Source organism: Musa acuminata, chromosome BXJ1-3 (genome assembly GCF_036884655.1).
Source record: "Musa acuminata AAA Group cultivar baxijiao chromosome BXJ1-3, Cavendish_Baxijiao_AAA, whole genome shotgun sequence".
Lineage (NCBI taxonomy): Eukaryota > Viridiplantae > Streptophyta > Magnoliopsida > Zingiberales > Musaceae > Musa > Musa acuminata.
In genome coordinates, this window is record NC_088329.1 from 6,591,219 (window position 1) to 6,655,000 (window position 63,782).

At 36.1% G+C, this 63,782-nt stretch overlaps 7 protein-coding genes across 8 annotated transcripts; 5 read left to right on the forward strand and 2 right to left on the reverse strand.

Moving 5' to 3' along the window:
• Positions 1 to 4,305: 4,305 nt before the first annotated feature.
• Positions 4,306 to 6,506, forward strand: LOC103978081 (ethylene-responsive transcription factor WRI1-like). Its single transcript, XM_009393784.3, has 7 exons — positions 4,306 to 4,511; positions 4,601 to 4,683; positions 4,824 to 4,832; positions 4,906 to 4,994; positions 5,087 to 5,211; positions 5,312 to 5,388; positions 6,007 to 6,506. Exons 1-7 carry the CDS (start codon positions 4,306 to 4,308, stop codon positions 6,504 to 6,506), a joined length of 1,089 nt encoding a protein of 362 aa, XP_009392059.2.
• Positions 6,507 to 7,994: 1,488 nt separating this feature from the next.
• LOC135619353 (uncharacterized) lies at positions 7,995 to 13,148 on the forward strand. Its single transcript, XM_065121278.1, has 4 exons — positions 7,995 to 8,195; positions 10,919 to 11,012; positions 11,089 to 11,193; positions 12,595 to 13,148. Exons 1-4 carry the CDS (start codon positions 8,047 to 8,049, stop codon positions 12,862 to 12,864), a joined length of 618 nt encoding a protein of 205 aa, XP_064977350.1. The 5' UTR covers positions 7,995 to 8,046; the 3' UTR covers positions 12,865 to 13,148.
• Positions 13,149 to 13,533: 385 nt separating this feature from the next.
• LOC103977757 (ADP-ribosylation factor 2) lies at positions 13,534 to 17,758 on the forward strand. Its single transcript, XM_065121287.1, has 7 exons — positions 13,534 to 13,670; positions 14,019 to 14,176; positions 14,897 to 14,967; positions 15,262 to 15,381; positions 16,650 to 16,768; positions 17,274 to 17,355; positions 17,520 to 17,758. Exons 2-7 carry the CDS (start codon positions 14,029 to 14,031, stop codon positions 17,523 to 17,525), a joined length of 546 nt encoding a protein of 181 aa, XP_064977359.1. The 5' UTR covers positions 13,534 to 13,670; positions 14,019 to 14,028; the 3' UTR covers positions 17,526 to 17,758.
• A 12,070-nt stretch (positions 17,759 to 29,828) lies between these two features.
• On the forward strand, positions 29,829 to 32,925 carry LOC135636823 (protein ETHYLENE-INSENSITIVE 3-like 1a). Of its 2 annotated transcripts, none has more exons than XM_065148897.1 (2): positions 29,829 to 30,078; positions 30,923 to 32,925. In XM_065148897.1, the coding sequence occupies exon 2, from the start codon at positions 31,005 to 31,007 to the stop codon at positions 32,751 to 32,753; it is 1,749 nt and encodes a 582-aa protein (XP_065004969.1). In that variant the 5' UTR covers positions 29,829 to 30,078; positions 30,923 to 31,004; the 3' UTR covers positions 32,754 to 32,925. The 2 variants fall into 2 exon arrangements, with proteins under 2 accessions (XP_065004969.1, XP_065004975.1); XM_065148903.1 differs by having other exon boundaries at positions 30,953 to 32,925.
• Positions 32,926 to 36,200: 3,275 nt separating this feature from the next.
• LOC103977760 (transcription factor MYB60-like) lies at positions 36,201 to 37,504 on the forward strand. Its single transcript, XM_009393362.3, has 3 exons — positions 36,201 to 36,395; positions 36,502 to 36,631; positions 36,720 to 37,504. Exons 1-3 carry the CDS (start codon positions 36,263 to 36,265, stop codon positions 37,324 to 37,326), a joined length of 870 nt encoding a protein of 289 aa, XP_009391637.2. The 5' UTR covers positions 36,201 to 36,262; the 3' UTR covers positions 37,327 to 37,504.
• A 4,579-nt stretch (positions 37,505 to 42,083) lies between these two features.
• LOC103977761 (WUSCHEL-related homeobox 11) lies at positions 42,084 to 44,156 on the reverse strand. Its single transcript, XM_009393364.3, has 3 exons — positions 43,380 to 44,156; positions 42,603 to 42,778; positions 42,084 to 42,469 (listed from the first exon to the last, which is right to left on the reverse strand). The coding sequence occupies exons 1-3, from the start codon at positions 43,960 to 43,962 to the stop codon at positions 42,452 to 42,454; spliced, it is 777 nt and encodes a 258-aa protein (XP_009391639.1). The 5' UTR covers positions 43,963 to 44,156; the 3' UTR covers positions 42,084 to 42,451.
• Positions 44,157 to 50,676: 6,520 nt separating this feature from the next.
• Positions 50,677 to 60,564, reverse strand: LOC135619370 (phospholipid-transporting ATPase 1-like). Its single transcript, XM_065121311.1, has 7 exons — positions 58,909 to 60,564; positions 58,512 to 58,818; positions 56,570 to 57,278; positions 56,349 to 56,472; positions 56,010 to 56,229; positions 51,483 to 51,941; positions 50,677 to 51,179 (listed from the first exon to the last, which is right to left on the reverse strand). Exons 1-7 carry the CDS (start codon positions 60,431 to 60,433, stop codon positions 50,966 to 50,968), a joined length of 3,558 nt encoding a protein of 1,185 aa, XP_064977383.1. The 5' UTR covers positions 60,434 to 60,564; the 3' UTR covers positions 50,677 to 50,965.
• Positions 60,565 to 63,782: the final 3,218 nt, after the last annotated feature.

Sequence of the window (63,782 nt, forward strand, 5' to 3'; positions counted from 1 at the left end):
CCATCACATAATTATTTGAAGTAGATATTTCTTCGATATTATCTAGATCTACTAATTATGTGTATCATTATAAATATTAAAATTTAATATTATTAAAGTCTAATTCTATAATATAATTTTATAAATTTATTAGTCTAGACAACTTTGATTGTTACAAAACTAATACAATAATATAAGTTATTTTTTAAGTATCTTGAAAATGATAAAATATTTATTATAGCCATAAGCTCGTCATTCTAAGTCACTTTGATTACTTTCAGTTAGATAAAATTTAGAAATATAAATTATAAAAAATATTCACTAAAAATTTTAAATATAATTTATATAGAAATAATTCAATAATAATAAAATAATATCATAATAATTATTAAATATTAATTGATATAAAGAAAAAAAAACTAAATGCATGTGAATAATATCATATCTTTATTTAAAAATATGATAAATATTATTAAAGTGAATAATCACATAATTCACATAAAACATATCTTTATGTAAAACTATGATCATGATAAAACATAAATCATATCTTTATATAAAAAAATAAATATTTATTCATATTTTTTTAATATGCATGTGAATAATCATATAAATATTTAAAAAAATATAAATAAATATTAAGTGACAAGAAAAGAATACCAAGATTTTATATGAAAAAATATTTTAAAAAATTAGGCTGCTCTATTTAATTTGGCAGCCTAAATTGAGCCATAACGAGTTTGGTAGCTCAGAAGTGGGCACAACAATTAGTCCAATGAATCAAACCAATCAATATTGGACGTCAAGATCAGAATTAACTGACGATCAAAATAAGGTTATGATTGTGGTCAAAAACAAGTCCGACCCAAATCAATAAACTGATCAAAATCTAAAGGGGAAAGATCTGGTCAAAATCAATGTTGACGTAATTTAGTCCAAAATTAAGCCTTCCCTATATTAAGTCAAAATCGAGGTTGACCGGGTCAAAATTTAGGTCAAAATTAAATTTAGGGCATGATTTCATTTTGACCAGTCAAACTCTCTTGCCCACGAGCCCCCGCGTCTCCCTCGTCTTCTTCGCGAATTGCTTCCACCGTGGCATCGCCGACTGTGACTTCACGGACGGTCGATCCTCATCGCGCCACCTCCGCTGCACTGCCGCCAGTGGGCTATGTCGCCATCCGCGACCGCTGACAAATCGCGATTACACCACCGAGCGCCGCCAACACCTCGCAGCCCCCGGCTGCTGCCTAAAGACCTCGTCGTCGCTCACCGCCTCCTGCACCCGACCCACCTGCGGGCCATGACAAATCCATCAGCCCCGGCCGTGGCCAAGCGCGCGGCCGAGTCCCACTGCCGCGATGCTGCTCCGCCGAGCAAAAGGGGAGAGCCCGACCACCGTCGCCCATTCTGTCTGCGATCCGCTTGCGTCGAGCACCACCGATGCGGTCCACCACCGCGATTCACACAGCCCTCAATCGAGCCGCCGTTCTCATCCGTCCAAAGCAGCAACCAGGCGACCACCGGCGACGTCACCATCGTCCTCGGCAGCGCCTCCTCACTGTGACTTCTTCGCCGCATGGCCGACGCGCGACCTCCTCACAGCCGCGCCAGCGCCCTCGTTGACGACGCATCATCGTCGGCGGATCGCCCTCGGCAGCGGCTCCTTTCTTCTTCCGATAGTTCACCGTGGCTTCCTTATCGCGGGGGGATTGCTAATGCGGCCGATCCTCACCACGACACCTCTGTCGGTCGACCGCTTGGCGACCCAAATCGATGGCTGCTCTACGACCGACGAGCTCGCCCCCGTGCCATCGATAATGTACCATAGCCACGGCCGGCGTTGATGAGGCATGGCTGCCGTCGCTTCACCGCAATCGCAGGTGGGGCAGATTTGGTCAAAATTGATTTTGACAAGTCAAAATTATACCCCAAACGGAGAGCCGATTTCCACTATACCCCTCGCTTGTGGGACTCTCCCCTGCGTTTTTTAATCTAAAAAATCTAAAAGTATAATTTAAAATTATATTTTTTTCACTTATATAATTAGGGTCAAGTCAATAATAAATAACCAAAAATTCAAATACAAAATTGAATGAGCTTGCTTTACATTTACTGGTCAAATAAAGTCACATATAATAACAATAGATAGCAACTCATTGTCCATGGAAATTTATTTGGACGCCTATTTATAAGACTCTTCCTTCCTAACTATAACCATTAGTCGACTCAAAGAGAAAACTCCATAAATTTTGTCCATATTGGATTAGACCAACCTACCTGAGCATAGGAAATATTTTCCCTGCATAATCAAACATGGACACATCTAAATCTTAATATTTGTACCTTAGCAAATTATTATAAATTGCATGTCTATATAACAAAACAAAAAGAAAAAGAAAAACATATAATGTATTTCATTTTTAATTAGATGAACAATGTTAGGATTAAACGATCGACGTATGTATTATTAAAAAAAGATAATGGAGTACTGAATATTCAAAAGTAACAAATATAAAACTCTTTTTTTTCCTTTTATGTCACTCAAATTATATATATTTTAACATCAAGTATATTATAAATTATCTAATAATATAGGTCAATTAGATTAGTGAGAAAATATTAAGCGATCATAGTATGTGATGATATGAAACAATCCTTCAATGTGAAGGAAAAAAATCATGAAAAAACTACAACAATCTTTCGCTATAAAATAATGAGATTACACTGTCACTCTTTCTAAATTAACTAGAGAATATCAATATCATATAAAAACTAAGGATAAGATAAGTTTCAAAAAGCCAAAGAGAAAAGTTAAAGAATTTGGTGTCTATATTAGTATATCTAAAATTTATAATAATCAAAACTAATTTCACTAATCAATCATTGAATCTTTCTTTTCTCCAAATAAAAACATATTTTCTTCTTTATGATGATCACCTTTTATTTTCTTCTATAGGAAATAAATTTCTAAATTAATAGAATTATCAAATAATTTTATAAATTAATTAAAAAATTGTTTTCTTTTGATTTTTTAAACTATGTGGAAATTAGAGCATTTATTCGATTTGTATATGATTGTGCTCTTTTGGTAGCATCTTCAACCTTTTTTTTATCTTACTATTAATAGTCAATCTCTTATTTATCTTGCTATTAACAATCAAAGTCTTCACAAAATAAGCTAGTTCAAATCCTCCAAAATTTATCAGATGAACCTTCGATGCTTCAATTTATCGGATAAATACTACTAGACTAATATTTAGGCATATGACATTTTAATCTGATAAGAATCTAATCACTATGGGGTTTTATGCCAAAGGAGTTGACCTAAGCAAACACATAGATATAAGTAGACATAAAATGGTTATTTTTGCATATAATCCTATTCCAATGGACAATCTATAGTTTGTAGTTTATATATCAGTAGGTAGGAATCCCCATAACCGACTTTGTAAAGGAAAGAGGTTACTTAAATGTGCACATAAAATAATAATAATAATAATGTGACATCGATGCAACATGCATATGATATGATTATGGTATATAAGATGAGGTATCAATAGGAAAATTATTAATAGGTTTTCACATGAGGTATTAATAGGATAATTGTACGTTTCTTGACAATACAAAGTATGTAACGCAAATTGTAATTGTATTAGAAGTTTGGATGACTTAGTTCTTTGGTTGTTTACCATAATTAGTCTAAAGCAGTGTGAACTTATTGAAGTAGACCTCACTGCTTTGAATGCAAAGCATCTAATCATGCCATCTATTCAATGAAGTCAATTTATAGTCAGCCGAAGAAGATTATATACAAAAAAATAATAAGTTTTATGTTATATATATATGTATGTATATATGATAAACTTAATTTGAAGGGAAAAAAAAAAAACCAACATCACTACCTTCCAAAGGTTTAAATATATAGACAAATTTCCAATAAAAGTACACGCATTTCCTATTTCTTGAGGACATATTGGGGGATTTGGTGTTCCATGTTTGGAATAGTCTACTAAATCCTGGATCATGTACATAAAATGTGACAACAATTCAGTGCTCTCCTCAAACTTTATCATAATTATATACGAACGTAGAGAGAGAGAGAGAGAGAGAGAGAGAGAGAGAGAGAGACATTCCTACATCCACTGAATGAAGTCTGCAAATGGCAACATGCTCTTTTTATCCCACAGCACATTTAAACCACATTCACTCCTCTCTCTCTCTCTCTCTCTCTCTCTCTCTCTCTCAGATTGCCTTTAAATCAAACCCAAGCACTCCAAAAAAGAAAAAACCGATAGACCACTACATCATCTCTGAGATATCAGCATGGAGAAATCTGTTCAAACCCCTCAACCTCAAAGCCCTTCTTCCTCCATCTCTACCATTTCATTTTCTTTCTCATCCCACACCTCTGTGCCTAAACTTGATGAACCCAAGCAAAGGAATGCAGGGAAACGCAAAGCAAGGACTGCAAATGCCGACGCCCCTTGTGTCAAAGTAAAGAAGACCTCCAACTTCAAAGGAGTGACCAGGTATGAAAGCGAAGATTAGGTTGAAGATAACTTGTTTTCGTTCATGGTTTTTCTGTGATGTAGTAGGTGTTAACGTTTGTGATCATCAGGCACAAATTGACAGGTAGGTTTGAAGCCCACCTATGGGACCGAACCAGCTGGAATGGAAGGAAAAACAAGAAGGGAAGACAAGGTGAGCAGGAGCCCTTTGAGATGTAGATATCATAGTCAATCTATCCTCATGGTCATTCTGTTCTTATATATTCTTTTCTTTTGCAATCGTCATGATCCAATGATCATCTTCGTCTTCCATGGTGGTCACTCCGCACACAGTCTATCTGGGTAAGTTCTGCATGCTTATATCAAGATACTAGATCTGAGAGGCTGTGAATATATATCGTGTAACGTGATGCAGGAGCTTTCAAAGATGAGGAGACCGCCGCCCGTACCTACGATCTCGCCGCTCTCAAGTACTGGGGACCCCAAACCATCCTCAACTTTCCTGTAAGAACTCCTCCTGCGTTATGCGTCCTTGCAAACCCTAATCATTAAGCTTTCTGATGCTGCCGTTCTTACTTGGATTTCTTATGTTGCAGGCGCAAACGTATGCGACAGAATACTATATGATGCATCAAATATCAAAGGAAGAGTGTGTAGCCTCTCTAAGGCGCCGGAGCGATGGCTTCTCAAGGGGAGTCTCAAAGTATCGTGGGGTTGCTCGGTAAGAATCGTCATCGGAGAGTGTGTTATCTTGTTATCTATAGATCTCTGTATCGGATATTCGATGACTGTAATGACCTACGACGGTGGAGTTTGGGCAGGCACCACCAGAACGGGCGGTGGGAGGCCAGGATTGGCCATGTCGGCGGCAGCAAATACCTCTACTTGGGAACCTTCGGTATCTCCTCCTTCCCTTACCTCCTCTTCCTGTTTGCTTCACTGTCACCCCTTCGCACAGCATGACATCGCACGTGAGGAATGCATTAAATCAGCACGTCCATGTGGACGTCGCTGCTGCCTAACCGCGTCATCCTCCACCCTCTCCTTTGTTTGGACATGCCTAATTAACGTGCGCAAGGGTTTGCACTCCATGAACCGTTCTTGAGTGCATCGCCTGGGCACTGCAGTACGGGGCTCATGTTTCTGATAGCCATGCAATATGTGCTCTGTGATGGTGACCAGGTTGAAGGCTTAGTCCTTCCATGTTGAAGTCCTTTGATAATATCTCAAAAGGATGGGCATTTGCATGGTTAGAGGGCAACAAGCTTGAACTCATGCTTAATTAGTCATGTAATAGGAAAAGAAGCTCAAGGGAATTGATGTAATACTGGGAATGCTTTGCTTTTCTCTCATTTCTCTCTATGTTATGATCTGCAAGTGCTTGTTGACAATATTACTAATAAATATTAGGTGTTATATGTAATTTAGATACTCAAATATATGCATGAACTATTCCACAGGCTTCACATTGTCTACATTTCTCATACATATAGTGTTTCCTTTTATTCTGGTGCAGATACTCAAGAGGAGGCAGCACAAGCCTACGATATGGCTGCCATTAAATACAGAGGCAGCAAAGCAGTCACCAACTTCGACGTTGGCCGCTATACTCAAAACCCTAGTTTCCCACAGGCCCAATCATGTCCTGCACCTCCCTTGGAGCTGTTCCCAGAGCTAACTCAGCCCCAGCCCCAGCCCCAGCCCCAGCCTTACTTCTTTGACCCTGCCGACTTCGTCACCCCACACAACCTCGTCCCCCTCCAAGTTACTGATACCGTCGCTGAGATCCCTCTCCTCGACGGCACATCCGGCCTCCCCTTCGATCTCACCGATGGTGATGCCTTCGCCGAGCTGTACACTGGCTTCGACGTCGCCACCTCTCACATGGATGTTGAGAGTAAGTTGTTTGACAGTGATTTATGGCAGACCTTCGAAAGCTTCTTGAAAGAGATGGAAGGTGATGATGCTCTTCTAAGCGTTGGAGGAGCTAGTAATAATGAGCCAAAAGCCTGTTGAAATGTTAAGGATTCAGGCGATGGCGGGGCGAGGACGCAAAGCGCTCCTAACAATACTTCCTCGGTATGTCTTAGCATAGGATGGATTGAAGTGCCTGTTATGGTCTGCTGTACAACATGCATCTTTGGGATGTTTAGGATATAGATTGTTGTTCTAAATCTAATATTATGATGCAATGTTGTGGAAGTTCTGTAGTCTCTAATACATGTCTTTCTGCAAATACTTGACATGATACAAAGTATAGATTTGACATATATTAGTTACTGCCTTTCTGATTATTCATAATTGTAGCTGTCTCTCTCTCTAGCACACTTCTGTTGCATCAAATCTCACGTTTTAGTACACACACACACATATATATATTATAGAAAATATTTTATTCTTTTATTTTATAAGAGAAGCTCACAATTTTTGTAACTCGATAGTTATGGAATCAGAAAATTGATGTAAAATATATGCATATTTCATATAAATGAATTTAATGGATTTTGGATGGAGTCATATGCTCATTATATTCCATTTTCATTCTTTATCACCCAGGCATAAATAATCTATGTTAATAAATATAATAATTTATTAATTTGTTGAGCATAAATCACTGTTTCAAATTATTTAGGTCCAGAATATTAGTAATAGACTCATCTAGCTCTTAGAAATGAATCCAAATCTTTATCCACTTCCAATATAGTAGTAAAGTGAGGTGTTAGTTTCCTTCTTTTTTTCTAATATGAATAATGCGTATGATATACATAATACAATCAATGTATTTTTTTAATTACACTTATAAGATAATATAAAAACATAAATTCAGCTTTAAAATTATGATCAATGAATCGAATTCTCACCTCTATCTTAAGACTATTATTTGATGCAACAATTGTACATCGATTTCAGTTAGTTGGATTTCCAATTATCATACTACAATATATTAAAAGACTAAAAAATATAATGTATTTTTTTATTGTTAATTTAACAGTAACATAATTTCCTAGCTAAGGTAATTGGGAATAGTACTTCAATTATAATTTCAAAAGACAAAATTGATAAAAAGAAAGGAATAAGATAAAGAATAAAACTTTCTTTCCATTGGCTACAATAGTAACAATGCACACAAAAAATAAAACAAGAAGTCAAGGAAGTCCTAAGAAATGGAGAGAGAGAGAGAGAGAGATTAGTAAATATTCACCTTCTCAATCAATAAAAAAAATTAATTTTTACGCAATCTACAATAAGTTTACCTACTGATATATTATAAAAAAACTATATAAAATATTTTATTATATATATAGAAAAATTCTATGAAATAAAAATGAAATACAATTCATTTCTGTGAAAATGTTATCCAATTTTTCCGCTGATCAACACGCTGGGCTTTAAGATTTGTGTTTGTGTTTCGGGTTTAGACTTGGTCCAGGTCGAACCCAACCTAAACCAAATTAAACCCGTCTATATAATGCGTTTCCCACAGTATCGAAACAAAACGTACACCGGGGAGAAAAGGGGTAAACGTAAGGGGAAGAAAGTTCAGGAGAGACGGCGAATGGAAGCATGCGAGAGGGATTTAGTGGAAGGGATGGAATCCATGGCGGTGGACGAGAGGAGCTCGCGGTCGGCTAAGATCATCGATCTGCTCCGAAGGTTCCTCGGCGTCCAACAGAGGAGGGCCGAAGCTTACGCCAAGCTTCGAAGGTATCCGTCGAACCAGTGATTTATTGATGCTGCTTCTTTCTATAATCTCTTGCTTTCAGTGGTTTATTGTGAGGATGTGTAATGTTCTTTGTGGAGTATTGATCTTTGACTTGGGGAAAAGGCATCTTTACGGAGTTAGATCGAATTAGGTACGAAAATGCGTTTAGCGGCCAGTTGTCTGCATGATAGACTCCGTGCTTGGTTATGCCTGACGCGTAAAGAAATAAGGGTTTGAGTATTGATACCCTCGAATCTGCACCCGAAAGATATTAATAGGATACTTGTCCTGAAATTTTTAGGCGATGCTAATTATGTGGCCTTATAAATTGAATTATGTTATCACTCATAGAATGCTTTAATCACTCTGATATGCTGGCTTTCTGTTGACCATGATGGGAATGGTGTTGATACTGATTGTGTTATTGCGGTGAGACTACTCCCATTAGAAGAGGGATTTCATTAGTCAAATTTGATATGGTACAAAAGACACTGTATGTTGTCGCTTTGTTCATTTTGTACATCTCGACATCTAATTTTTTGCATGTTCCTCTTTTTAAGTGATGTCTTTTTTGATGCACTAATGGCATGTGCAACTTTAGAATATATGTTCCTTCGCATGTCTTAAGGTGGTGAACAAATCACGGAAGCATGAGTACACTTCTAGGAAATATCGCCAATATTTGTTTTCATATAAAGGACTCAAGACAGTTCCAATTCCCAAATGATAAAAGAGTTTTATACTAGTAGTTGAACAGTTTTGGCTTTCATCTGTCTGATACTATTGTGAAATATAAAGTGTTTTCCTTCATCTCTCAAAGGATAAGCTACTGGTTTCAGAAACCTTAAGGTTTTTATTTCATTGTCAACAAATAGTTGCTGGTTTCATAACCATGATTAGTTGCTTCTAAGCAACTTTGAGTTGCTTAAGAAACAATATTGCCTGACTTTAAAAAATTTTGATAAGTAACATAGCATAAAGCCTATTCTAACATTATCTACTTGCTTATATATCACACTTTAGTTTGGTTGTCTCTGATGATGTGGTTGAGACTTGTTCGCTTCTAGATGCTTCAGATTGAAGTGTTTGTCTGACAATATTTTAATTATTAAGCTTGCCTGTGTGCGATAAGTACCTCTACCATCAACATCCATTTCTTCCTTGACAAGGTGATGTTATTGCAAAAGCACTGCATCAAGGTGCTTGATTTTATCCACAACTGCTACATCGTAACTTGCAATGAAGATTTCTTCTGTTTTTAGTTGTAATTTTTTTTGTGAAGGGCATGCTTAGAAAGCTTCTATTGGGATAAAGTAAATTAGTTTGTCCTAAAAGACTGGCATTAATTTCCTCCTAAATTGTCTTCACTTATATGATAAGCTGCATATCAGGCACCTTCTAACAATCAAATTCATTAATGCCATATAAATATGATTATAGATTCATATAATTAGTGCCAATAGAGAATGTAATTGGTCTTTCATGGGTAAAATGCATGAGTATCCACGGGTTAGTCAAGATATAATGTGGAAGGTGCCATGAAAGATGGAATTTTGTTGGTCTAGAGCAGAGGCAGCTTCAATGCATAGAGATTCCTCAAGTCTTTTCCATTTTTACCTATTCCAAATAAATTTGGCTTCTATGAAATTTGAGTATGCTTAGAGGTCTGACGACTTGGAAAAGGCTCATTTTTCTACCCATTGGGTTGAGCACTTGAGCTTCGCCTGTTGCTTTCCTATTCCCAACTGGCTATTGGTCATCTTCTTTCTGACCCTCCCTCAATGCCTTTTCCCTTTTTGCTTTTCAATGCCTTACAAGGGTAGTTTTAACTACCTCTGACAAAGGCGATGACCTCTCTTTATAATATCTGTAAATGCTTAGATTTCAAATATCTACCACTTGCAACACCGTGCCATTATATAAGAAATCTTGGCTTCACATTAGAGTTTGTTATAGCCTTTTTTTTCTTGAATTTTGACTAGTGCCCATCATGGTTGAGATTTGTTGACTAGTTGTACCAACTGTGGTGCCTAATTCATGGCACCTGTGTTTCGATCAAGAATAACGGTGGTTGCTATGGTGCTCACCACAAGTGCTCTATCATCAATATGATTCCAACGAGACATGCTTGCAGTAGAATACACTGCGCCAAGCATAGTATGTGCTGCTGTGTGGCAAACTATTCAAGCACTCAAGAAATTTGTAGCTTATGCTTTTCAAGCTCATCTGCAGAAGAGTCTGTAAATGAATTGGCCAAAACTGAGAAGCTGAACTGAACTGACTCATTTAGTAAAAAACTTGGATTTATATATTGAATAATTGGTTTGGTTTGAGTAGTTGGAAATTGGAACTCTTGGCTCTATGCCGGTTTGATCTTCTAAAGATTATCCAAATCAAACCAAACCAAATTGTGTAGTTGTATATTATTGGGAAACAAATATAGAAACAAAATATTTTTGTTCCATCCACATGCTGTTCGCAATATTATTTATTCATATTCATTCCCAGCCTTGTTTAAACATATTCTAATTATTTTCTGTCATCACAGAGAAAGGCTTACAGTACTATCTTATGTGGTGAATACTTGATCCTAGTTTCCTTGACCTAACTGAAAATTGATCCCTGATCTTAGAGTCTTATTCTATAATCCTGTTCATCTGATTTATTTCCTTCAGTGGCAAGAGTTCTGATTTTCTTATCACTAGACAAATAAATTTTCTTTCAGGGGATTTACAGAATATATGAGCAATGGAGGAGAGTTGGCCTACCAGCAGCTCTGTAAGGAGATAACAGTAGAGTTCAATGATTGTTCAAAAGAAGTAGGTGGACCTTTTCTTACTGATATTTATGCCTGTGCTCTATGAGCTGAATAAGCTGAATTTATTTTTCCTCCAGGTTCTTGAAATGGAATCTTTGCTTTTGATGCCAGATCTATCCCGTGGTGATCTTGCTGATCTCTTAAAGGCTGTTCAGGCACAGGAAAAACAGAAGCTTCATTTGGTACCCAGACTTTGCCACATGTTCCTTTCTGAAAGCTTTTCTACTAGTAGCTTGATTTGTATATTATTCCGTATGACATATTTGGTATATACCTGGTTAGATACGCATATGACACTAGAAATAACCAAGTTTGTCAGAATGGCTTTTTAAACACAACAAAAATTGTTGAGCTGAAAAAGTTAGAAGAGGGAATGTGATTTGGTGATTACCTGCGACATAACGATCCACAATACAAGAAAATCTGACTGATCTATTTTACCATTAACCCTGAGGAGGACATGAGCCATATAATTGAAGTCTTATCACTGTCTGTTTCCCTGATGTCAATTCTTTGAATATTGCAATTTTTTTAACAGAAAGAACTTAATGAAAAATAACTTGCTGTTTTTTGGAAAAAATCACCTTTCATTTTATTTATGTATATAAACTTGTGTGATTAAGAAACCCGCTGATGCTATCCCACGGTTGGAAAGGTTTTGGATAGAGAGGAGACAGCACATGCTTAAAATTCATGAACTACATTCGTCATTGAGTTAGAGATAAAAAAGCCATGACACTGAGCTGTATAAGTCAATTCTTAAGGTTGGTTGAATAAGATGGCTGTCTGGAATTCAGCCTTTTTTTTTTCATTTTAAGTGTATTATGGATAACATTTAGAGATTGGTGTAATGTATATGGATGTCTTGAAGGGCTACAACCATTAACAATCATATATTCACCTGAAATAATATTACATGGTCTAGTGGCTTTTTTCATTTTTGAAAACTCAGCTGAACAAGGACAATGGCTATATTGACTATTGCCTCAAATATTGCATTATACAAATGTGGTTGTATCCTTTTGAATGGCTTCTGCCAGAGATAATCCTCTATCATGGTGAGTGCTTGGCCCTATCTAGGGAGCAGAGGACTTGGCAAGGCAAAATTATTTAACTTGCTTGAAACTTTATTTGGGTAGAGATCTTGATAAAACTTGTGAGGTCAATCGGATTCTTTAGTTTGTAATGCAGTTTCCTATTTGGTCATATAGATATTGCACTTGAGTCAAAACTGTTCATGTCTTAAAGTTCTTTTTTTCCATTGCAGAAAGTCATTTTTTTAGTATATAATCTTGATTACCTTAGCTTGAATGCACTCTTTCATTGTTTGGGAATTACATTTGATTAGAAATTCATTTTCATAAAATATACTTGCCATTTGACATAGTGAACTTTTGTCGTTACTTCAAGTAGAAGGTTACTGTAGGAAATTGAAGATTGAGTTTATAATCCAGGGCCTTAATTCTAATTATAAAAAGATGTGCAAAACTGTGTTAAGGACTTGATCTTTTCCGTGTCTCTGTTTACCTGTCATCACACATTCTGCTAATTTTTGCTTTCCTGGTGCCTCTGGTTGCCAAAAGACTGCAAGGATACAGATACTAAAGAAGGCAGGGCGCCCATCAGAGCGGCTGGTCAGCCATGAGAATTGTCGATTCGAGAAGCCAACTGAACACGAATGTGTGCATGTTCATGAGATTACCGAAGCCGCTGGAACTGAAGATGCTGAAGCTGATGCCGAGTATGATGGTGCGCTCAAGGAAGCCATCTGTGGCGTGCAGGATGCAGTGACCAACATAAATGAGCACTTGGAGGAGGTCCGTTATGAGATCGAGGCACTCGAATCAGAATAACTACTAATCCCCACACAGCAGCACCATATCAATCTGGTTCTGGCTATATAAAACCTTGGTTACCTTGTTCATCTAGTGGTGCTTGCTTTTGGTACAGAAATCAGACCAGATATGAGCACAATGTTTATATGTCCCTTATACTATCCTCGCCAGCATGTTCTGTAAATTTTTCATCAGTGTCTATGCTTGTTCTATTTGTGTTTCAGTGCCCTTAACAAATTGTTGCAAGAAATGATAGATTCACTGAAATAGAAAGTTGGAACGCTGTGAAGGTTGTTTAGAGATGATGATGGCTCAAACGGGCAGCAGAATAGAATAGTTTAAAATTGTGCTTGAATTCAATTCGTTTACATTAATATATGTGAAAATCTTTTGACAAGTTCTGTATATAAATCATCAAACTCTCCATTTGTTTGATGTTTTTTATGTCAAATATGTAGTGTATGATTCCAATATGTGCCAACCTCCAATATAATTTATAGGAAGCTGCTATGTTTTGCATCAAGGAATGTGTAAATGTAATGAATTATCATCATCATTATCATTATTATTATTATGTAATATATTTTTTAATAATTTTCAAACACTAATGTCCCACTGGTTGTATATGTAAAAACAAACATGTAGAAGGGTGTTATGGTAATTGAAAGCACGCTCGCTATGTGATTCCTCCTCCCCGCATAAACATCTTTATTCCGCTTTTGAACTCCGCCATAGTCCCGTGCCTCTTTCTTTCTTTTCCCCGGCTCGTGGTGAAAGAGGAAGAGGAAGAAGAGGCGGAAACCTCGCGTCTTAAGAGATCTCAGGTACTCTTCTTTCTTTCTTTGCCAAATCCTGTTTTCGTTTCTTCACCTCTGTTTTCGTCCTTGTTTTTGGGTATCCCTTACGTTTTTTGTAAATTTCTCTGTTTCGGAGATACTCGATCTGGTGTCCTAAGAGCCAGTGACCGCGGTTTCCTTTTTGCTGTTCGATCTCGTCTCTTCATTGTTTTGTTGCTACAAATCTTAAAATTCTCCTTGATCTGATGTAGACCTGGTTTCCGTAATATCTTTTTCTTCAGATCATGGTTCCGCGCGACTATAGTTTTCTCTCTCTCTCTTTGAACTCAGTGGCTGGTGAACTTTTTGTTGATGTTAATGCTATGGATCTAATAGATCGGAAAGAATGGGGCTCACGTTCGCTAAGCTCTTCAGCCGCCTCTTTGCGAAGAAGGAGATGCGGATCCTCATGGTTGGCCTTGATGCGGCCGGTAAGACGACCATCCTGTACAAGCTGAAGCTCGGGGAGATCGTCACCACCATACCCACCATCGGTGAGGATTACTTGCCTCAGTTTATCTTTTTTATTGAACCAAGTTGACGTGAAATGAAATCGCCTTTATGCTTTGATCCGTGTCTATCGATTTTTGATGCCATTTATATTGCATCGATCCTTTTTTAGTCAACTGTCAAAGTCATATATCTCATCTTAAAATAAATAAATAAATAAATAAATGTATATATAACTGAATTTGTACTTTTGCTAAAAAAGAAAAGATTGTGTTCGGAGGTTCCTTGTTATTGTGATTTTATCTGTTTAATTATGTCTCATTCCAGTTCTTAACAGAACATTCAGCTTATGCAGAGCCACACGAGGTGCCACTCAATTTTCTTGAATGATTAGAGATATTATACTACATAGAGCTCAAATAGTAGGGAAAGATACATGCAGCTGAATCCGGATAATTAGGACATTATGGTTTGTTGTTGCTGTTGTTAACATATTTATATAAGAGATGCAACCATGTTGTTCTGAAATTTTTCTGATGTACATGAATGTAAAAGATGCAACTGTAATGGTTAATACTGCTTATTACACATATGAAGCCATAGAATTGAAGGCTATGGCCTTATTACATGCATGTTTTCCCTCATATGCTGTTGGTTTGGCATGGTAGCTTCTTTGATTTGAATATTGTGAAACAGAAATCAAATTGTGTAAGAATGTTGTGCATCTACTTGATGTACTTGTTATTGTGTGCTTCTTAATGCAGGATTTAATGTGGAGACTGTAGAGTATAAAAATATTAGCTTCACTGTCTGGGATGTTGGTGGTCAGGATAAGGTATGTGAATACCTGTTCAGATTTTTTTATAATGCTTGAGAAGTGGTTAATTTTGTGTTCATCATAAGAGGTCTACTGACATAGACAGATATTTGACTCAGGGAAATAGGTAGAATAATTGAGTGATATTGGAAAAATTTCTGCCTTAAATGCTGACAAATCCTGTGTTAATTCAGAATACAAAATAGTTTATGCCACACTTGTACCATATATTCTTGTAATTGAGCCTTGCCTCATCTGCATAGCTTATCACATATTAACTTATGTTATCTGATGTGGCCATGTGGAGAACAGATTAGACCTTTATGGAGGCATTATTTCCAGAACACACAGGGCCTTATTTTTGTTGTCGACAGCAATGACAGAGATCGTGTCATTGAGGCAAGGGATGAACTTCACAGGATGCTTAATGAGGTAAGTTCTCCATGCAAAATGTTTTTGTTTTAGAGTCTTGGATATTGGTTTATCTTTATGTAGCAGTGACTCGGAAAACACTAAATTCCATTTACTATTTAGTTACACAGTTATGGCTTATAACTATGTTATACTGCTATGATCTAACTGAATTGCTTGTAAAACACTTGATTTAGTTAGATACTCCTAACCAGAGTTGTCTATCAAATATTTGTGTTCCTTGTGAATTATTAGACACATATGGAATGTACTTTTGCGTTTTCTACAATTTCTCTTTTAACATAAATTTTGGGATTAAAAAGAATGCTTTTATTTTAATGTCTATCATACCTTGTGCATCTTAAGCAAGGGTGGATCTATGTGTTATCTAAGAAGTCCATGGCTGACCCATCTTTGTATCCCTACCTTATCCCATACATATATGTAACAGAAATATTTAAATTTTCTGGTAATTTTGTGTCCTTTACAAGAGTGAGTTATGAGAGACCAACCACATTTTACCCTTGTGTCTCTACACAATTGAGACAATCATCACTTTTTATTTTGTATTATGACCTGTAAATTTTTATCCTCTAATAATTACTTTACATTTTATTCTGTTTCACAACTTCTATTGAATTTTATCTTCTTAACACTTCCTTCTACAAGGTAACATACATCTTGATGTTAGCATAATATTCATTGGCATAGTCCAAGTCAAAATTTATTTTGGCCAGTCTCTTGTTCTAAATCCTACTTACAACCTTGGCAACTATATGTTGATTTTAATTCAAGTAAATTAAAAGGTTAGTAAAAGCAGTCTGGTATATTTATGGTACATTGTTCATGTCTGTTTTATACTTCACTTGGCCTTTGAAAAAGCATCTCATAAACAAATTTATTAGTAATGCTTTTTAATCAGTTAATCATGCTTATGGCAGGCATGGAAACAGAAGTTGTTGCTTATGCCTTCACAAACTTTAAATGTTTATGACAAATGCATCATTCTTCTCTTGTACACTGAGAAAGTGTCCTTTGTACTGTTGTATCTATGGTTACCTAATAATCTAACACAACATCGCAATATCCTGTAGTCAAAGACATTCAATAGTAATTGTGTACTGATGGTACTGTCCTGATACGGAATATTGTAGCATCAAGGACTGTCTTTAAATATATTGATGTTATACTTTTTCTACTCTACATAATTTATATTTTCTGTGATCATTGTAGGATGAGTTGCTTGATGTGTTTCTACTCTGCATAATTTTTTTTTGTGATCATTGTAGGATGAATTGTGTGATGCAGTCTTGCTTGTTTTTGCTAACAAACAAGACCTGCCAAATGCTATGAATGCTGCTGAAATTACTGATAAGCTTGGTCTGCATTCCCTGCGTCAACGCCATTGGTATTATAATCATTCTCTTAGCCGAAGAGTTAATAATTTCTGAATTTGTTTAACTTATCTACAAATAATAATATATTTTTTTTATCATTGCATCAAATTCTTAGTTAAGATGATGGTAAGAAACAGAGTTTTTTTTTCATTATAGTAACTTGTTTAAATAAATTATGGGAATGTTCAAGTAATTAATGACCTGCTTGATCAGAGTTCTAATTCTTGAGGAACTTAATCCTGTGGTTATATTAGATTTCAAACCTGTATCCAAATCTTTCTAAAAATGTCAAGTTAATTAATGATAAAAAAACCAAGAACAGAGATTGCACAAACCTCCATCTCTTTATTTATTGTTGTTTCATGACTTTGCCATGCTGCAATATTACATTAACTTTGCTATTTGATTAGCTGAAGTCTCTGTAATATCATAAAAAGGTGACGTTTGATGATTGCTCAACCAAAACAAAAGTTCCACACAAACGGGATAATTTTGCTCTGCTGCAATTTCATTCAGGTACATACAAAGCACCTGTGCTACCTCTGGTGAGGGTTTATATGAAGGGCTTGATTGGCTATCTAACAACATAGCTAATAAGGTATTTTCCATCATTTTCTGCATCACCATCCTATTTCTAAATCTTTCCACTTGTTTATCTGTGCTACAATTAGATTGTCCTATGATCCAGAGTTTTGTTTTCTTCAGTGTACTTGGAATGGGTTATCTTTAACTCCAAGTTTCTTTAATTATCTGTGCTCTCAGGCTTAAATTATGACTTGTGGAAGATGAAGCAACAGGAACTCCCATATCTACGAAGCAGTCGTGTTCCCTTCTCTCCTGGACGCTTTTGGTACTCTTTTGACCCATAAAACTTTTATCTCGACTTGTGCGAATGATTTCAGGTATCTGTTGGCTACCTGTGCTTTCTATATATGCATATGTATGGTTTTCTAGTCCATTTCTTGGCAGAATTTTGTTATGGCTTATGAGTTTACTTGTTAGATTTCTATGTTCCTATCGCAGTTGCTTTGGTTCTCGGATCCGCATGCCTCATCTGCATGTACACAAATGAATTCATTTAACCCCAAACTCTATTGTTGCACGATATTAACCCTAAACTCTAGGCGTCTCCTTGGGAATTGATGGCAATATGAATTGTAGCATCTGCATAATATATTATATGGTGAAAAATTGAAGACAAAGCAACCCCAATTTCTGAATAACATTCATGTATCCACCACAATTTATTTGCCTTCACCTCATTCTTTCTAAAGATCCAGATTTGTCATGTCCAAACAATTACTTAGCGTCTATGTATATATATCACTTTACTTGCTGTGTGTGTTTGAGTGAGGCATAGCCTGTGGAAGAGTGGATACGGAGCTTTCTGATGAAAGCAATACGGTAACAAATAGACGTAGGAAACAGAGAAAACTACTGGCTGGCCATGATAATTAAGGACAGGAGGTGAGCATGCAGAAACGTATGGTCTCCATCTCACGTCTTTTCTCGCTCTCAATGTGCCCCAACTTTTCTCTTCGGTGCCTCTCGAACTCGTCGGGAGAGAACCGTTTAACAGTAAAGACAGATTTTTTTTTTTAATTTCATTATATTCAATAATTCCTAATAAACCATGACAAAATTATTTAAGAATTAAATTTTGTGGATTTACATATAATCTTTATTGACAAATAATCTTAATTGTATACATCAGTAAAGGGGGATGATGATTGTAATGCTGTGACTGTTGTACTTGTGAAATGGTGTCTTATATATCTCTGTTTTCTGTTTCGTTTAACATCAATTTTACCTGAAACTTGTGTTTTCAGTGTAATGAAATTTAACATCAAGATAGCTTGAAGATTAACCTGTTTTCTATGTAAAGATTGTTTAACATTAAACTGGTTTCTAACATAATGCCTGTTTTGATATCAGTGTAACCCAAACCTAATTTGTTCAGCACCAGCATGACTTTACCCACTTTCCACATAAAATATGTTTAAATATCAACATATCTTTAAATTTTATTATATCTTCAACCTACTTTTTCAACATCAATATGACCCATAAAAACAGATCTATTTTAGCATAAAGTCTAAGCAGCATACCAGCATAGCAAGCATATAACTTGGTTTTGACCTTAAAGCTATGAAGTCAACCTTGAACCTGGACAAAATTAGACTCACCTGTAAGTTCTAGTCATAGAAATAAATGTTTCACTTTATTTTCTTTAAGTAATCTAGTTACTTGTGTAGTTATGAAGTATCTTTTTTCTTATGTGAGTAATGTTTTCCTTGCACAAAAAATAAAAAAAGAGAAGATCATATTTTCCTTTTAACCATTAAATATACATCCTTTTAGAGTGAGAACATAGAACAAAAGGCTCACTCATGGTCAATCATCTACTAAGATGCATCAACGAGATGAGAAATATTACTTCTACATCAATGCTTCTGTTGGCATTGATGCTATCAAATAACAATTTCTTGACCAATGGACACTTCTTTTGCATTAAGAGACCAACAAAGAGAGGAGGTAGCTTGTGATCATCCAAACAAAGAGAATCTTAGATGAAAACAAGTTCAGCAACACAGTCAAAGCTCATCTAGGGGAATGTTAAATCTTCTATCAGATCTGGCTTGTTTTCAACGCTCATCAGACTTAGCTTTTTGGTAATCAGCATTATAAAGATATCTAGGTAGATACAGTGCTGAGGAATCCAAGGGTTATCATCCATCTTCTTATACTATACTGTAGACACTCTTACACGTGTTTTGCTCTCTTGAACACCTCTAGCTTTTCACTTCCAAGCACCAAGTAAACATGAGGTTTTGGGGCATTGAGCCAAGAAATAACAAAATGGAAGTATTCATGCATCACCAAAGCTTCCTTAATTGTTTATTGATCTGCCAAGTGGAGTGTTTCTAAAGATTACGCACTAATATGTTGTTCATCTCAAACTTATCTTTGTTAGGAAAGAGAGAACAATGTTCATAGCATGTGAAGATCTTTGTGTATCTAATATTTTAGTTTATAGCACAAAAGCCTACTCTAGAATTCTTGATCAAGTATGGTCAATGAAAAAAGACAGAACAACACATTCCATAACTGATTATTTATTCATGGTTTTCTTGCTTAAAATAAAGAAGAAAAAGGTTCAATCTATCATCCATCATCGTAACTAAAATCATTTTTCTGTATTAACATGGGATGAAATACAATGAATAAGTTGCAAGCCAGAACATATTCCAACAAAATTAAGTGGGCTGTCTCCAATACGTTGGAGAGGATCTCTAATTAGATTCTTCACTACCATTTATGAAAAAAAAAAAGAGAGAAGAAAAGGATGAAAAACAGAAGTGAAATATGAGAGGATAAAAAGAGAATTTTTTTATATCAAGAGATATTAAAAAATAGTTTGAAATATAAAAATTTGATGAGGTTTTAAAAACTAGAATACCCCACTAATTTTTCTTTATTTTATTTTTATAGATCTCTTATACTTGGAATCCCTGGAACACTTAATTAATAAGTCACAATTTAATAAAAGTTAAGAACAAATTAAACATTGATATTGTGTTTAGAAATTATTGTGTTAAAAATTAAACATTGAGATTGGTCGATATGTTGGAGATTAGATCATGCTACAGGTATGGACATCATGTCGGAAGGATCAAATATTATGTCAGAATATCAGATGTTGAAGAAAGTCAATATGCCAATAAAATGGATGATTTGCCAAAAACAAGAATGATGTGCTGGAGGTTTGAATGAAGTATCATAAGATCTGATGATATACTAGAAGAATAGATAATATACTAAAGGCTTGAAAGATGTGCTAGATGAGTGGTTGATTTGTCAAGATCTATATTGAGGTTATTTTGAGCCAATTTGAATTGGTACTAGGCCAAAACAAAGATAACTTGAGTAGACCGAATTGAACATGTTATAAGGTCAAACTAGTGGCCTAAACTAGGCTTAGGCACTAATATCGCCGGGCCCAAGCCGTAGTATCACTTGAGTCAACCGACAAGTATTGTTTGTGCTTTGTTAGTTTTTTTTGACAATGGTACCACTTAGGGTATAGTAGTACCACCCAAAATTCAAAAATTATGATGATACTATCGCTAGCATAGAATTATGACTGTGCCAAAAGTTACGATAATAGTATTACTTAGTGTTGATTGTAGCACTGCTCATACTTTGAAATTTCAAGGATTTAAATTTTTGGCTCCATTTTTGAAGCCTTTTAGGGCCTATATAAATACCCCACTCAGGCTTGGTTAATGGAGCATGCATTCATAAGCTATTGAAATATTGTAAACTCTTAATTTGTGAATAATTTGAGTCTCCTCCTCTTCTTGAGTTTGGTTAAATTCTAATTTATATTAAGCGAGAGATCTCTTATAAAAAGGGAGTATGAATGTTATCTCCTAATCTTGAAAAAAAGAGAAAGTTATAATAAGGATAGTTGATCTTCGCTCATTGGAAAGTAGATAGAAAGTGAAAGCCGATGGCCTTGAGGGAAGAGAAATCGAGAGTGGAAGTAGATCGGAGAGATTGAATCACTATAAATTTATTTACTTTTCTTTATTTGTTCTTTACTTGTGATTTAGTTTTATTCTCTTTATTCGCTATTTTAACTTAGTCAATCGAGTTTTTGAAATATGTTAATTTTTTGATCAAGTTTTAAAATCGATTAAAAATACTATTACTCTAATTCACTCTCTGCTCTTAGTATCAGATCCTAACAATTAGTGTTAGAATAAGGTTCTCTTAATTAAATTAACACATAGGAGAGATCTTAATTAAATTAACACATAGGAGAGATCTAATAGCTTTTTTATATAATTAAAAGGGTCACTTCATCACTCATCCTCCTATATTCAATGGGATGGACTACACTTATTAAAAAAATAGAATGAAAATTTTCTTTCTTTCTATATATTTTGATTTATAGAATATTTTTGAGTTTGATCTTAAAAAATCTTCTAAATCGACGGATGAATGAAATAATTTTGAAAAGAAAATATTTTCTTTAAATACTAAAGCTATGAATACTGTATTTTGTTTTTTAAATAAAAATGAGTTCAGTCAAATATATAACACTCAAAGTCACTTACAAGACATAAGCAAAGCAAAAAAATCTAAAATTAAATTTTTTATTCATACTTATTAGTTATTTAAATTGAAGCCAAGTAAATTTATTGGTGATATGCACACTTAATTTACAAATATTGTCAATAGATTAAAATCTCTTAATAAAAATTATACTAATCTTGAATTAGTGAGTAAGATTTTAAGATTTTTTTTCCTAAAAGCTAGGATTTTAGCAACAATTGAAAAAGCTAAAGATTTGAACAACCTTTCTATTAAAGAACTCATATGATCTTTAATAACATATGAAATGATATGCAATATATGATAAAAAAAAGGAAGGATATTGCTCTCAAATCCAAAGAAGATTATTCTAGTAAAAGTCAAGTGATGATAATAAAGACATGACACTTGCTCCAAAAAGATTCAAAAATTTTATGAGAAAAAAATAAGACAAATCTAATAAGAAGAGAAGAAAAGAATAAAAGTGAACATGAACCCAAGAAAGATGTAATAATATGTTATAAATGCAAAAATTTAGGATACCTTGAAAATAAATTCCAGAATTGAATAAGAAGCCATCAACCCAAAAGAAGAAAAAAATATTTAAGGCAATATGGGATAAATCAAGTAAGTTAGAAGTGAATGAGTAAATTAATAAAGAAAAATTAACAAATAATACGTTGACGATGGCTTTATCGCATGAAGAATTACTTAAAGACATTTCATGATCTATACGATGAACTCTAAAAGATTGGTAAGATTGGAATTATGCATCATATATCGGATTATGATAATAGTGATTATTACTTTAATTACCTTATACGTCAAAACATAATTGATATATTTGAAAAAGATATAATGCTTTCATATGAAAGCTTGATTACTAGACTTTCACATGCACACAACATAACCATCTCATTAAATGAAAAAAGAATCACATATTTTTGGTAGAGCCATAAGCGATGAAAAGTTTCCTCTACCTAAGTCTCATATCTATTACAAAGTAGTAGGTCACTCTAAAAATAAATATAAGATAAAATATATCAACAATTAAACATGTTAGTGGAACCTTCAAAAAATCATAAAAATAATATTTAATATTCATAAAATTTATATAAATATCAATAATTTAATATAAAATATATTAAATCATATAAAACTTATGTATAAAAATAATGATAATTCTTATACAGTAGATAAAATCATGCATTAGTCACATGCAACATATAACATAATAGTCAAATAACAAAGGCGTACATTATACCTGATGGTGTACTCACGCAACAACGGATAGAGATGTATACTCTATGGGATAGATTCCTCCCAAGAGTAGATAGAGAGAACCTATATGACACTCTCAACAACGAATGAAGTAGTATTCTTCACCCACTCAAGTGGGAACACGTTTCTCTTATTAGTAAATGGAGAAATCATTTAACCATCATGTTTGATAGTCCGCTAATCTCCAAAGGGAATCATCCTACTTGCCCTTGACAAGGATAATAAACAACCATTATTATTTATTTATATATATTCATTCACATATGCTTACAATAAATAGTATGATAAAATATTATGAGGGACCAAACTTGATGAATGATCTGCTAGATTATGTCCATTGGTAGCTCCACACTATGATGAGCCTATAGCTCTTTTTGTTTGTTGCACTTCCATTATAGACCACTAGCATAGTCATATATACTATAAAGTAATAATCACATCAAAATCATAAATTTAATCTAAAAAAAATAAAAAATTAATAATAATTTCCAAATGATACATTCAGAGAAAACTTTTAAGTTCATCAAACATAAGATATCAAATTCTTAATAGTTCTCAATTAATCAGAACTCTAATTGGAATAGCTCAATTGAATTAAATTAAACTTAATTTAATTATAACCTAGTGGAACCAATCTTAAATATTTATAGAACTAGTCTAGAATCTCCCTAGACTAGTCAAATTTAGATTTGATTAATTTTAATTTGGTTAAATAGGTTTGAATTAGTCAAATTGGTTTAGAATCATCGAACTAAACAAACATATCTAATTGAATCCATTAACGAGCTCAAACCAATAAAAAGAAAGAAAATTGAACCATGTGACATAGTTCTAGCTCAAACTTAATTGACCCACCTGAGTCTCGAATGTGTCACATGCGCACATACTTGTCCTGAGTAATAGGTTGGATTGAGATACATTGGACTAGATAAAGGAGCGATAATATGTCTGACGTCAATCGTATATTTGGGCGAGCTTATCTTTGTAAGCTAGGTTGAGCCTCATTATTGAGTTGGGCTAAACCCATTGAATTAGGTCATGCTTAACACCCAAGTTGGGTCGTATTTAGCTACATGGGTTGAGTCATACCTGACCATATGGGCTGGGTCATGATTGACCACATGGGCGAGTTTGTGCCTAACCATATGAGTTGAATCATACTTGGTCATATGAGCTAAGTCGTACTTGGCCACATGGGTTAGGTTATACCTAACCACATGGGTTGTGCCGTGGCCACATGGGCTATGTTGTACTTGACCATATGGGTTGGGTCATACCTAACCACATAGGTTGAATTATACTTGGTCACATGTATTGGGTTATATTTGATCACATGAGTTGAATTTAGCTTAGCCATATGGGCTAATTATATTTGACCATATGAGTTGGGTCGTATCTACCCACATAGATTAGGTTATGCCTAATCACATGGATTGAACTATACCTAACTATACATGTTGGGATATACTTGACCGTATATGCATGTCATACTTAGCCACATAACTAATCACACACTCTTTTTCAAATATAGATATATCTAATTAAATAAGTCAGAACTATTAATGATAATAAAAAATAAAAAATTTAACAATTAAATCAATCTTAAATTTTATTTAGGTTTAAGAGACCATTATAAATTAAATAATCATAATAACATCATAAATAAATTATTATTATTTATTAATTATAAAATTAAAACATCATAACATCATAAATTAAATAATCATCATAACATCATAAATCAATTATTAATCATCATGACATAAACCAAAGATGGTTAGAAAAGAATATAGAATCCTACCTCTCATTGGAAAATTATTTCCTTAATCCTCTCCATTCTAAACTTAGTGAGGAATAAGAGAGGAGGAGCCCATTTATATAGAAGAAGATGAACCCGAAAGGTAATTAATGATTTAATTTTTTTTTTTTTTTTCACAAATGAAGATAGAATTATAATATTTATTTCTTATAGTTCACATACAAAAACAAAATTTCAGACTTTCTAAAAATCATATCATTCATTAGAAAATAAATAAATTAATAATATACTTAATTGATAAAATATTTAACTTATCTATATGATTCAAAAATTAATTTTAATTATTTCCTTAACCATACTAGGAAGTTAATAATTTAATATTATTTATGATAATTAATTTATGTTAAGGGAGAATAGTTATCGATGATTACATGCACTATAATAAATGAAATATCAATTAAATTATCTAGGAGAATTGACCTATACATAAGATAGTTATTCTCCTTCTACTAGTCCCTTTGAGGTGAGACCTCTAGTTGATCTAATATTTTTTTCATCTTCTAATTTTATAGCAACTCGATTGGATCGTTTTGAACTATGTCAGAATCAAATTTTAATCGAGATACAATATATCCATCAGCAACTTAACACTTTTAATATATATTTTTTATATTTTATTTAGGTATTCTAGATTATCACTATCTGAATATATTGTATATTCTTTCCTTTTGTTGATGAAAAAGAGAGAGAAGTGGTAACTATGCTTGTCCTTGCCTTTTGATGTTGAATAGAAAATAATTATGCTACGATGTTTTTTAACTTACTTGATATCTTATGATACTTTTTAATCAAAATTATGCATCTAATTTTTGCAATGATTACTATTAAAAATTATTATATTTTATAAACAAATTATTTTAGCTTAATTCAAGGCTAGCATTAAAAAGTTATTATTTTGAATTCAAGTTCATTGTATTTTTAAGATGACATAAGGACAGAGGGAATCTGGTTAAGACTCCATCATTGATTAGTTGTCATCATAAAACAAGAGGGAGATTATTGAATTATAAATTTTGATGAAATCAATTGATGATTTTATTGGACTAATATGCTTTTAAGCCAAGTGACAGAAAAATATTTCAATCAAAACAGATATTTTTTAATTCTTCCAAAATAACTTTTACTTTACGAGAAATTTTTATAGGCTATATGCATTCTTTAGATACTAATATAAATACAATTTCACTTTCTTTACTTTCTAACTTATTTAAAATAAAAAAATTTATATCCCTTTCGTTGGGTTAAAGATTTGATAGCAAACTTTTCTTTGTACCATAAAAGCATAATTCTAACTCCATTGAGAATTTAAAAGTATATATGTTTTCTTTATCAACATGGATAACACACCTATAAAATTATCATGATCTTCCTAAGAGTATATGGCTAACATTTATTGGTACTATATTATACCACATATTATCTTTATAATTTTTTCCTATCAAAATAGAAATTAGGTATCAATTAGTAACTTGTATATCATTATGTTTATTGAATTATGTAATTTGATATTAGCTTAAGCTTATCTATTATATCTTGAGACATTATATTCCTATAACTACTGCCATCAATAATAAGAGACCAAAATTTACCTTAAGACTTACAACATGTCTTAAAAATATTATTTCATAATTATTCTTCATTAGAATTATCTCTTGAAATAGCAAGCACTTTATGGATTACCAAGCATTTACCTTCTTTGGGTGCAATTTCTTCGTAAGCCTTCTTGGGGTATTCATCATATATTGGTTCTCCAATATTTCAAGTTATTCATTAGCATATTCTTCTTCAACAAAGTTGACTCGTGCATTAGCTTATCTATTGGGCACTCGTTCATGTAGTATTTACATTTGAAGCTAGTAGGAAAGTGATTTGTGCCCTTAGATTGTCCTCCACTGTTAGTAAGAGTTAGCTTGGATGCATTTTTCATGATTTCACTAGTTTTTTGATCATCTACTATCATTATAATGAGTAGAGTCCCAACTTCAGAAGAGGAATGTAAAGGATTATTAGAATATCTCTTTGTTCCACTTCTAGCAAGTTTTGCTCTAGATTATTCTCTACTATTGGTAAGAGTTAGCTTGGAAGTATTTTTCATGATATTGCTAGCTTTTGATCCACTAGCATTATAACAAGTAGAGTTAGAAGAGAAACGTAAAGGAACATTAGAATACCTCTTTGTTCCACTTCTAATAAGTTTTACTTTAACTTTTAGTACTAATTGATAAACATTAGATAATCTTTATAGTCATTGTATCTCCACTCCATCTCGAGTCAACTTTAGAAGAAGAATGTAAAGGAAATTAGAATATCTCTTTGGTCCACTTCTAGCAAGTTTTGCTTTAATTTTTAGTCTAATTAATAAACATTACTACTTTATTTCGAATCATAACTCATAGGCTATCAACATATTTTGTAGCAAGTTACTCTTTTGTCTTATTAGTATCATTTCATGCCATCAACGACGATTTTGATATATTGCTAAAGATTGTTAAATTATGAAAAGAGAGTTTGAACATAATCAGATGGAAGAAAATTCTCATAGAACTGAGATTTTATCTTCTCCCAACATGAAATCTTCGTTTTCCCTTTTCAAAGGTATATCTCTTGCACCTTATCCCATTAGATTAAAACATAACCTCAAAACCTTATAGTAATTAATTTTATTTTTTGACCTTCGGTAATCTCTTTGTACTTCAAGAATTTCTCAATGGCATTAAACTAATCAAGAAATTCTTCAAGTTAAAGCAAACTCTAACTAGTCAATCTTGATGTTGTCATTTGCATGAAAAAACCTCTCTATGGATAGGTCTCTTACAACTTTGGACGCAAGAGGATTCATGTCTTCAAATCCACCACTTGTATAATTATAGCTTGAGCCTCTAGGGTTATGAGTTTCTTGATATTCGAGAACATAGTAAGCTCTTCAACTTATATCTTTAGTGTTTTAATTTCTGCATTCCTTCATGTGGTTGCATTATTCTTTCATCATGTTGTTCGTTACCCCTTCTAGTTGTCATAAAAAGTAAGCACTCTAAGAATATAGCAACCCTTAATACCACATGATTGAAACAAAAAAGAAAAGATAGGATGAGGGTGAGAAAAATAAAAAAGTGACATATGAGAGAGGCAAAAAAACTCTCTCTATTTGAAAATATACTAAGAGTTAATAGCTCTAAATATAAAAATTTAATAAAGTTTCAAAAACTAGAATGCTCAAAGAATCTTTCATTCTTCTCCTTTCATGTGTTTCTTATATATCAAATCCCTAAATTATCTAATTAATGAGTCATAATTTATTAAAAGTCAAACATAAATTATAAATTCATAATGTATTATAGTGTGATTATTTTAAATTTTACAATTATCTTAAGATATGAGTTTTTTTTAAAAAAAATAAAATAAAATATTAATTTTTTTTATCTTAAAATTTAAGAATATTTAATGTTCATCATGCACTGCATCATTACTACAATATACCAATGTATTCTGAGGGTCTTACAGAAGTAGGAGTGAGCGTTGACATCCCCACACTAAGATGCAGATGTCCCTAAGAGAGGATCTGTAGATCCTACATCGAAGAGACCACATAAAATGGCAAGTAATAATGTCAAAGCTATGATCACTTCTTCTCTTCTCATCTCATGACAAGTGCTTAACGAGCAAATCCTGTCACAAAAGTAGTAGACAAGTTCCTTGATGGGTGCGCAAGAACACATCTCCCCATGTACTACTAACACATAAAATAATCAGCACGGAGGAGAATATATTGAGTTAAGATGCTGCAATCCCCAACAACAAATACTTTCGGTTGCATGTGATTTCGGGCCTTGTGTTGATGAGTGCTGCTAAGCCTTCAACGTCTTACCTGTTGGAGCTCTACACATGCTTTAGCTTCTCTTCATTTACTGTGTTGTTCGCAAGATGAAACCAATTTTACTTGAAGCTCTTCGTTGTGTTGATGAGTGCTGCTAAGCCTTCAACGTCTTACTTGTTGGAGCTCTACACATGCTTTAGCTTCTCTTCATTTCCTGTGTTGTTCGCAAGATGAAACCAATTACTTGAAGCTCTTCGTCGAGGTAGGCAATAGACCTTTTTACTTGGGCATGTCAGAGCATGTATCTTCTGATTCAATGGAGCACTTATTAAAGGAATAGAATCAATTATGATTATAAGACAGAGACAGAGGAAGCACTAAAAAACACTTAAAATCTTAAAAAAATAAATAAATGCATTTTGCCATTACTTTTTACAGCTTCTTAATTGAAATAATGATGATAAAAATCACTGGGTGAAAAATATTGAGAAGCTATAATTTCATATAGCCAATAGATCTCTTTTCTCATAGAAACAATCGAAAGTCAAATTTAAGATTAAAGATCGAGGATGTAGGGAAGTTTATTTCATATTAGTTATTATTTTTAAATAAAAAAATAAATAACTAAAATAGAAAATAAATATTGAATGATGAGATGCATTCCATATCATGAGATGAAAAATTAGAAAGTAAATAATAATGATCAAGTGTGTACCATTTAATGATTTTTTATATGAGGAAGAAAATTAAGATGATTAGGATAGATCTAATACTTGACAAAAATTGACTCAATGGCAATAAATAGTTTACCAATAAATTTCATTCTACTTAATCCCACTATAATAATTACTTTCATACTTGAACTGAACTATACAAAAAATATTCAAATTCAATTTAAATGCGTTAAATTAAATATGTAGAAAAATATAAAGGTAGCTGATATAATCAGTGAGGGAAATTAAAGGGCTTCTTTCACGTACAAAGTCAAATTAATTGCCCTAATTAATCGTTGCTTCGATTTGGGGATTTCCGGTCAGAAGAAGGGCAGAAGAGTAAATGCGGCGGATCCGTTCCTTTCCGGCAGCAGCCACGTTGAGACGCGATTTCTCCGTTGCCTTCCTCATCTCTCTCTATTAAACCAAAAACCTGTGACGATTCTGCCTCCCTCGCGCTGCTGCTCTTTCTACCTCGCGTTTTGACTGGTGCGCTGCACCTCCTCTCCTCTTCCTCCGTGGTGTATCGGATCTTCGGAAAGGAAGGATTGGTCGCGTGACGGAGGAGGCAGAAAACGATACAAACGATTAAAGGTGCATTTTTTTGTTTTTGTTTTCCTTCTGTCTTGAAAAGGCGCCTCGTTTATGGCTTTCGTACTCCGTTTCCATTACTTTTGTGTCTCTGTTTCTTTCCTCGCGTTTCGGAGCTCTGTTCTGATCTCTGCTACAGTTGATTGTTCTTTTGTTTGTTGTTGGTTAAACTTTATTCTATCAATTCGCTGCTAATTTTTGGTAATAGGAAGGAATTGTATGTTGATGTTCGTGGATTTTCTTTTCTGTTTCCTCAGAAAAGTTTGATGTTGATTTCTTCAGAATAGTTAGCTGCCATGGTTTATATCTTATTTCATGTTCAATTTGCTAATGAACTCATCGAATCATGTTCTTTGCATTTGCTAAATTATTCAAGATCCATCTAAATATCTGGAAAGCATGCTTCTCTCGATAAATTCTTCAATCTTAAGCACATCGTGAGCATCCTTTGAAAGAAGAACAGAGAGCAGCCAATGTAAATGGTGTCCACAAACATCATCGGTCTCTTTGTTGCCTGAAATTATATTTGAATTTGGAACATGTATTACTGCATCATGGTTCTGCTATCATTTTTCTTGTAATAACTTGTTGTTCCCTGCTTATCGCAGATGGATAGAAAGAAGAATTGTTTTACCTATTACGACAAGTTGCTCAAAATGCCAGTGCTATTGTTCGTTCATTATATTTCTTTCTGTTGGCCTATATCACATTTGAGATTTATATTCTCCAATGTCGTGTATTTTCTTCATCATTCAGTGGAAAACTTTAATTGTGATCTTAAATTCTAGGAAAATTTGTGATCTCTATTGAATTAATCCTGTTTATGATTCTCATCTTTTGGACGCAGTTTTGATATATATGCCTCCTTTGTGTTCAGAGGAGGAGAAGACTTCTTGAGTCTATAGACCTGAATACCTGTGCAGCTAACGATGATGGGTGGACTGTCGATGGAAGACATTGTTTGCCGTACAAGGCCTAATCAAGTGCAAAATCTCCCCTCCATGGATGAGAAAAACTTCATTTATGGATCCCTCCATCAGCCTGAACGCAATGGACAGGGAGATCCCACTGAACCACCACAGGAGAAGCTTGCTGAGGCCAACGACGAAGAGAACGATGAAGATATTGACATAGAAGAGCTTGAACACCGGGTGTGGAAGGACAGGATGCGGCTGAAGCGCTTGAAGGAACAGCAGCAGCACAAGCACAAGGAGCTGCAAGGTGACGCTTCGAAGCAGCGGCAGACCCAAGAGCAAGCCCGCCGGAAGAAGATGTGTCGCGCCCAGGACGGCATCCTCAAGAACATGCTGAAGTTGATGGAGGTGTGCAACGCTCAGGGCTTCGTCTATGGCATACTTCTGGAGAATGGCAAGCCTGTGAGTGGTGCATCTGATAACCTCAGAGCTTGGTGGAAAGAGAAGGTCAGGTTTGATTGGAATGGTCCTGCGGCCATTGCCAAGTATCAGGCCGACACTGCCATCTCTAGATCTAGCAGTGAACTCTACTCCGAGACTGCAAGCCTTCGTTCATTGCAGGAGCTTCAGGATACAACACTGGGTTCTCTTCTGTCGGCTCTGATGCAGCATTGTAACCCACCTCAGCGAAGGTTTCCTCTGGAGAAGGGCATCGCACCGCCTTGGTGGCCTACTGGCAACGAGGAGTGGTGGCAGCAACCGGGAATCCCCAATGATCAAGGCCCTCCTCCCTACAAGAAGCCCCATGATCTGAAGAAAGCTTGGAAGGTCTGCGTCTTGACGTCTGTAATCAAGCACATTTCGCCTAACATGGACAAGATTCACCGGCTTGTCAGGCAGTCCAAGTGCCTCCAAGACAAGATGACCGCGAAAGAGAGCGCGACATGGCTTGCTGTCATCAAGCAAGAGGAGGACATGTACAGGAAGCTGCACCCCGATGCATGCATTCCGCCATCTTCCTGTAGTGGCATTACTGGAGTCATCTCCTTTAGCAGCAGCTGCAGTGAGTATGATGTGGAAGGTGTAGATGAAGGCAAGAGTGTGGTTACAGTGAATCACAAGTTTCATGCTGAAGGGAATCCTCTAGATCCAGCAGCAGCAGCAGCTGCAGCAGCAGCTGCAGCTGTGAAGGAAGAGAACAACATGGAAATCATTCGGAAAAGAAGTGTTGCTGAGGCAGAGCCAGTGCTGAACCAATGCATCTATACCTGTGCTAATGTGCAATGCCCACACAACGATCTCCGGCATGGATTTCTTGACAGGAATGCCAGAAACAGTCACCAATACCATTGCCAGCATCAGAACACTCTTCCTCACGGTATTGGAGCGGCCTTCAACACCCAGCCAAATCTGACCTCCCTTATATCAGGCCTCGATCCTATTGACATAACTGATTTGGGTATTCCTCCTGATGCCCAAAAATCGATCAATGACTTGATGAGTTACTATGATCACAATGTCAATGACACCAAAAGCTTCAGCTCGGGAGGCATACCTCCTCTTCAACAACAGCAGCAACAATTCTCTCTGCATGAGGATGCGATGCCATTTGAGCAGCAACTCGGCAACCAGTCCAATGGAATGGGTGGTGAGTTCGGCTTCGCGTCTGCTTTCATTGCACCCACCACGGACCATGCTGGTGCTTTGCACGGGAAGATGGAAGATCCATTGCACAAGGCTGAAGCATCTCACTGGTTTTACTGAGCAGAGACACCTTTTTTGCCTTCCTTGGATGGATGCGCTCCCCATGAAGTCTCATCAGATGAGCGGCTTGGGGTGGAAGTACAGGTTGCAGTCGTTCGTGTTTGACGCAGGGATTAACAATGGACAGCTTGATTCCATCGAATATAAATGAACATCCAGTGTTTGCAGTCGATATTAAGCCAATTAATACGTAGTTATCCTTTTTTCTTGGATATCTTTCTAATAACAGTAATAATAATAATATTATTATTAGTATGATTATAATTATTTGGAAATTGATGTCCTTTTTTTTTTCTTTCTATTTTCAAAGAAACACTTGAAAGAATCTGATCCTCTTGATGATCACGAGCACAGTTTACTAAACATAACTTGTTCCTAATCGGATAGCATGATTGTTCCAAGTGCAAAATTGAATCAAATTGGACCAGACCAATCTGATTGGGCTTGACTCGACCCTATTGAATCTAGTATTATCCCTTCAAATTCTGATTTGAGCTTTATGATCGATTCTGATATCATCTTAAAATTTTGAATTAGACGATTAATATTTCAAAAACCTTACATTGTTACTCGACCTGATATCCTCTTTAAATTCTCATTTAGATGATTAGTATTTCAAAAAGCTTTTATTGTTAGGATCGGATCGGACCAAACTTGACCCTTTGACTCTACCCGATCGAATCAAGTAGCATCCATCTCTTTTTTCTTTCAAATCTGATTTGAACTTATGTCCAATTCTCATATGATTTTAAATTTCTGAATTAGATGATTAGTATTTCAAAAACGCATATATTCCGAGGACCCGACCGAACCAAACCTGATCTAATCTGGTTTGACTCGACCCGATTAAATCGAGTAGCATCGACCTATGTTTTTCTTCAAATTGAACTTCTGACTAATATCATCTTAAAACTTGAATTAGATGACTAGTATTTCAAAAAACTTACATTATTAGGATCGGATCAATTAACCAGGGTTAACCCAACCCGATTAGATCGAGCTTTGATATCATCTTAAAATTCTGAATTAGATTATTAATATTTTAAAAAGCTTACATTGTTAAGAAAAACCTAATAAATTTATAAGTTTTAAAAGATTTGACCCAATTTTTTATTTAATTGTTGGATCAAATACCCTTGTAAAAAAAGATTTTTGGATCATAATCATTATTTTGTATCATTGTTTTTTAGTGAAAGAATGATTGAGGATGAATCATGAAATGCTACATGTATGTAATCCAAATTGAAGAATTATTACAATCCTAATTTGCATGGCATTGATAGGTGACTTGATTTGAAATGACCCACATACAAACAGGCAGTAACTAATTACCAAAAAACAACAATTATACTCATCGCATGTTTCTTATTGCTTTTTTATTTATAATTTAATTTAATTATCCAAATCACCTTTCCGGTGGTTAGGCAAACCCTAATAGTGAACCCAACACTGCCTCCATTTATTTTGTTCTCATAATAAAATAAGATACCACTTTCTTCGACCCATTTATAGTAATCTTGAGATGAATGCGCGCAAAACTAGGATGCCATTAATCATCATCAATAATACATTTTTATGGAAAGACCAATTGAGTCATGTGTTTGATGGTACATGTAAATATGCTGTTTTTATTGCATTCGGACGCCACCCAACTTGATGAGAACTTACATTTATATGATAGGGAACTTGCCACGTTTCTTGTGTTAAATCCATCAACCCATTACAACTGTATTGCTATTTGCGCTATTAATAATTTGGTCCTTCTATCTATACATGTATGCCTCCAACTAATTGCCTCGGCAATTATGGCATGACATTGTGCTATATAGCGCGTAGATTTAAGATTTATTTTTGTATTGAAGAAAATTTTAAGGGCATGGAGATCACATCTCATGGAGTAGTGGTCATTGAAGATGTGACATGGATGAAAGTTTGCATTAATTTTCCCTCAAATCTATATATTTCACGAAGAGCTTTAGATAAATGATAAGTTCTACAAAAGGTAATTTTTGGTAAATGATAATTCGGGAAGTAAACAATGGACCAATAAAAATACAAAAGAGATTATTCATTTTAATTACAATATCAACATCTATGTTGGCTCCCCTCGTAAGAGTGTTTTTTTCAACAATTATTGGGTTTTAATTTGTATGACTATAACGTATTAAGTGGAAGTGTTGATTCAAGCTTCATAACCTATTGTTTACATCAACTAAACCTACTCTTTGACTCGTTGACCAACAAGGGAGAGATGGGTGAGGGTGGTCAATACGTCATGTGGCATATTGATTGCTACCTTGCAATTGATTTGGTCATGATTGCTCTATGCGAACTGCATGAAATATATGGAAATGTTTTATTAGTCGGGTAGTTATAGGACTTTTAGGATCAATCATTCTACTGAGATCTACGTAGGAAATTGGTGTCAAAACAAAATGCACAATCTACTCGACGCAATACCTTTTCTTTAAAAAATCTAAAGCAATTTCTACTCGGTATTTATCACCAATTTATTATTTCTGCTGACTCAATTTACATTTCTTGTTTAAATAAGGAGGGTTGCAAAAAAGAAAATTAACAAAATTTTGTGTTGGCCATGAAGAGAGAGAGAGAGAGAGAGAGAGAGAGAGAGAGAGAGAGAGATAATTATGCGTTAAGATAAAATTACATTGGCAGTTTAAGAGAATATTATATCGATTAATATTTCACCTAATCTTATATATGAAGGGAACTCCAAATTTAGCCACAGTAATCTCGTCAACTAGAGAACTTAAATGTGGGATAAGGAAGTCTAAATAGTACGATTTAGACTGTTAACTGATTTATTTGTGTTTGCAATTTCACCCGATCATGACTCGTCAACTATCACGATTAATGCCTTATGTTCAATATATTTGGACATATTTTAGTTCTTTTTTGTTTTCCTTGATACGGTTCATATATCAATTATGCATGAGCCAAGCATTGAAACCTATACATACTATGTGACTGCACATATCTATCTGTCTATCTATCTATCTACACGTGTCCAATGTGTATTTATCCTGCACGTGAAGTTGCATGTATAAATGGTGCGTGGTCCTTTGTATGGCAACTGCATGAGAAGGACGTGCGTACGCATCTCTGTTGCCCCGTTTACATTGACAGATACAATAACATCTACCAACCCTGGTTGAAACCCTCCCTTATCACATACATATCTAGTCATGTCCATGGATATCTTAGCTAGGGTTCACAGATGGTGATGCTTTCGTGGTTATCTGATGGATTCTACTTTTCTGGAGAGCTGTTGGTTCATGTGAGGAAGAAAAGAGACAGGAGGCGGAGGAAACGAAGGCTGATTTTTATACAAGGATGAGTCAGACAGGTCGATGATGTGTAGGTGAAAAGGGAGGTCTCCCTTCCCTCGAGGTCATCTTTTGTATATAAGGAGTCACATGCTCAACAGGGGAGGGCAGAAGAAAAGGTCGGCAGAGACGAGGAGGAGGAGTAGAAGCTAAGCTACATCAATGGGAAGGCCTCCTTGCTGCCACAAGGTTGGCATCAAGAAAGGGCCATGGACCCCTGAAGAGGACATCATCCTCGTCTCCTACATCCAAGAGCATGGGCCTGGCAACTGGAGATCAGTTCCCACAAATACTGGTAATGCCTGCATCCCACAAATAGCACTGCACGTCTTTCTCCAAATCTTTCTTCTTGTCTTGTCTTTGTTCTTATGGATTGCCATGTTCTTGCCTGGGAGTTGCAGGCCTGACGAGATGCAGTAAGAGCTGCAGGTTGAGATGGACAAACTACCTGAGGCCTGGCATCAAGCGCGGCAACTTCACCCCTCATGAAGAAGGGACCATCATCCACCTGCAATCCTTGCTTGGCAACAGGTGATCTCCCTCGGCCTTGCTACATTACATGCTGTTCCATGTCCACTAAGTAGCTCTTTCTCTTGGGATTGATTTCCCTGCAAGGTAGATGGGCAGCCATAGCTTCGTACCTTCCCCAGAGAACAGACAATGACATCAAGAACTACTGGAACACACACCTCAAGAAGAAGATCAAGAAGCATGAGGCAGCTGCAGATGGCTACGAGATGACTTGTGGTACGAGCTCCATCTGCCTTGACAACATGGAAGCAAGGAAGCAGGACGTCGCCACCCTCACGTTCCCCGGGTTCTACAAGGCACCCTCGATCTACGCCTGCAGCACCGAGAACATCTCCAGGCTTCTCGAAGGTTGGGTGCGTTCATCGCCACGACAAGGGAAGCTGCAGGGAAGCGCCATTACTGATAGCAACAACAACAACGGCAGCAGCAGCAGCAACAGCAATGCCATCATCTTACAGAAGGTGCAAGCTGAAAGCGATCGCGGTAGCTTCGAGACCATGATGCATGAGGGCCTCGCCTCACTGCTCTCCTTCGAGAACATGAGCGGCATTGCCTGTGTTGAAGCCAAGCAGGGAATGGAGGACGACCAGCCCCCCTTGTCCTTCTTAGAGAAGTGGCTCTTCGACGAGGCCTCGGCTCAGGCGGATGGCCTCATGTACCTCCCTGCCGATCGATGCTCGAACTCAATGTTGTAATCAAGTTTCGGGAGGAGATGAATAGGGTGCTAATGACATATTAAGAAGAAAATTGTAACAAGTACGTAGTAAACATAGTCTATTGATGTAAATGTACAATAAACAGCTGCTGCTGCATGTAACACTATCATTGATGAATCACTCATCTATATAATATATGAGATATTCAAGTTGGTTAGTGCATTGTTATTCAAAATGATAGTCTGATAGATCTCAAGCTTGTGAACGTCGTAATGTACGCCATTTGATATTATAATTTTTTTTAAAATATAATATGCTTCTTCCTTCTAATTTGGACCTTCTTTTATACTGTAGTAAATGCCTCGGTTCGTAAATGTATGAACTCATCATGTATGTCTCTGACGACAGAATCTTGTGGAAGAGCAGTAAGAGGAGAAATGAATGCGACAGTTAATTTGCATGTGCCAAATACATTCGAAGGACAAGAGAGAGCTAAATAAATTTCCAGTACAGTTTTTGGTAGGGGGAAGGAGGACCAACTAACAAAGAAGTGGGTTGGAGTCTCTCTGAGCCAAGTCTACTGTGGTGGCTATTGCAATCAAGGAGACATTGCCAGAATTCAGTTTCTATGTACGTACCCATCAACAAGAAAGAAAAAAATGTGGGTTCAACAGTTGCCCTGTTGAATGCTGCTTAACATTCAGTACAGTTTTTGGGAAGGGGAAGGAGGACCAACCAACAAAAATGTGGGTTGGAATCTCTCTGAGCCATGTGTACCGCTGTGGATATTACAATCAAGGAGACATTGCCAGAATTCAGTTTCTATGTGCATACCATCAAGGAGAAGGAAAAAATGTGGGTTCAACATTTGCTCTGCTGAATGCTGCTTACCATTCAATGAGGCAGAAAATATGTGGACTTTTTAGTACCCTCAATCCAAAATTTACCTTTACAATTAAAAAAAGGCTGTTTATATGACTTGAGCATCGATTATTGAAGTTAGGTGATAATAGAATTTGTTGCTAAGACCAGGAATTTCAATGATTATTGAAGTTAGGTGATAATAGAATTTGTTATTAAGAACAAGTAGGTAGAGAGTTAGATCATCACATTTGCGCTTTTGAAGTGTCCTGACATCAGATGCTCCAAAAATTTGCTGTAGAGAGAGAGAGAGAGAGAGAGAGACAGAGAGACAAAGACAGAGATGGTCTCAGATCATATTGTGGCATGCCTTTGTAGAATGAATGTATCTGGTACACAATGTTAGCAGGTTTAATAGTAGTTTGGTTCAATCCATGTTCAAATCCTACTTTTTTATATTTATATGTTCGAGACAAAGAGAACAGAGAAGTTACACAGGGAAGAAGAGACTTCAAGTAAAGAGACCTAAAGGAATAGGAAGTCCTTTTGCCATGTTGCCTGCCAAACACGGCAATGGTGGCATCCACTGCAATATAATATTAATCTTTGACTTCTACTAGTTACCTTTAGATCAATTTATAATGCTAACTATATTCATGTACTGCAATATAATATTAATCTTTGACTTTTATTAGTTACCTTTAGATCAATTTATAATGCTAACTAAATTCTTGCACTGCAATATAATATCAAGAGATGATGTTTTTCCTCTTATGATAGGTCCATACCAATGGATGCAGTAAAAATGTATGGTCAACAATTTAACACCATTAACAAATTAAATCCCAAACTAATGCCAAGACCACTATATTTAGTTGGAAAGCAACTTTTATGGTTGTCATTATAGGTGGAGCTGGGAGGCAGAGTAAATAAAGAAAGCAACATGAATCAAATCATGATAGATGTCACATCCAAACACTAAGGAGAATTGATCTCTGTTGGGCTGAAAGTAAAATGATATTTGCGGTTGTGCTAAAGAGCATTGACTATTCATTAGAAATTATCAAGAAAGGAAGCCTCCACACACAAAAAATCTACCTTCATAAAATGCTCATTTAATGCATTTTTCATTTTTTTTTCTACCTTCTGCAATTGTTGTCCTCATGAGGACATAAACAACACATAGGCAGTATAAAAACTGGATGAAACTTATCAAGTGATTCAACATCGCAGAGAATCTTATTTATCACCTAGAAAAGTCATGACATCTGTGTTATTAAGGAGCAAATATTGCTCTTTGATGCCTTAAAATTGCAATTGCAGTTCATTTTAATATTAGTAAAGCTTAGTTATCATTGCAAGTCTACAGCATAAGTTTATATATAAGGATCATGAAGAAGCCAAAAAAAAAAGAAAAAGGAAGCAATGTCTATGTTTCAGTCAAGTTTATCTACTCTCAGAAAGTCCATTTGGAGTTCACCACATTCATTACCTTTCAGGTTTTTATCTGAAAATTTTCCCTTTACTTTTTTGTTCATGAAAAGGCAGTCAAAACAGAGATCTCTACTTCCCAACTTCCCTCTATTAATTTGGTTTAGGTGGTCATAGGATGTTATATAAAGATTACAAAGGTAGAAATTTTCTACTTCAGAAATTCTAAAAATTCCAGATTCTCCACATCCAAGCTTTTTCCACGACTTCTGATCTCTCTCTCTCTCTCTCTCTCTCACACACACATTGTATTGTGATAGGGCAGCAAGAATGGATTAGAATAGAAGATAATACTGTTTAAGATTAAGAAAGGAGTCCTGCCATAACAATCACACACAGTATGAAGTTGAAGGTACTGATGCTATCTGTTTCACAGATTAGGAAGAACAAGGCTGCTAACTCACATGAAATTTGCACCATTAATTTCTGAAACATTGTGTTGTTAGGCGATGATGATGTTGAAAATGACTGAACATAAGGTCGATGGACACCTTGAATGTTGATGTATATTGTGTCCATTTCACAATACTGTAAAAGTCTGTACTACAGAATTAAACACATCATCAAACTCACATTGACTACTGCCACACGCCTTTCAAGATCCTTGTAGGTTCTAAATTGGTCATGTGTTCCATTTCATACTAAAGAGAACAGCAGTACTGGTTGATTCTGCAAAACTGAAGCATAAATGGATAAAATCTAACTTTTTTTTCCTCTTCAGCAATCCAAGTGATCTTAACAAACTGCTAGTATCAAAGTTCAAGTACAGTGGGGACTGTATCTCCTTTGTGTAACCAAGATCATCCGGATGTGCAGACATGGCCTTGTTCTTAGGCTGTGATCCACATCTCAGGGTCTTCCAATCATCAGAACAAAAATTAGGATGCCATTAACAAATGCAATTTATTTTATATAATTAAAGCTATATACATTTGCATTTTGGAGTGAAACATCTATAGATAATAGAAGCTATTAGTACAGCTACAGAAAGAACAGGACCTCCTTGACATCGTTGACCTCTGAAAGCACCAAGATTCTGCACCAATATAATCCATTAAACTGAATTAGTGTAATGGAGTCTTGGAAATGAAAAGAAGAATACAAATAATCGGAACCAGAGATGTGCTACTGCGATTTCAAGAAAAGTATGATGAAGAAGCATAATTCAGAAGCTCTGTGAATCGGAGACTGGAAAGCTTTTCTATGTAAACAGAGTCGATTCGATCACATATATCACTTCCTATGCCTTGCGAGAAGGGATCACGAGGGCATCTCATATTACATCCAATCATCAAATAGATCAAATTCATGCTATAATTCACTCTAAAATTGTTCTCACATATATTTGTTAGTATGAATATGGCATAAAAAAGTACATCCAAGAGAAGGAAAAGGACATGATCCGAGATCAGTGTTGGTCTTGCATAGGTCTGCAAGTTCTCCTAATGCCCTTCCAGAGCTGGGCTGGACACAAACATGGCCTTCAGTGAAGCTTCCTACTCCGAGAATCTTTTGGAAGTAGAAGCTTCCTACTCCGAGAATCTTTAGACGAAGATAGAAACATAGGAAGACTTGTTTCTTACTCCATGTGGACTAAGAACAGATGCTAACAAACATAATAGCATTCCAAAGATTTGAATATGTTGGCCTTCATAAATATAAACTAATTATTAAAAAGATAATACAAATTAACACACTAAAATGAGGATAGCTGATCCATTAATTTTTAAACCCAAATTAATATTAATATACTCGCGAGAGAAAACCTAGTTTTATAATGATCCTCTAAACCGTCAAAGTCTTATAAGTCAATTCAAAATCTTTACCAACCCCAAATGTCTAACTAAATGAAAATATTATATTGCAACATCTTTATGACAAGATAGAAGAGAATAATATATTATCACTTATCACTTTGTAATATACTATTAATAACTTGAGCTACAACAATTCATGCTGTCCTTTGAGCTGGACCATGATTTACAGTCTTTGCTGATACAAATAAATAAAAAATAAAAAGAAAACAACAGGGAAATTAAAACTAAAAAGAAAAAAATTGGGCAATATGATTTACTACTCTTCTTTAAACCCCCCTTCTCATGAAAGAAAATTTTGTGAAGCTTTTTTTATCCACATATCCTTCTGAATCCTTCTTGGGTTTCTGATTAATGCATTGCATTCACTTCATTTAATAACATTAGCTTTTCTTTGAGGGTATTGAATCACAACAATTGTGGTAACAAAGAGATCACCATTAACAAAACCACATAACAGTAACCAAATTAACTTTCACTTTTCTAAGTGAACAAATCTTGTCATGAATTCTGCAAAAAGATACCATCTCTGTGCTTTAAGAAAACAAGAAAATAAAAAGAAAGTTTTTTTTCTTTTTTTTGTTGTCTCTCTCTGTCCAAATAAGAATGAAACCATTACTTATCCTCAGCATTACTGTCTCATGTGTCCCTCATTCTGCCTCTCTTTCTAAACTAGCACAGATATGGACAATTTGAAGATTTAGCACCATCAATCAGCTTCACAAAATACAAATTTATTCTGATTTTATCAATCCAATTTCCATTGAAGCCACAACCTCCTAGAGTACACCAGTGCAGGATGACAACATATCTCTATCCATAGGGTAACTACTAATTTGGACATCAAATGATGGCCTCAATTCAGTGATCAGCAAGTCCTCAGTACTTCGATTGTTACCAGTGCAATTGTACAACAGCTTCGTCCGTATACATGCTTTCGAGTGGCTAGTGATATGAACTACCACCTCTTGGCCAGGGCAGATGTAATGGGAGTCGGGCTAAGTAGGTGAAGAAACCTGCCACAAAAGATAGATGGGATATGGGATTAGTCATACATACTTCGAAAGATGGATACAGATAGATAGAAAGAGAGAGAAAAGGAAAGAGTAACGTGTTACAAGGAGTTAAACTGGAAGGGGAACGTCTCACCAAGAAGTAACTTTCACCCATTTGCAAGCTCTGCATTAGGAATCCATACTCATTGACAGGAAGAAGCTCTCCGGAAGAGTGCACAAGCATCACATTGTGACCAAACATTGCTCTCAAGTCAAATGCACCCCTCGGCACCTCGGATAGGACCCCATTGATGAACACCACGATCGTCCCTGCATCCATGAATCTAGTGGATTTGAGCAAGCAAACACCACGCTTACTACTTGAGAAGCAATCTCCTGTTCATAGTCCAATCATTATTAGAGACTTGGAAGTGATGGCAAGGAAAATGTAAGCTACATAAAGGGTCTACTCAACGTCACAAGGGAGTGGATGAAAAGGAATTCGAGATGATCATTTTTGAGATCCAGATCCGTAACATTTTCAGCTGGTAATGATCAAGAAGATGGAAGGGAAATCAAGCAAGATGCTCATCTTTGAGATTAGGGTTTCAAGTAGCATGGATGCAGTCATCAAGAAAATGAAAAGGAGACCAGAAGACCAAGCTTTCGAGAAACATGAACATCCTTTTTCTGCAACTAAAGATTTGCCAGGAGGATTCGATGTGAGGGTTAGCAAAATTCAAGAACAAAGATTCGATGTTTTTGTGCAAATAAAGATTGCGAGGAGGCTTCGATGTGAGGGTTAGCAAAATTTAAGAACAAAGACTCAATATTTTTGTGCAGAGTCAAAGTAACTCAAATAAGTCAATCAGTCCATCCAAGAAGCACAATTCTCGATCAATCATCTTCAGAGAAGTCACCAAGCACCAACCTGGTTGATATTGTAACTGCGGGGCATCCGAAGAGCAGCACTCGAAAGGATTCTGAGTGCTCTTTGCGATGCCCATGTGGCGAGAGATCGAGAAGAGATCATCGACACTGTCACCACCCACAAAGCTAGCGTAGGAGGACGAAGAACAAGAAGAAGCATAAGAAGAGCTAGGAAAGAAGCCTCCGGTAGAACTACTGGGCGAAGTGACAAAGGAGCACGATGAAGCTGGTTCCTGCAACACCGCGGTCCCGAAATGGCATGAGGCCGCCGCCGCAGCACCCGGATCGGCCGCAAGGCCAGCCTGCAGCTGGCGCTGGCGACGACGAGACCTCGACCGCCGGTTCTGGAACCAGTAGAAGACGTTGGCATCGGCAACCGCGCCAAATTTCTCCAACAGCTTTCGGATCCTGACCGTCTCCTCCTTGGGCGGATTGACCATGCCGCTGTTGAAGATGGACTCGAGTATGAGTACCTGCTCCGGCTTTGGGGTCCATCGCGAGCGTACGGGCTCCACGACCGCATGGTCGGGGTTGGAGCCGCTGTTTAGGCTGCTCTTCCCATCCTGCGTCTGCTCGATATCCATGGCTAAGGCTTGGTGTGGTAAGAGAGAGAGAGACAGAGAGAGAGTGTGTGCGTGTGTGTGGAAAGCAAGCCCAATGCAAGGAGTGCCAGTGAAGGGGGGGTTGGGAGACCACACCACAATACATGAATAAATAAGGATGAGAGTGACTCCAACACCATGTTTGTACACATGCTTGTGTTCTGCACAAGAATGTCTCTTTGTGGGGAAGCAAAATTTAGGGATGGATCAGATGATTTAGATGAAGTTGAAGTGTCTCAAATTCCTTATATGGTTTTCTTACTCCAATGAATAGAATAGTATTTAGTGAAACTCCAATTACTCCATCAGCTTTTGCCACCCACTATTGCACCTTGCAAATCTTTTATTTCTTGTCTTTGCTTTAGATGTACCAAACTGGCAGAAAAGAGTAGAGTTGTAGTTTAGGGTTAGCCATCAGACAACTCTTTTTCTGATGCTCATCCATTACTACTGTACCTGAAAGGTCATTCGGGGTCATGTTCCAGAAAGCCAATGCCATGAGCATGTCCTGATGCAAAGCTTATCACAATCTTGGAGGGGAGAAGAACATGGAGGAGGGTTTGGCAGTGATCCCATGTTCAAAGGGGGGCAATGTAGGGTTTGGCTCTGTGCACCATAGTGGCATTGATCGCATGTTCAAAGGGTGGCACAGTAGGGATTTGGCTATGTGCACCACAGTGGCATGTGATGGCCATCCAAGCTGTGGTCAAAGAAACGCTCCCTACTATATTAGGGTTGACATGACACACATTGGAACCCTAGAGAAAAGAACAAAGAAGGGAGAAGGGGAGAGAAGAAGCGTGGGGGAAGGGTAGGGATAAGTCCAAGCAAGCACACATGGTGGGTGGAAATGGCGGAGACCGAGGGTTGGCCCAGAGTTCGGTTTGCTTTGCCTTCTTATCGCAGCACAAGCAGACGACGACGCGGGGAGTGCGGACGCTCGCTCTCTTTTTCTTTCCCAGCTGGGATTCACCTCTGCCTTCCCCCACCCCAGTAGGGATGGCCATGGCCATGGTGGTGCCTTCTTGGCCATCGCAACCTGTTCTTGTTCTTGTCTTACTTGTTTGGTGAAAGCTCATCACAGCTTCATTGTACCAACTCCATTTTGGTTGCATGGCCACCCTGCAACTCCATTTCAGCTTCTTCAAGAAACATGAGTTCTTGCAACCGATCAAGATCACTAGCAATACGTATGCAGTTTAGATGATTCTAGCTGGAAACCGTATAAATTTGGATCTGAATTCTATCAGACTGTTCGCATCAAGCACTTGTATTTATACTGTCCACCTGCTTTCTTTGTTGGATGCATGCATCCATCACGTACCGTATGCATTAATGAATGCAGTAGAGAAGAGCAGAAGCATATGTGGATTGATGTAAATTTAAAGAGTCCCGAATGAGTTGTTTGCAATTGTCGTATTTCTTCCAGGCCAAACAAAAGTCTGAAACATTAATTTGACATAGTTCAGATGATTGTTCCATTGAATCATAAATGAGAAACCAATTCTGTAAACATCTTCACCACTGGGGTTCCAAGCACTGATTGAGGCACAAAAAAATGATGTCTCGTGGTAAATGAAACAGGCTCCTACTGTATCACAGCAGGTGGTGGATCTCTTTCCTAGCTTACATAACAAAGCATGGTTCATCCAACAAGATAGAGACAGACACATCCACATGAACCTGTAGCATTTGAGTCAGTGGATCAGTGATTGTCTTCTACAGTGCTATTCAACACCAAAGAAAAGATGTGTCCTTCTTCTTCACCACGCACATCAGGATTGTTCTTATCTTGCAACATGTGAATCATCAATCTTCAATATTCCAGATGAACTTGCGGTGTGATTCCATCAATCATGTTGTTACCATGAAATGTTATGATCTACTCTAGCTTGGATAGGAAGAATACAATGGAAGTACTATATTCTAATTGGATAGTCAGTATAGTACAGGTCTAATTGGATCCATCTCCAGGAAGAAAGATTTAATCTCAGAAATAGAAATTTTCACCGACCGCTCACTCAAATAAATGTTTGCAGCAGTAGGACAACCCGCCGATGGAATCGAGCCTTCGTCGCATGCACCAACTCAAATCATCAAAGCATCAAAGCAGTGGAATCTGCCTAACATTTGCTTTAGACCATAAGAAAAGGCACAAGATACATGTTTTGTTTGCCATGCTCTTCACTTTAAACAAGTCACCAACAGCATCCTACAAGCTAGGCTATGAGGAGGGAGTGAACGATTCATTGTGCCGATGAAACCATGGGGTGAATGTGATGTTGGCGGACAAGGTCAAGCCTGTGGCATTTGTCCCTTTGCTCATATTTCTATCAATTCATCTGCATGATCAATGTCAATGCATGTTGTCCTGTCTGTTTCTTATGCAAAAAGGTCTCTGATTACTTCACCAATGGGCCCTCCATGTGCTTTGCTTTGCAGTGCAGCTTCATTTTAGGGTTCTAGATTGATCCTAAACAATGATTGTCTTCAACTTTTATGGCTTAAGTTATTTTCTGCTTCTTTGAAGATTGGATGCATACACTGCATATTCTCTCCAAACTCCACTTGAATAATCCTGTGACTCATCTTCTTACGAAAGTTAACTTGTGATGTGAGCACAACAGCAATAAATTATATAGTGACATGCATGTTTTTTTATGTCTTCAGCCAAAGTGAAAGAAAGTTTGTCAGGTTTTACTTTTCATCTGACATTAAGATAGCAAGATTTTTATTAAGATAGCAAACTTTTGGATGATTGTCGGAAATCACTAATCGTGATTGTATTGATTTATAATTAATGAGTAACATACCATTATGCTCGAGTGCTAATTTGCAAGTAATCGAAATTAATGTCAACCATCTGGTCAACATGATGCTACTGGACTTTGATTATCTCATCCTATATATTTGAGACCAGATTATACTCTGTCCAGTGAAAACATACTGCCTGATCTAATATTGGTAAGTGATATCCAAGTCAAATTTTGATCAGTAGAAATGGTTATGGATATACAATTTAGAAATACAAATTTCATGATCATTTTAAAGAAACTTGGATGAACAAAAAAATATGATGTGCAGCAGAATTAGACAAGCATATCAGCTTTTAAGATGGATATGAATACAGCTAGTATGTATGTGAAGATTGAGGCTCTAACTCAAAGCAATCAAAGCAAGAAATTATGAAAGAGAAGGAAGGATAATGTACATGCAAAGTTGAATCAAGTGATGTATTTCCTTGGATTAAGATATGTAGATCATGCTGATATATTCAATCCATAACTTCATTCTGATATGAAATGAATTACACCTTTATGTAACATCCAATTTCATGAAACAAGTTCAGAGGGAAGTTTCCTACACAAATTCATAAACCTAAGTTTTTAGTTGAAGTTGGCATCACATATGGTGAATTATTAGCATAAATTATTGTTTCTGATATCTATAAATTATTTCCACAAGATAGAACTGCATGATTAGTGGATTAGCAAAAGAGTAACAATTAATCTCCTTGTCTAGAATGATAGAATAGAAGTGCAAATCCATAATGATCAACATGTGGAATGATATCATATGTTTTGACTGTCCAAGATTTGCTCCTCGATGGGGCCAATCATGGCAAAGGTTAGGAGGCACAACACATCTCTAAAGCATGGCAAAGGTTCTTTTGGTCGGTGTCTCCCAACAATTATCTTCTTTGTTTGCAATACAATATTGTGCACACACTCCATATCTGTGCGGCTGCTACACTCCCCAAAAACCATCTTGATGTTGGCATATACATAGAATAGTTTCATTAGTGTTCGTGCATCCATCCTGGGGAGACCTCACTAATTTTCATTGATGAGGATGGTGGGTGAGATCATGATGATATTAATCCTTCAAGGGAGAGGATTAGTCACTGCATGTTTGTCTTACATCTTTGATGGTATATCCTTTGCAGAATGAACATGATGTGAAGAGAGAAAGAATAAGAAATGGCCATAGTAGTGTTTAAGAGAAATGCTTTGTGAGAATTGATACTGCTTTCCCTCAAGAGAAAGAGAAAGATCAAATGCATCCAACAGATGCAGCATCTTCTTCTTCTTCTTCTTCTTGAGTGCAATATGTCATCATTCCACACCAAGTGGGGCTTGAACACTTCCAAAAGACCCCACCATTACCTCACTTGCATGAACTTTGCTCCCACTTCTCCCATGCCCTTCCACGAGGCTCAACTTTTCTTGTCCCAGCCAACCCACACATCTCTCTTGGATCTTGCAGCCATTTCTTCCCACCAGGAACATGGAGACATGGAAACTTCTCCTCCCAAAACAGCTGCTGTCCAAGGATGCTTGGCTGCTTCACATCCTTTTGATGTCCGGGGTGGCTGATAAGACTCCATCAGTCATGGAAGGTTGGAGGAGCACTAGACCACCACTGAACCATCCTTGCACAAAATATCCCCCACTTGCCCTAGGGTTGGGGATGCTTCCACCAACATAACAAGCTAAACCCTATAAATCTCAGTGTATCCACAATCTATCTATCTAGATAGTTGCGAGGGCATATGTGTGTGTGCTGTCTCACCTTTGCATGACTGATGTGACTCTCATGGGCTCACATAATGGCAAAGCAAGCATGGAAAAAACCCCGTATTAAGGTCAATATCTAGCTCTTAAATGTAACATAATGGAAATATACATATGAAATATTTATTGGACTTGTTGGGAGTATTACAAGTGAGGCCAATAGATCTGTTCTAAAGATAACAAGAGAGTGTTGAGTGAGAATATATCCACCTACAATGCACTTTTGTAGTGTTTTGTCTTGCAAAACAATTGTTATTGTTATCTTATAGTTCTTGACATTGGGATTAGATCAGATCAATAGTAGTACAAGGGTTAATAGACCAAATTGACACACATGTTCATCACTATGTTAGTAGTTTGTCTCACTTGCATGGCATCAAGTTACACGCCATCCATGTATAATGATGCGTCATTCATGTTACATAAAGTAATCAAGAAGGGAAAGATTTAGTCACAGTAGTATCAAAACACACATCACATAGATGATGCATATCGATGAACAACATTAATGAAATGATCTAAATCATTTGCTTTTGTAGGGAGTAACATCATACAAAGAGTAAGGATCTTAGCAACATGAGATCCGGGAAACATTCATAAGCTTTCAAATTATGATGATTCAAGTCGCAAAGGAATAACTTTACGGTAACATCAAAGGATCATAAACTATTCCACCAAAATTTGTAGGCAAGCTGCAACATCTAATTCACACCATATCAATCTAGAATTGGCAAGAGGGTGACATGGCTGGAACTGTTCCAAGTTTGTTCTTCTGATTCACATGCTTTCATTGGGATGCTACGTTCACTTGTGAGAAATTAAGTAGGGGTGGATCTTGTTTGGCTCTTGCTGTCATCAAGAAGAAGTAGAAGGATGCACATAACCAATCTTCTACGTGATTCACGGGTGCTCAATCCCAATTCACATCATCTTCACCAAGTCAACAAGAGCTACATGGAGTAAAGGAATATTGGCTTCTACTTTTGTTTATCTGATAGCAGAAACATCAACATGGATGATCACAGTAGCCAGAATTTACCTGACTCATTCTTGGAGATGGGGAGAATTGATCCCGTGACCTCTTTAATTTGCCCAAGAAAACTGTACAAACACAAAATAGATAGAGAGAGAGAGAGAGAGAGAGAGAGAGAGAGAGAGAGAGAGAGAGAGGGGTGGGGTGTTTGTTTGATAGCAGAAACCAGAAACCTCGACATAGATGATCACAGAAGGCAGTACTTTACTGATCATTGTTGGAAATGGGTGTAGATGGATCTCATGATCTTTTATTTTTCCCAAGAAAATTGTTCTAAAGCGCAGACAAAAAAAATAAAAGAAAAGAAAAGAGCAAGAATGGATGAGAGAGAGAAGAAGAAAAAATTGTGCAAGACAGATGGAATGTTGTAGTTTGTTGTATTTTGTTGGAAGCCTTAAAGATCATTCTTTGAAGAACACAAAGATCGTTTAGATGATGTTTGTTTTTTCTATGATGAGATCAAAGACCGTATCTCAGATTCTCCTGTTCAACACTCATATTCATAAAATATTATTGATCTCATAACTATCTTATTATTATTTTTTTAATCTTAAAGATATTGATCACACAAGACTTTTGACGTCCATCATCATTTTAACCATCATATTTTTAATTTATGAATAATATCTTCATTGATATTTTTTTATTTTGTTGAATAATTGATCTAAAATAAAATATAATCTTATAATAATTGAAACTATTTTTAATATCACCAAAATTATTCTTACAATAAAAGAAACTGAAACCAAATCATAAACAACATTTTTGCTTCCCATATTCTACAAATAGGCTTTCAAATTCTCCTTACATCCTTCCAACAATTGGAATTATTTGTTTACAGAATCTTCTTGTTGCAGCCTCTTTCAAGACAATCATCTTGCCTGAATTAATCATCCCTGATGTTAATTGTGTTAGACAGTTTTAAGATTCAACAGCAGTTTCAACGATGGATACCTGAGAAGTAACAATCCATACCACAGTTGCCACAAAGAGTGTTTTCATCATTCTACAGAACTGGACAATTAATTCCGTAACTATTACATTGTAACTATAGATTCAAGCTTCCAAAGAATTACACATGTACAAAGGTACCATTGTAACTATAGTCATATATTTAACCTCAAATTGCTACCAGAAACAACTCGATAACAGTACTCTATTTGGAAAGAGTGATTGGGTTGTGGGGTTGCACTATCTTGTACAATGCCAATTTGATTTAATTTGAAATTTGTGAAAATAAGTACACCCTTTGGATAATTGACACGCTAGCAATCGGTGAAAAATCTGAAAATCCGACTCTCAGCTGAAAGAATATTGTAATATACACATGAAAAGAAAAAGAGAAGTTGAACGAACAAAAAATCAAAAGGGTGAACTGTCACAAGGGTTGTGACAGTGTGCTCATTGGAATTTCTGATGTGGTGGCTGCATTTATGTTCTGATACTTTTCTAGTTCTCTTGCAATTTGAATATCATTAGGCATGAAATACTCGGTTAGTGCCTTGGTTGTAAAACGAGCAAGCATCCCAGCTATGATGATGCCAAGCAAACATAGCCAAAATAATCCTGTTCCCATTATGTGGAAGATAGCCCTGACATGAAAATTGAGGAATCAGTAAGTCCAGGATACTCATACAAGCATCTCTCATCTGTTATAAAGCTAAATATGAAGATGCATCCCCAAGATGTCCTCTACTACAATTTTCTCTTTTTTGTGTTATGGCATTATGATGCGAATAACCTAATCATGAACATAAAATCATTAACAAAATTCTGACAGTTTCTCAAAACTACTAAAATGATTTGAGAACAGAACCTACTACATGGTATAAAATCTTATGAAGTACATATTTATGCAACAGGAAGATAAGATAGGTTAGAGAAAGAGGGCGTACCAGTAACCAGGTAGCATCCGTATGGAGTCTATGATGATGACACATATTACTGTTGCAACAATGCAGCCCCATATCGATGCAAGGGTGATCCAGTTCCACTGAAACACATCCATGGCCAGGTGAATGTTTACTAGAATGACCACAGCAAGGGTCCATAAGTCTCCCAGGCTGGATCCATCAACAACACTCTGTCTGTATGCAAGATATGGGATGTAGAATATAGCAACGCTTTGCCAAATGGAGTCCATCATGGTGAGGATAAACAACTTTAGGTTGTATCTTTCATCCCTCTGCCCTGCCCTATAGAGTTGAGGGTACTTTATCAATGTCCTCCTGCTAAGATCCTTGTCGAGTATTCCGACAACAATGGTTGGCAAAGCAGTGTAAATCACAGAATATAGAACACTGCTCCATTCGGATATTGCAGTTGTCAAGCTATAGGCAGTGTAGAGCACATACCTAAAGTCCAAAATTGTTCTGTTAGGCATATTTGAGGATGATTGATGAGGAGTGAAATATTATATGGTAAGGAGATAGTATGCTTGACAACTTCAATATAACAAAATTGACTCTGCATGTTCTTCTACTTAGCTAATAGTTAGTAAATGGCATTTCCAATCTTCTGTTCAAAATGAGACGGATCATTTTATAAATGGTATATGTATCATACACAAGCATACACACATTGCATAAACCAAAGAAGAAAAATTGAGATACCAAGATGCCAGTTTAGGTATTAAAAGTAAATTTTCAATCTAAATCTTACAAGTGCAAGTGCAAGGTACAAATGAACCATCTAGATGGGATTCAAAAGTCAAATAATGGTCTTTAACATCTCACATAACAATCCAATATATGAAATCAAAAATTGTAGATTGTTAATGGCAACATGCCCCATTAACTAAAATTTATAAATAGTAAAATATAAGCTTAACTTTGTTGAGACGGTCATTTCTTGACAATTTATAGGAGGTAGAAGGTGGACATCTATGTGTCAGAACATTATGGGAAAAGGGTTTAAAAATGAATACTTATAGTTATAGGACATTCTGAATAAATTTTAGCAAAATTTGGATTATTGTGATAAGAAAACAGCAGCTAACTACTTCTATATTACTTGAGCCAGATACCACAAGCTCCCACTATCATCCACCTAGTTAGCTTACCTTGGTAGTAGATTAACTTGTAAGTTCAGGACAATTACTTTCATACCTATCTCTGCCTTCATCTGACTACTTTCTGAGCTTGTAAGTGATATATTTGGTGATGTTCAGTTGCTTTTGAAACAAGGCATTCAGGTTGGAACATAATGCAAATCATTAGTGATGAAAAATGTTTCAGTCCCCAGAATCCAGAGTTACCAAACACTGTCATATATATACTCCACATTTCACTGTCCACGATAAGTGGTGTCACTCAAAGATTTGGATATTAATCTTATTTGTGAAAGGACAAGATGTTTTGAATAGCAATAGTACTTATGCCCCTCATGTCGGATTGAATGATCAAACCAATCGAGAATTTTGGGAAAGCTTAGATGATATCATTTAGGAAATGCCTATAATCGAAAAACTTATAATTGGAGGAGATTTAAATGATCATTAGGGAAAACAAATAGTGAATATCAAGGGGGTGCATGGGGGCTTTGGTTATAGAAAGAGAAATGAAGATGGTGGTATGATTTTGGATTTTGGATTTTGGATTTTGCAACTTCATATGATCTTATAATTGTAAATGCTCACTTTAAGAGAGATGAACATTTAATTACTTATAAAAGTGATCACAACAGTAGTCAAATAGACTTTTTTCTCACTAAAAAGATTATTTGTAAGAATTATAAAATTATACCTAATGAAAGTTTGACAAATCAACATAGGTTGATGGTATTAGTTATTTATTGTAGAAAATAAAAGAAGAAAAAGATAGTAGAAAAAATTATTAACACTAGATGGTGGAATATAAAAGATGATAATGTAAATACTTTTAAAAATAAGATGGAAAGGAAGACGATTTGAAACTTAGATAAGGATAATATTAATATTATTTGGACAATGATGGCTAATAAGATTAAAAGTTTAGCAAGAGAGATTCTTGTTGAAACTAAAGGTAAAGATGTAACCTTAATAGAAAGTTGGCGGTGGTGCAAGAAAATTCAAAAAATAGTTTTCACTAACAAATCATGTTTTAAAGATTGACAAAATTGTAAAACTGAGAAAAAATTTAAAAGATATAAAGAATTAAAAAAGAAGCTAAAAAAGCGATTAGTATGACAAGATATAAAGATTATAATATTTTTTATAACAAATTAGGTACTAAAGATGGCAAAAAAGATATATATTGAATTGCCAAAGCTAGGGAAAGAAAGTGTAAGGATTTAGATAATATTAAACGTATTAAGGACGAAGATCAAAAAATACTTGTTAATGATAACGAAATTAAGGAAAGATGAAAAAATTATTTTTTTATAAATTATTTAATGAATATCCCATACATGATTTAGATTTAATGATAAATAGTAGTGGTAGATTTAACAATTATAAATTTATTCATAAAATTAGAGCTAAGGAAATAAAAGACGCATAAAAGAAGATGAAAATAGCTAAAAGTGTAGGGCCTGATGGTATCTATATTGAGATCTGAAAAAGTTTAGAGGACAAGGGAGTAGCTTAGTTAACTAGTTTATTTAATAAAATCATGAGATTCAAAAGGATGCCTAATGAATGGAGAAAGAGTTTTTTAGTATCAATTGACAAAAATAACAGTGACATACAAAATTATTTAAATTATAGAGGAATTAAAATCATAAGTCATATACTATGAAACTTTAGACAAGAGTTATCAAAAGCAGGATAAGGCTTAAAACAAATATATCTGAAAATCAGTTTATTTTTATGCTTGAAAGATTAGTCATAGAAGATATTTATTTATTAGGATAATTAATTAAAAAATATAGGGTAAAAAAAGATTTGCATATGGTTTTTATTGACTTAGAGAAAACCTATGATAAGGTTCTTAGATATTTATTATGATAGGTTTTAGAAAAGAAATGTGTATCCACTAATTATATTGATGTTATTAAAAATATGTATAATAATATAGCTACTAGTGTTAAAACTATTGAGAGTGCATTTAGTAAATTTTCTATTAGCATAGAATTATACTAAGGATTCTTATTAAGTCCCTACCTTTTCACATTGATAATAAATAAACTTACTAGTCACTTACACGATAGACCTCCTCGGTGTATGTTATTTGCTAACAATATGTCTTACTTGATGAAAGCCTAAATAAAATTAATATGGAGGCAACCCTTAGAATCTAAAGGTTTTAGATTAAGTAGGACTAAAACCAAATATATAAAATGTAATTTTAGTGATTTTAAAAATAGACAAGAGAATATAGTTAAATTAAATGGATTAAAAGTTCTTTTAAGTAAAAACTCCAGGTATTTTGGATCAATTATTCAATAAGATAGAGAAATCGATAAAGATATTATTCATAGAGTAAAAACAAGATGGTTAAAATGGCAAGGGGCGTCAGGAGTCTCGTGTAATCATTGAATACCTTTGGAATTAAATAAAAAAACTTATAAAATAATTGTTTAAGGTGATATGGGCATATACTAAGGAGACATCCAGATATAATAGTTAGAAGAGATGAAATAATTAATATTAATAGTACAAGAAAAATAAAGGAAGACCTAAAAAGACTTTGATAGAAACTATAATAAAGATTTAAATACTCTTAATTTAACTAAACATATGACTTTTTACATATCTCAATGATGGAAAAAGATCTATGTAACCGACTGTAAATACTTGGGACTTACGACTTTGTTTTTGTTGTATCTTATATATTACATGAGTTTCAAACTAAGGTTCACAATTTAGTATACTAATAGTGTACCTATCATTGCTCAGACTAGTACCATAATGGTCCATACTGGTGTATAGTGCTAATACATTGGTACGTTACTAATTTTCGAGAAAAACCTAAAAAAAGTAAAAAAAAATATCTAGTACAAAGCCTATACTACGTTATACTAGGTAGTTCAGGCACTATACCGAGGATTATACTAGGTAGTTCAGGCACTATACCGAGGATTACAAACCTTGTATCAGATGTACCAGACGGTTCAAACCTTGAACCGGATAATATAGGCCCTCTACTGAGTGTACCACCTAGATAACTAGTCTACATATATTGGTAGACCCGTAAATACCACCTATACTAAGCAATATTGTAAACCTTGCTCTAAACTATCCTTGAGATAGCAAATTTTAATAAATTTTACACTAGTATGATCCTTGAGCTAATAACAACTGCATGAAACAAAACAAATACTACATAAATAGATGAAGAGAAAATATTCGAACAAGCTCCAGTAGAAACACCAAAGTTTAACTCAAGTCAATCAATTCATTTCCCATTGGATCAAATCAAAGAGAAGCAAGCAGAATGAAAAAAATTACAGGCAAAGATAAGTACTATGTCAGAATTAAGTGAAAGTGCTGAAGATATGGTTACCAGAATAGGATGAAGACAAACACAGCATTCCTGTAGAAGTTGTACAAGATCATGTAGGCCATCCTTTGGTAATTCCAATGTCCATGGACCAACAAAAGGGGCACTAAGAATCTGAACTGTCCCATGGCAAAATCAGAGGCCATTACAGCTTGCCTTCCCTCTTGACCGCTTATGCCAATCCCAACATCAGCCATTTGGATCATCGAGACATCATTTGCACCTGATATTCCATGCTAGTGAAATTTAGTCCACATCAAAAGAAATGGTATCTTAAATGGTCCCTGCATTTATCAACAAAATATTGGCAAGCTGAAGTCCATACTCAATTCAGAAACTTACCATCTCCAATTGCCAGGGTCATATCATCTGTTCGATTCTTCATAAGAGCAACAATCCCAGCCTTTTGCAGTGGAGCCACACGGCAGCACAATACAACATCACATACTGTCGCCACTTTAAATAGCTGGACCAGAAAGAATAACAAGAAAAAAAATTTATTCCTAAAAGCTAAACCTCAGAAAACCAGTCTGAACATTTAAAAAGCATCTGTGATTTCTTACCTCTTCTTCCAATTCAGTCTCTAAAATGTAGACAAGGCTATTGCCATCAATTACCAAAGCTACGGCAATCCTAGAAGATCCTGTGCCTCTCAATATATTTTCACTATCAGGTGATATTGCTGCAAGTTTGCTGGACAGGGCAACTGCATCTTGTAGGCTCTTTTTACAAGACTCTCTGGAATTGCTGTTTATCACTATCTGAGTCATTTCACTCGTTAGAAGCTTACAAGAAAAGCCAATGGAAATGGCAGTTTCTTGCTTATCCCCTGTCAAAACCCAGACCTTGATGCCAGCTTGTCTTATGGATTCTATGGCTTCTGGTACACCTTGTTGCAGCTTATCTTCAATCCCAGAGGCTCCCAATATATGGAGATCTCTTTCAACATTAGATGCAACTGCCCGTAGTAATCTTCCCCTACCAATCAATTCTGTACTTGCATTCTCATAGGCAGACTGCCACTCCTCAAAATCATTTCTACTTAACTTACGCATTCCAATGACCAATGTCCTCAGACCCAAAGATGAATAGGCATTGATACTTGTCTCAGTTGCACGAATAATGTCCAAATTTATATTTTTTTGTATAACCCCAAACATTGAGATGTCTGCACCTTTCACATACAGCTTTACTGTCTTATCAGGACAACCAATTATAACTGACATCCTCTTCCGGTCACTATCAAACTCATGAAGTCCCAAAACATCATATCTGCATATTCATTATTACACTATTACAAAATATGAATAAGCAAGTCAATATTATTCTTAAATCTTAAGACTGCCAACATATCAAGGAACTAATACAATACCAGGATTTAGACTGAATCACTTGTAAATTAAAGTCTATATCTCCAGTTTCCAAAATTTCAGATAATTATCAGAAATATTCATTGAATTGGTTTGAAGCCTCATGATAAGTATAACTAACGTTTAGCAGACCTATGTGTCAATTAATTTTTTAGAAAGTTTAGTAATCAGTGATCAAATTTTAGAAAATCTTAGTGTCTGTTAATAGGATTGTGGGGACTGAATATTCTGAACCATGGAAGGTTCTGAGACTCCTAAATAGAGTACAACTAAATCTCTATTTAGAGGTCTCATCTGCTACAGCAGGCAGCTAGCCTCTATTTTCTTCTTTTGCTGTTCTCTATTTCTCTTTATTATCAATCCAGCCTTTTCATATATTTAAATTTTTTACCATATATTATGATATTCTGTTCTGTCACTGATAACATTAGCTGAATGTATTAAAAAAAATCAGTATTTGGTATTAAAATGGGCTAGCCTAACCAGTGGTTCCAGAGGCCCACAATGATGTAATGGTCACAAGCTAACAAATCTGTTAATCCAGCAGTGGTTCCAGAAGCAGAAAACTAAATCAGATAAAAGATAAGTTTAGAAATGCCACTAAAAAATATCTATTAAGGTGCAGGTAAATTAGCAATGTACCAATTAAAATAATATCTACTTTTTAGAGAACTCCACAACCTCAGTCAACAGTGCTACACAACCATTCATGACAAGAATTAATCAACTTAAATAATACCATCATCACCCACTCTTTTATTACTACCTACTCCAATATTGCCATCTAATTAACAACCGTCATAACAATCAGAGCCACAACCAACAGAACAGACAAGTAACAAGGTTACAAGCAATGCTAACAGAAAGGATACACATCGATAGCTACAACTGTAGTCATTGCTAATGAAAATGCTCCCACTATATTTATAATTTCACGGAAAGCTAAGTAACAAAGACATGCATTGAGTAAGAAAAAGGGAAGCTAAACCTACATCAGAAACTTCAACGACCACTACCTACACAATTAGTGATAAAGAATCAGAACAACGATTTGTGTCACTGTGGAGCGTAGGAATAAACTAAATAAGCAAAAAACTAGAATTTCATTCACAAGAGCAAATAATAGAATGCTAACCTTTGTCTATCCCCAAGGGCATCAATGACTATGTGCCCAGACGTGCGCTCAATAAGCACAAAACCATAGGAGGCAGCTGCATAGACAAGAGCCTGCTCATCAGGAGACTCTCCCTGATAATCTATCAACTTCTTTGTTTGGTCTGCAATCTCCACAACAAGAGGGACAATGGTATTGCAGCATGCCAAGGCAAGGAAGAATTCGCGAGCTTGCTTTCCTTGCTCGGTCTCAACTTTACTTCGCAATAACGCAACTAGCTCAGGATCTGTTTTAACTGACATCTTCAGCTTCCATATCTGATCATCCACTATCAAAAAGATCAAGAAAAGATGGAATCCTAATGAGCACAATCAGAATTACCAAATTACTAAATCAATCTGTGAAAAGGTCATCATACCTAAGACAGAATGTGTTCCACCGTTGTCCTGTAAGGCCACTTTCCCATTACTGTAATCTCTCCCTCGAATGCTTGCACATTGAAACTCCATCTTATTCTCCGTCAAAGTTCCTGTTTTGTCTGAGAAAACATACTTTATCTGCCCAAGGTCTTCATTTATGTTCAGAGCCCTGCACTGAAACTTTGAATTCGAGCTCTCATCGTACAAATTAGTATCCCTAATCATGAAATAGGCCTGCCCGAGCCTGGCCAGCTCCATCGAGATGTAGAGGGAAATAGGAATCATAATCTGGAACACGATCACCGACATGAGAAAAGTAAAGAACACCTGCATCCCGATACCATAATAGTTGTAGTTCTCGTCGCTATCGGAATAATCCCTCTTCCTAAAGAATTGGGAGAGCTCCAAATCATTCTTATGTTTACCCAACCAAATCCCATTGCAAATTGACACCACCGAGCACAGGGTGATCAGAACGGCGGACAGAAGCAGCGTCTCCCTGTTCATGTGGGTTTCCAATCGGCTCCTCTTTGAGGGTGCCCCGGAGCTATTCAACATGACCTTGGTTTCGCTGCCGGCATACACCGCGACGCCTATCGCCCACGCCGTGTTCTTGAGCTCGCAGCCGCGGAGGATGATGTTGGACGGGCCGAGAGAAACCCGCTTCCCGTCGATTTCCATGTTGGCAAGGAAGCCGTAGATGTTACGGTTGGGCCGCTCGCAGCGGATGAGGCCGGCGGCGAACGGGTGCGCGTCGCCGATGGGCCGGGACGTGGTCTCCTGCTTGGCGTATCGGGTCTTGAGGTTGGACTCGCCGTCGAGGTTGATGGTTTGGACGTAGGCGACGCCAGTGGGGTCACTGGTAGCGAGGAGGACCATGTCGCAGGGGTTGGTCTCGTCGGCGAACACCTTGAGGACCTCGCCTACACGGACGTCCTTCCAGCGCTTGGGCCGGAACTGGCCGTCGCGGGGATCAACGACCGAGGCGGCGCGGTTGTTCTCGATGCGGTCGGAGCGGTGGCGGCGCCAGTCCTCGTAGGCGTCCTTGACGGCGGTGACAAGGAGAACGAAGGCAAGGGGGAGGACGGAGGCGCCCCGGCCGAAGACGGCGAGCTGGGGGAGCTGGTTAAGGACGGCGATGACCAGGAAGTAGACGTAAGCGACGCGGTGGAACTGCTCGAAGAGGTTGCGGGGGAGGAAGGTGAAGGGGGAGTACTTGGCCGTGCGGACGGCGTTGCCGGCGAGCTGGAGGTGAGGGTCGGTGCGCCCGGGGTCACCGACAATGATCAGCCGGGCGTCGGCGTCGGCGAGCTCGGGCTGGGAGGAGGCGAGGCACTCGGACTCGGCGCGGGAGCCATGACGGACGGCAGGGGTGGGGAGGGGGATGTCGTGCGAGGGGTGGGATGTGGAGGAGGCGTGGCGATGGGCGGCGGAGAGGGAGAGGGGGTCGAGGCGGAGATGGGGCTCGGAGATTGGCCTGGGGAGGTGAAGAGATGGGGGAGGATCGTCGTCTTCATAAGCCATTCTTCTTCTTCTCCTTCTTCTTCTTCCTCTTCTTCTTCTTCTTTGTTTGTTGTTTGTGGTGTGTTAGAGAGGGATTGAAGTCGTGGATAGTTTCAAGAGAAAGACTCTCGATGCAAAGGCGTTCGAGTCTTTGAAGGGGTAGAACGAAGACGTGGTTTTAGGGGGCGGGATGGAAGTAGGAAGTGAAGTCAATGGAGAGAGCGAGAGAGAGAGAGAGAGAGAGATATATATATATATATATATATATATATATATATATATATATATATATATATATATATATATATATATATATATATGCATAAATACATATATACATATATATATATATATATATACACATATATGTATAATTAAAGAGTTTGAAAAGGAGAAGTCAAAGTTGAGAGGCAAGTGAAAAAATGAAATCTTTAAAAGATACTAACTAGAGAGATGACATCTAATATATAAAATATATTAGATTTTTTAGATCCTAGACTTTTAGACAACTGTATCTAAATCTCCCAAAGATGTTAACCATCAAACTGCATGCAAGTCTATAATCCTTTCAGTAAAAATTCAAGTTACATAATCAAATTCAAACACTGATTATTAAATTTAATGAATTATAAATAGTTGAATGAAACTAAATAAAACTATAAAGTTAGAATAAAAATTTAATAATTATATTTAAAATATTTATTTGATAGTAACATACCAAACTCATTTATGAAAGATTAAATATTCCAAATGTAATGATTGTATTGACTATAGTAACTAGTAAATACTAAAACCAAACAATTTACTTAAAATCTTACATTTACGACTTGTCATCTTCAAGAAAAAATATTACAACAATCCATAAACATTTGAGTGAAACTAAATGTTCATCCACTTGCTAATGATCTCATATTTGAAGTGGTAGAAAACAGGTGGAAAGAGAGGAGAGGAGAGAAGCAAGAGATCGGAGAGAGAGAGAGAGAGAGAGGACAGCATAGTTTCTGGATAGATTCTGTGACAGAGGACAGTCAGAAAGGAGGAGTATAATAAAGCCTTTGGCTTGGCTTTGACGATTGATGCTGGCCACAGGTCGGAGGACATGGAGGAGGTGGTGGGTGAGTATGTTTCTACACACCATCTTGGTGGTGACATTGAAGAGGTTTCTTGCCATCGTCGAGGGCTTATAAGAAGACATGTCATCCTGGGATTCAGTGGAAGGACTCTCTCTCTCTCTCTCTCTCTCTCTCTCTCTTGTGGCAGTCTTACTAGATCTGTTAAGCTTAGCTTTCTCTTCCAAGGTTGGCATCTTTTGTCCTTCGAGCATTGAAGAACAGCTTGTGTTTTCTCTCACTCTAGAACGTGGGGGGTCTTTATTATTCACAGTTGTTTCTTTATTATTCACAGTTGAATTTGCACTTTTTCCATATCTTGATGTGAATTGAAAAATATATTTATTTATATTTATTTTCTGTGATATTAGTTTTACGTGAATAAAATCGACATCAAATAAATTATAATCAATATCAGATTCTTCCTTTCAAGCCCAGAAAGATATCATATGATCAAATTAATATAATCCTATTATAGATTTTTTTTAAATATAATATAAATTTAAATAAATAAATTATTAAGTGATAGAGAATATATAATCATATTATCACCGCTCGTCACATAAGATTCATAAGAAGAAAAAGACTCAGATAACCCAATACTCTCCTACTTACGTGAATAGGAGTTCAAGAAATAGTTTGGGTTAATAACTGAGTTGTCTCCCCTGTAAAATATTCACAGAAATATTTTTGAGAGTCTAGGGGACATCTTAGATCAGTTACAAACTATCTTTCCTACGAAATATTCTCGTTAATCTAGGGGACAGTTTGAGTTGATTACGAACTATCTCATTTGTAAAATTTTTATTAGATATTCTTTTTCCTCAAGATCGGTATAAAAATACCCTTAACTTTGGAGTAGAAGAGAAGAAAGAAAGAAGGCAACCTCGATACTAACTTAAACGTCAAAGGAATTGACTCGGGAAGCTCCTCTCGACCTTAATTTTTATGTAAGTAACAAGTGTGAAGAAGTTGCTCTTTCTTCCATACAAATTCACATAGATGGATCAAGATCACGTTAAGTTAATGAAGATATCAATAATATTCTTTCATAATACTAAGAAATTATTCTTTTATTTTTGGATAGGGTTTGAGTCAAAATAAATGTGAAACTAAATATAGGTTTGTTTCTACCATTATTATTCAAGAAGGTGATTTGGTTGTGTGCAAAAAGGATAAATCATAATCCATAAAATTCATATAGAAATCCAAATGCATGACCCTAACAAATGAAAAGAATTTTTCTCCGGTGATTGGAATGGGATATGATGCATGTAACATACAAATAAAACTAGATTTCCATTGGGATTTGACATGTTACCGATAGTTTTGCCGTAGAGATTGACATTCAAACCCAATCTAAATTTTTAATCCACTCCTCCAATTCAACTCCCATTGATTTGGCACATCCAATGCCAAATAATTTTGCCTCCAAGCAAAATCCAAAGAAGATTCCAAATCAATCGCTACAATCGTTTCCTTCCCTAAACTATTACTCTATTCCATGTCCAAAAGAGTTGACCAAATTGACACGGCTTCTCTCTTCCATGGACTTGAAAGAAACGCAAGGCAATCATCTTTTCCTCGTCTTACTTCCACACCACCACACCATGCGGTTTCTTCCATGATAAATAAATATGCTCATGGGTCCACACCAATGTGTTAGTTTAGTTAATGATGATTAGATCCGGTCCAATTCACTTTGGATTCCACGACATGTAAGGAAGACCACCAAAAACCACTACATACCAACGTACCTCATATCAAGTCAAAAAGTCAAACTTAGACTAAGCTTTTCTTCACAACGAGGAAGAGATATTTAATCTCAAGTCACTACTATCCATATTGAAGATCCTTAACGACTAAGCTAACCAATATCCTCATAAAATTTATTGATGACAAAATGATAAATGAAATTTTGAACCTCAATCTTTTATAAGTGAATATAATATATTATTACCACATCAATATTTAAGTATTAAAAATTTATTGAATAATGTATGGAACCCTCAATTTCGGGTAAGTGAAATTAGTGTACTACCACTTGACCAACAGATTTGATGAATTATTTTTCTTTCTCCCATACTATTTTGATCAATATTTTATTATGATAGATTGAACATTCGACCAACTTTGCAACAAAAGATTAGAAGAAGTTCTTTTTTTTTTTGTCAAATATTAAACACGTGATATTTTATTATTTTTAGAGGGAGAAATTAGTTAAATTGTGGTGAGGTCAATTCAAGGAAGAAGTTGATAGG

What these genes read in the sequence shown, in the direction of transcription:
- LOC103977757 (XM_065121287.1), top strand. Translation starts at nt 14,029, where the DNA reads ATGGGGCTCACGTTCGCTAAGCTCTTCAGCCGCCTCTTTGCGAAGAAG. An exon ending in CACCACCATACCCACCATCG is followed by an intron (nt 14,177 to 14,896) that starts GTGAGGATTACT and finishes TTCTTAATGCAG; the next exon opens with GATTTAATGTGGAGACTGTA. An exon ending in TTCACAGGATGCTTAATGAG is followed by an intron (nt 15,382 to 16,649) that starts GTAAGTTCTCCA and finishes TGATCATTGTAG; the next exon opens with GATGAATTGTGTGATGCAGT.
- LOC135636823 (XM_065148897.1), top strand. Translation starts at nt 31,005, where the DNA reads ATGATGGGTGGACTGTCGATGGAAGACATTGTTTGCCGTACAAGGCCT.
- LOC103978081 (XM_009393784.3), top strand. Translation starts at nt 4,306, where the DNA reads ATGGAGAAATCTGTTCAAACCCCTCAACCTCAAAGCCCTTCTTCCTCC. An exon ending in AAACCATCCTCAACTTTCCT is followed by an intron (nt 4,995 to 5,086) that starts GTAAGAACTCCT and finishes CTTATGTTGCAG; the next exon opens with GCGCAAACGTATGCGACAGA. An exon ending in CCTCTACTTGGGAACCTTCG is followed by an intron (nt 5,389 to 6,006) that starts GTATCTCCTCCT and finishes ATTCTGGTGCAG; the next exon opens with ATACTCAAGAGGAGGCAGCA.
- LOC135619370 (XM_065121311.1), bottom strand. Translation starts at nt 60,433, where the DNA reads ATGGCTTATGAAGACGACGATCCTCCCCCATCTCTTCACCTCCCCAGG. An exon ending in GCCCTTGGGGATAGACAAAG is followed by an intron (nt 57,279 to 58,511) that starts GTTAGCATTCTA and finishes ATGAATATGCAG; the next exon opens with ATATGATGTTTTGGGACTTC. An exon ending in AGACTGAATTGGAAGAAGAG is followed by an intron (nt 56,473 to 56,569) that starts GTAAGAAATCAC and finishes TTTCTGGTCCAG; the next exon opens with CTATTTAAAGTGGCGACAGT.
- LOC135619353 (XM_065121278.1), top strand. Translation starts at nt 8,047, where the DNA reads ATGGAAGCATGCGAGAGGGATTTAGTGGAAGGGATGGAATCCATGGCG. An exon ending in GCTTACGCCAAGCTTCGAAG is followed by an intron (nt 8,196 to 10,918) that starts GTATCCGTCGAA and finishes ATTTTCTTTCAG; the next exon opens with GGGATTTACAGAATATATGA. An exon ending in AAAAACAGAAGCTTCATTTG is followed by an intron (nt 11,194 to 12,594) that starts GTACCCAGACTT and finishes GGTTGCCAAAAG; the next exon opens with ACTGCAAGGATACAGATACT.
- LOC103977761 (XM_009393364.3), bottom strand. Translation starts at nt 43,962, where the DNA reads ATGGATATCGAGCAGACGCAGGATGGGAAGAGCAGCCTAAACAGCGGC. An exon ending in GCAGTTACAATATCAACCAG is followed by an intron (nt 42,779 to 43,379) that starts GTTGGTGCTTGG and finishes TCATGGATGCAG; the next exon opens with GGACGATCGTGGTGTTCATC.
- LOC103977760 (XM_009393362.3), top strand. Translation starts at nt 36,263, where the DNA reads ATGGGAAGGCCTCCTTGCTGCCACAAGGTTGGCATCAAGAAAGGGCCA. An exon ending in ATCAGTTCCCACAAATACTG is followed by an intron (nt 36,396 to 36,501) that starts GTAATGCCTGCA and finishes TGGGAGTTGCAG; the next exon opens with GCCTGACGAGATGCAGTAAG. An exon ending in CAATCCTTGCTTGGCAACAG is followed by an intron (nt 36,632 to 36,719) that starts GTGATCTCCCTC and finishes CCTGCAAGGTAG; the next exon opens with ATGGGCAGCCATAGCTTCGT.